The sequence below is a fragment of the Dioscorea cayenensis genome, chromosome 3 (assembly GCF_009730915.1).
Source record: "Dioscorea cayenensis subsp. rotundata cultivar TDr96_F1 chromosome 3, TDr96_F1_v2_PseudoChromosome.rev07_lg8_w22 25.fasta, whole genome shotgun sequence".
NCBI classification, from domain to species: Eukaryota; Viridiplantae; Streptophyta; class Magnoliopsida; order Dioscoreales; family Dioscoreaceae; genus Dioscorea; species Dioscorea cayenensis.
Window position 1 is genome coordinate 10,263,380 of NC_052473.1, and position 72,089 is coordinate 10,335,468.

Sequence of the window (72,089 nt, forward strand, 5' to 3'; positions counted from 1 at the left end):
TAAGCAAAAGCCTTTAATATTTGTAAGGCATCACCCTTGATAATGGTCTCGTAACGTTCTATTTGCCCAAAGAATGCAATGATTAGTGAAATCTCGTGTCTCCATGATTTTAAGAGCGTGCACGGATATAATTTTTGAGCTTTATTTAAAAATAGTTTTCAAAGGGTTATATCTCTATGGAGAAACAATGACCTGAAGAAATGATGCTCGAGAAAATATTTACAATATTTCAGTACTTGAGATGCTATATTACTTTGTCCGAATTCGACGGAAGAAATGATGGCTCGTAGAAAATATTCACAATATAGAGAATAGAATTTCACAAAATTTTCTAAATTGACTGTCTCTCTTGTGGTGAAGAAAAATAATGAATTATTGATGGAAAACCACTGGCCTCACCATCCTGGATCATCACCACCGCCTAAACTTAATTATGGGTAAAGGAGATGGTGTGGCGCAGGATGGCCTGCTATAAAACCATGGTGTAACGAGGATATCGTCAGCAGATTGAGGACAACGTGAGTCCCGATGGGGCCAAAAATTATTTTGGACCACATGATAGAAAAATGGATGTAATCAACAAAAACAAAAAGCTCCACAATATAGGGTTCAAAACAAACGAATACCTATCATCACTGTGGACAAGAAGGTCATTAGTCCGTAATTTGCTAGGCCCCCTAAGTATTTGGTCTATCTTTACCAAAAATCACTCAAAGATAAGAAGGGTACGTATCTTGAGGACAAATTTTTGATCGACACCCTACAATTAACTCCATTGATAATAATCCTACTAACAATACGAATATCACCCAAAAATATTTAGATATATCGATTTTTTTCCGATGGATTTTAGAATTATAATGTACCTTTAAATATGTAGTGTGTTTTATTTATTAAAATTATGTTAAAGTTATATTATCTTTTGTTTTGTTAGAAAATATGCGACCGATGATGAATGCAATTGTTGATTGTGGGATAACATCACTCTCATCATTTGCCCAAGGCCCATGGACTCGCCCAAGCTCAGCTCAGCCCGATCCAAACCTCGATCCAAAGTCAATGTTTGATAGGTAGTCCAAGCCCCGACTCCAAACAAATCTTTGGATTAGATATGAATATCATTTTTAAGTGACACGAGCCAGACCCTTTGACCTGGACCGATGCAACATGCCTACCCATGATCTAACCTAATGGATTTATTACTAAATATTAATAATAAAATTATACAAATGATTGATTGATTGAAATAAGCCTATCATAAAAAGCTAACTAGCTAAGTGGGCTAATTGTCATGGCTAACCCATAAATTTATGTCATGTAAAACCAATAACTCCCTCCATGATTCATCTCTGAAGAGGTTGTATTTTCATTGATCAATCCAAGTACATAGAGATTTCTTTCTTTAATGTAAAATAGAAAAAAAAAAATGCATACAATTGACAAATGAGTAGGTGTTAATCTAGTTTGAATGTACTTATATTAGTGTTCAGCAATATTTTCTTAAGTAAAAATGTAATAATACTAAGCAATTAATAAAGCTATTCATATAAAATTTTTATTTTTAAATCATCACAAAGTTTAATAAAGTAGAGTTTACAAAGAAAATAACAACGGGCAGATTCGAGCCAAATCCAACAGGAAAATCCTGAACCCGATCCAGATGGATCTCCTATCGACCAACCCATGAGCTACGTCATGGGTTTCATATTTTAAATTTTGGGTCAACCTATCCCTGCCCAAACTATTCATGAGGCCCATCGAGCGTGCATGGGGTGGGTCAAAACCTTAATTTTCTCGGGTCGGGCCAATGATGGAGTGACACATTACTATTTTGATATACGATATTTTATCTCATTATCAATGAGAAAGGCACGGTCATTACCACAATATCAAGCGTCACTTCCACTCGAATAAAAGTTCAAGAAGAGCATCGTGGTGTGTCAGCTAAAATGTAGCATCTTTCGCAGATGAAAATTGCTCAATATTCTCCAGTTAGGAGGAACTTTCTTAGCTCGAAAGATATACATCTCAATGAATATCATTTTACACCGAGTATGAGAAGCAAAAGACAAAAGAAACGACATCTTACGTCATGTCACACTAAGCTTATTTCATGCCCAAACGTGTACTTCTGAAAGCTCCATCCTATAGATCTTAGGATTATATTTTACACGTATTAGAGTGGTGGAATCACCTACGGTCTTAACCCGGAAGATTAATGACCAGGAGATATTTAAAATATGACATAAAATACTTCGACATCCAAGTGCACCATGATGACGCCGGACTATTACTATACTCTACGCACCACATGTACAGATCTCTTTTGCCAAGGGAAACAACTCAATGGATGTGCAGAACTATCTCAAAGGACTATCTTATAATACAAAATGATAATATATGTCCATGTGCATTCATTAAAAAGTTCTACTAATGGTTTGTGTTGTGCTAGTAATAAATGTGGATGATTTAAAATCTTGCAGAGTGTACCCCTCATGAAATTGGCGCAATAGCAAAGACGTCATACACCTAAAGAATGAAAATCATTCTTAGTCCAAAAACCTGCGATTTAAGTGCAATTGTGCATTAATATATCTTACTAATAATACAAGATCAGATATAGCTTTTGCAATAAATCTCCTAGCAAGCAGTATAGCTTCCACAATATTGACATGGAAGACACTAGAAAGTAGGTAAGTATGCTGCCATATGAGGAACTACAAATTTGCGTTTCTTTTTATCCATAGGAATCTTCATATCCAACCCGTCAAGTTTTGTCGACAAGTTGGTATCTGCGATAGTCAGCAAAGGACACCCTTAAACCCGGATATACATTCTTTTTACAATATAAGTCGTGAACGTAGTGGTTGCTGATTTAAGGATCAACATATACACCTCTCATGAAAGTTACTATTAGTAGCTAACAACGCGTAATAATTTACGGCAAGGCAATGCCGCTAAGCTATATTTTTCAAAAACAAGAAAATGCCTGTCATCTGAGGGAGAGACTACACCTTTTTCCTCCTTCGTCGTATTTTTATCCCAATGGATCTAGACAAGGTTTTTAATGAGCTAGTAAGCTTTCCTCGGAATATACACTCAAGGATAATTTCGTGCTCCTTTGTGACTAGTGTTTTCATCCCAAAGTGGATTTTCCCTCGAGCAAGCCTGAATGAGACATGATATCGCCAAGACAAGTATCTGCAAGGTGTTATGAATACTGTAGAAATAGTGGATGCATCTAATGTAGCAATCAGCGAGGGATTGTGGTAGGCAACACTCGACGTCAGAAAGCAACTAATGCATACTCGCTGATCGGCAAACCGACAATTCACTATTTTGCTCAGACACTCGTTGACATTATTACTATTTTACCTACATATGATATCTTGAGCTTGTTGGATCCGAAATTAATCCTAACCATACTCTTTCTATCTCTTGAATGACACTATAAATACCTTTTCTCGCCTGTTATAATGAGATATAGCGAGATAGAGAAGGAGAAAGAATAAGATGAGGTGAGGTATAATCAAAGGTATTCTGCAGATATGTTTCTTTCTCTTTATTCTTATACTATTTATCCCAAAGATTTCTCTTATACTTATCACATATTCAAGGAAAATCTTATATATATGTTATATTGAGGAAGAGCCAGTGGTAGCATTTACAATATTTGGGGAAATAATATCGCTATATATAGGTGATCTCGTGATGCAAGTTTCCATCGAGAAACCACTAGTAGTCCACGGTAAATCACCATCAAAAGTGCTTAAGGATTGAGGGTTTGAAACCTTGCTCCTATAGTACCGTTTATCGATCATTCCATGCACCTATATACTAAGGCCATGTTCATTTGGTGTTGTTTGCTAATATTGGTGTGGAAATCCTTTGTAAGAATAATGAGTGTCTCACTTGGCACAAAAGGATTTTCTTTAGGGACTTCCATCACTATAAAGCGCCTTTGTCACCTTTGTGAAATATATATATATATATCACGGGTTCCGCTTCTCGTCTTTGATTTGGGAAAAGGATATAATACCCAACCATTTTTGTAGTTGTATATATATATATAAGTAATTTGTTATAATAAGTTGAAAAATTTATTGGTGCTTTCCATGCTATATAGAAAATTAACTTAAAACACACACAATCATAACTACAGTGAAACAAAATTATAATGTTTCCTTGCTCGATACACTACTAAAAATTACTACTCATAATCTTTTCTAATAAAATATTTCGTAATGATGTTATCAAGCCACAAAGATTAGTTGTAAATAATAATGATTCAAAATATAAATTTTTATTATATACAATATATCAAACAAACTAAGACTATCCTTATATACTAAATACAAGTAGCATGCCATGAGGAAGCAAATAAGTATAAAAGACATTGAAGGACGTTGACATGCATCAAAAAGTTGTCTTCAGGAGAAGAAAGCAACAAAGTAATAATGGAGAGAGCAATCAAGAATTGATCATAAATAATTAAAGCTTGAAAAAAATGAAAATATTACAAGAGAAATAGATGTAATACAATAGATTTCTTATTATTAAAGTTCTTATTGAATGGGAATTCATATATGTACATTCAATGCATAACAAATAAAAAGACAACATTTCATAAAAGTTATAATGCAAGTCTTACAAACTTTGGGCAGCAAATGTCTGAGTGCATGGCGAGAATATGCCATTATGGGACTTGCGACCATATAATTAGTTTGTCATATGAACTATGTTTTTGCAAGTTTGGATATGTACTTAATTAAAGCAATTAGCGTGCCTTGACCGGGGCAAATATATATGTTTTTATATGCCATATAATATAAAAAATGTTGTCGGTCAATAATATTTTATCAATTAGTGGTTTTTAATTTGATACAATACACATGAATGAGAAACCACAATTATAGAGGAACTTTGAATTAAAATTATCATACCACCGCGGCAATAGCGAACTATTAAAGCATTTGACTCCTATACCAAAGGTCGAAGGTTCCTCTCTCCCAATGCATATGATTTAAGCCTAATAATAAAAAGTGTTTTAGAGCAGACTGAGAGAAGAGATCCCAATTTGGTTGCATGGGATTAGGGGTCAATAGCATCGAGGGAAAGCGATTGGCTACTCAGCTTGATCTGTGCTCTCTAGATAGGAGTTCAGCGAGTGAAATATAGTCATAAGTGAGTTGTACTAGCATAGTGGAACTAGTTATTATTCACCATGAGAAAGGGAGCAATATGATTTAAGGACTCTCTCGGTTCAATGATTGCAAAATCTAGTGCAATGTTGTTTTAGAGCCTAATCAAACCCCTAGAGAAAATACATGCTAACACCCTTCTTCTATGCTTGACTTGCGGGTAATTTTATGTTTAATTGGTTTTTAGCTCACTGCTATGATTTGACACCTACAACTTTTGATGAACTAATTGATGAGTTGTAAATTAGTACTAGTATTCTCTAGTTCTTTGTGGATCACAGCCATACTTTTAACACACTATTACTTGATCAACATTTTGTACTTTTGCGTTTCCACAGTAATATTAGTCCTATCACATGTAGATGATTGAAAATATTGGTGAAGCTATCTTAAAACACAATAAAGATTGTTTTAAGTTGATTGAAGACCTAACTTGATATGATTAGGAGGGGCACCAAAGATTGGGCTTGTGTGTGAAGACACAAGAGGATTTCTACTCGCATGATAGACTGGTTATTGTTATTGATTGATCACCATTTATGCCGTGGTTAGGGTGGTATTAGGAGACCATTTGTATATTATTTTGCGTCTTCTAGTGGATTTAATTCTCTAGACTTAACCCCACAAATGTAGGCAAGTTGTGCCCAACTGCATTAGCAAAACCTTATTGCTCTTCTCTTAACTGTTGTACCATATTGTACTTGATTATCAAAAAATTACTGACCCACAACCCCTAACAGAACTAATATAAATGAAACATAAAGGCTGAAGTTAGTTCCTACTTTCATGCTATAGAGCAACTATGAGCAAATGGAGAGGGAGACTTTTGGCAAGCATTGTTATCGTTAGTTATGTTGGATCCCAAAAAGCTCTCCAGAGCAGAAGGAACACAACTTTTTTTCATGATGGTTTTGAGTCAATTATTTGTTGCTTTACATATTGCTACACAACCTTAGTCCTTTCACGCTTGCCATAAGAAAAATTCATCAATGGCTCATTATGAAAACTAGGGGTTCATCTAGAATACTCTTCAGTATTGGAATCAAATATTTATTAAAATAACTAATGAAAGTAGGAAAGCTTTGATTGGCTTCTTGCATCTTCTGGAGAAATTGGATTTAACTAGTGTCTCATAGATCTTAATAGAACTTGTATTGTGAAGAATAGGCATGAATTTGCGCATACATGGAGCCATTCAAGGATTAATGGCTGTTATTCGAAAAATGATGTGGTTTATCATTGATACACCATGGCCATCACTACAATAAAAATGGGCTGCGCCGACTAAAATTAACAGCGAACCCAATTAAGCCACCACCATAAATCCAAAGGGTTTTGAGGGCCACAAGACCCTCACCGCTCTGCCTTTCTTCTCACCAATATCCCTCTCCTCTGCCATGGATCTTCATCTCCTTCCTCTCCTCCTCCACCTCCTCCTCTCCATCCCTCATTTGGCTCCAACAACCTCTCCAGCCCCTACTTCTTCTCCGAGTTGCAATGGCATCCTCCTCACCTACTCTCTCAAAGGCCACGACATCATCCGCCCCCACGTCTCCGACCCCAACTCCCAACCCTACTCCTACCGCGCCACCGCTACCATCCTCAACTCTAACGATCGTGACCTCCTTGTCTTGGCCCTTCCTCATCTCTTTCCTCCACCGCGAGCTCCTCGTCTCTTCCATTTCTGGCATTCTTACTGATGGCTCCACCTTCCCTTATTCAATCCCTCAAGACTTCCCCACCTCCTTCTCCAACTTTCCCAACACAGATCTCAAAACCCTCATTGAAACTGCCATCGATCTCACCCAGATCCAGACCTCCATTTCCATCGTCAGCACTCTCTTTGGCTCTCTACCCTTGGCGATCCTTCTTCCTTCCAATCTCTCCCTCTCTGCCCTTTCTTACAGCAATCCTACTCTTGATTTTACCTTTAATTCCAGCACCTCGATCTCCTCGTGCTATATTATTGCTAGTGCGGTAACATTGCCTGACTTCATCAATGCAAATAGGAATCAATTTTCAAGGTTAAGAGCAAGATCCTCAGCCTCCGTGATCTACGGGTTCTTGTCGACATCTTCGGAAGCACAATCATTTCCATAAGGTATGTATATTTATTCTTTCTCCTTCTTCTTTGTCTAGAGTTCTATTATGATTTGAGGATTTGATATAATTTTTTATTGTAAAGTGTGATTTTTTTGTTTTCGATCTTATGTTGGAATTATAGATTTGATTGGATGTAAACCTGAAACCGTAATTGTCTTCTTTTTATCTAGCCACCACTAAATGTTGGAGAAATTGGTGAACTATTTCCTCTAGAACCCTAATTGTCCCCTTGATACCTTTAAATGTTGGAGAAATTTATGAATTGTTTCCTTGAATGTATGATGAAGGAGAAATATATATAACTTTTTATTTTCTTTATCCATATGTACGTTTTTTTTTCTTGAAAACTACAATTTCTTATTAATCTTCATTTTTGTTTTTGAAAAATAATGCATATTCTGCTAAGCATTGTAGCTAATTTTTCAACGGTTGGGTAAGAAATAATCAATTTGTTTGGAGTTAACAATGTTTCAAATTTCTAAAAAAAAATTCAAAAAAAAATTGATAAACAAAAATAAAAAGAGTCATTTGTAGAGTTTTTGGGCATATAAGTCATTTGTAGAGTTAGTCATTAGTTATAGAAATTTAAAAGTCTTTTAATTTTTTTTTCTACAAATTACTCTCTTGATTGATTTATTCATTTATTTTTAGAAATCTTTTTGTAGCTGATGATCATTAGAAAAAATGGGAAGTATTCAGTGGTGAAAATGCTAATAAAAAAAGACATGTTATTCTCTACCAAGAATTCTTATATTGAGATTATGTTTTATATGGCAATGTATTGTTTCACTAAATTGATAAAATTTATTCAGATGCAGTTATTGGAAACCATCCTTTTGAATGACTTCAAGGGTGCAGAATATGTACTTCTAGTAGAGCTACAATTTGCTTTTGTAGCATTTATGGTAAAATCAACTAATATATCTCCATCGCCAGCAGAATTTTGGTCTGTGTATTATTGACTTAAAAAGTTTTAAAAGCTTGCCGATCGGGCAATCACTTCAAGCATTTCTTCAACGGAAAACATTAGTAAGCCTTTTTCTCTACTGCATGGAAGCTGTAATTATTTTTATTCTATTTTATTTTAAGTTTAGATCTATCAACGTACAATCTTCATTAGGTGTTTATATAAATTATGATGATGGAAGAGAATATTGGCATGTATAAGGCACATTGTTTAATAGATACATACACACAACTAGAAAGTGAAGAGAGTTGAAATTCAGGAATGTATGCTAAAGTTATACATGAAGCCTTTCAGTATCAATGAAGGGCCATAGTTTAAGAAAATATTGTACAACTTTATCATATATACATGCATATGTGTATATATATGTTGTATGTTACCACAAATACTCAAAAAGTTATTTTTTGTATCAAGATTCTTCTATGAGAGAAAAATACAAAAGTGCTATTAGGTCTTGAGATTTCTTTAATGTGACTGGAGTTTCTAGTTTAGTCTATGTTATTATTTTTCTAATATAACATTTTTCTTTCCAGCCTCTTCGAACAAGGATTCAACTATTTTCCAAGGTAATTCTCTTTGTAAATTCATTTTTTTTAATATACTACTATGCCATAACTTTCTTGGTATGAACTTCTTAGGTGTGATGATATATGGTACTGCAATGAATCTCATCAAGGACAAATACTATAATAAATTCATGTGTTGTGATGTTCTTTTGTGTTAAAAATTCCCTTTCCACCTTCATTAAGGATTATTCTAATCTTTTTTCCTCCAAACAACAACATATTTCAATCAAGTCAGGTTTGTACAGTTTGATAAGTGCTTGAATAGACATATTTCTATATATGTTTTACATACATTGAGTATCATTTTTACCATGGTTTATGTCTCATAAAGTGTATTTGGTGTTCCTTTGTGCAAATAGATTGTGAATGCCTTAAAGGAAGAAAAGAAAGCAAAGATAGGTTATGAAGGCACATTTTGAGAATTTTTGTACAACATAAGGATCAAGACACAAGAGGAGCTCATGTACATGATGGTGTGTCAACTTCTAAGAGAATTCAAGCTAAATTATGAGTTGGAAAGGCACAAAGGCAGTCACACTCCCATGTCCCTATTTGTGTGAAGAATGCAAGAGCTTTCCAATGATGATTCGATGATGAGAAGCCTCATAACCTACCATGTGGACGTGTGCTTGACCATGTGGCCTCAAGAGAAGAATGTGCGAGTCGTGTTTATAAAGGGAACTGTAGTAAAGTACTATAGCAAAATACTATTCATGCGGGTGCATGAAGACTCACACGGTCACATGGAGATATATGGCAGACTCAGTTTTTGACTATAAATAACCTTTTTACCCTATTCTTTAGAGACTTTTTACTAGTGTTTGAAGGGTAATGCGGCTAGGGTTTCAAGATGAGGTCTTTGGCGAACTTGGAGGGTGTTCTTCAGTAACTTTGATAGATCTCTTTTTCGTCATAGTATCAAAGGAGCCTTCGGCGACCTAGCTTCGGAGAGGGATCTTTCAAAACGTTGAGCGATCCATCAAGACCATCATTACGAATTCAAGGGGGTTTTATTCCATGGTTTTCATTGCTTTCATTGCATTATTATTTGTTTCTTAACTTGCCCATGGAGGGCTAAACCTTAGTAGTTATTTGGGCATGTGAGCCTTAGGATCATATCTTTGTATTGATTTACTTTACGTTTTCTATTAAATCCAAGTTTAATTGAGTTTCAATCTTGTTTTCTCATTGCTTGCATGTCGTATTAATCCTTGTGATTGATTTGTATTGCATGATATGTTGTCTTGGTGAGAGAGAGGTCTCCATTAGGGTTAAAACTCCAAGATTGAATAGGGTTGAGAGGGTGAGTCATGAGATAGTGGAGTATCCCCTTTTCCCTCTGATGAGTGCATTCTATCTCCGTATTCCCTAGGCTTTATGCGACCATATTTGATGTGAGGCGTGAGATTGAGAGATTTCTCCTCCAGGACCTTGTAGAGGATTAGGGATCTTTCACCTAGAGGTAGAGTTAGATCTATCTTTAAGAATCGGTTGTACTCTTAGGAATCCCTAGAGTTTATTGCGGGCATATGTGGTGTGAGTTGTGAGATTGAGCAATTTCTCTACCGGGATCTCATAGGGGACTAGTATCGATGGCCGGGAGGCAGGGACCAATTGTTCTTGGATTACCTCAACTTGATTAATTCGGTTTAAAGATATATGGTAAATCATGTGCTTTATGTTAGATCCTAGGGGAGCATTGCCCGGGTACCTCATCTTTATTAATTGAGACTTTCCTTATTTTCTACTTTTCCTTTGCTTGCTTGCTTGCGATATTCATATTCTTGCAATTGAGTCCATTTCACCATACTCTTGATTCCAACTAGATAACTGAGAAATAGTTACTACTAATACTTCAGTTCCCTATGGATTTGACTACCCGACTCATTGGATACTTTATTACCTCAACATCCATGCACTTACGGTACACGCATGCAAATTGGTGTGTCAATACTATAGTTGTAAAACTCTCTTCTTCTTGATGTGGAACATCAATGAGGACATGGGTACCACATCAGTCCATGTGGTATTATTTTGCTAACATATAATGATCACAACATGTATCTGTACATGTGCTGATGGATGATATGCTTAATGTGAGACTGTAAGAACAATTCTATTAGAAGCTTCTCATTTTTTCAGTAATTTGCAAATTGCATTGTGAAAGGCTATGAATGTATCACTAATATAATTGACTCTAGGCATTAATATTTATTTTTTTGAAATATCAATATTTTTTTTTTAGTTGGTGATCTGTGCAGTTTATTGAAGTGATCTATTGACAGTAAAGCATGGTTTTCAAAAACAAAAAAGTACCACTGCAGCTGAGGGTATGGGAATCTCAGTATTCTTAGATGATGCATGGTTCTTGAAGGACATATTTTTGTATCGCCTATGCAAGGTTCATATTCCCATATTTCTTAATATAATTCTAGTTTGGAATACAAGTCCTTGAGGTCAAAGTTAGGACTGTAACAGATTTACTTATGGCCTAGTCTCTTTTTCTGAATTGAAGTCATACTAAAAAATTGCTAACCCTACCCAAAGTTGATATGTCATATTAAAATATTCAGTTGCAATTGAACTTGTGTTCAGGCTTATGCAATTTTCAAACTCATTTTCACGAGGCTTGACCTGAGTCTTGAAAGAAGTAGGCCATGGGCATGGTTGTGAAATTTTAGGCCATGTATTCAAGTTTTCTCAAGCTAGCGCAACCTGTTGACAGCCCCACCAACATTTTGAACATTAAAGAACTTTCAGTTTTGAATGGAATTTGTGCATTGCAATAATTTATTCCTAAAGCAGATCATTCATAAGTTTAAGAATTACTTAGAGCATATGTTCATAGTTGAAAATGTACGTCACTAATTTTTTTTTTACTGATAAACTAAGTTCAAATGCCATTAAATGGGCCAATTCTTATTTGATTGACCTGTTACAAGTTCCTGTTGTTAATGATGATCTTTTGACTTGGGTATGAAGGCTGAACCCTTTCTTTGACTCATCCATGTTTCTATTCTGTTAACAAAATCAAATGACAAGAATCCGTTAATTCCAGTGAAACCATAATAACTTTGAAATTCATAAGGTATATGCATGGCATGAGGAAGAGGAGGATAGTTCAATTGTTTGAAGTTTTAGCAAACTAAATAAAAAAGAACTACATCTGCAATTTAGATATGATTCAGAGAAGAGATTATACACCCTAATTCTAAACACTATACTGACTCAGCTTCACTGTCTATGATTAAATGTAATTGCCCGTGCACAAGATTGGGAAACCCAAGTGACAACCCACACGAGCCATTCTTTGATCAAATGAAGGATGAAAATTAGGCACTATCTTGTTACACAGTTAGAAATAATTTTGGTTCTATTGTGAAGAATTTTCTCAAAATAGTTCTCTAGTACAACAAGCTAACTTGCTGTCTCACATGCAGACCAGAAAACTTAAAGGATGACTAGAACACATATTTGGCTGAGATTTTGAGAAGAGCGGTCTTGATGTTATGTGTGAAGATGGGGATGAGGTTATTCATTTTCTATGGCTTTTGTTATCTATTATTTCTTCTTGGCTGAGAAACTAAAATCATGTTATCCACCTATTTGCAGTATGCGCCAGTGGTTTTACCTCCAGATGATGCTATGCATGTTAAAGACCAAGCTAATTAATTAGCACTTAGGAACAAATAATTAGAAAATCTTTTTTTAAATGTGGCATGGCAATTGACAGATATTCCTGATCTTTTGCAGAGATATAGAAGAAAAATTATTGAAATGTGGTGATAGCAATGCCCACTGAGGTATATTTAGTTTTTTTTTCTTTCGTTGTCTATATGTTGTGTCATGTGGCTACTTAATTGGTGTCCTTTTTTCTTCCTCATTTCTGATTATCCTATTTGTCTTTCTCTCATGTAGGTGTGTTATTGAAGAAATAGAAGATGAAGAAGACAAAGAAGAAGAAAATAAACCCTCTTCATCAGCAATCAAACAGATGCATCTATTAAATATTAAGTGACCCAACCAGTAGAAACTACTAAATATTTGTTAGTGTAAGCCCTAGCCCCAATACATTGTATGAACTCTTATTATTTGGATAATTATTATAAGGCATCGTTTTATCTATTATTATTTATGTGCATAGTTAATAAGATAAAATATCCTTGAATATTGATTCTACTCAAGTTATCAATTGCGTGATTTGGATAGTAAAACCTTGAAGCATAAAATAGAACAATATTCTAAATGTTCCTAGTCAATTATTTTTCATGGGAATGAAAATAAATTAAGACTAGTATGTCTTTCGTGAAATGGCCTTGTTTTACAGATCATAAGATATGGGATATCAATCAAAGGACATAGATACATGTTAGGGAACAGTGTACCTAGATCGATCCACTTTTGAGAATACTATGTGGTTGTAAAGTCACAAGTGTTTTTCTCAAGCAATTCTTGTACTCGAATCCTTCGACCTGAAATTACTATGGATCTCGGATGAATCCTTACATGCTTTAACTTACGCCTAATGTCATTCGTAACTGAGTGGCAAGTACAGGTATGTTTGGGCATATCGCGGTTCATGCTGAGAGACATGAGTGAAGTGAAGGGATTGTTTCTCTCTATAAAGAGAATGAATATATATCATCGGTCACTTGATTAATGAGACTAAGTAGTGCGTGGCCACGCCCAAGGGAAATGATAAGAGTTATCATTTACTTGCCCTACTCAGTTTAGTAAGAAATCAAGAAATTACTTAGCATTAAAATAAGGGTGACTCGCTCCATGCCTTATCCTAATAAAGATATTCAGTGGCAAAAGATTGTATGAGGTTGCAATAGGTTCCATTAATTCTCGAAATTGACCTTCATTTAATATTGGGTAATCGTATTATCTTGCTAGAGAATAATTATGATTTATGAGTGTTAAAATTGTTTAAGCTCATTGCCAATGTTAAATGGATCTACAGGATCGTACACTAAGAATTTCGGGATCAAGGTTCAGTATTTGTTACTTATTGGACCATCTATTTAGGGTTGGTGATAAACCTAAATTAGGTGGAGCGAATAGCTTATTCGGGTTGGGTCTTATTAAGTGTTGATCCAATCTAATCAATTTGGTTAATTAAAATGGTTTAATTAATTTAGTAAAGAAGAGATTCCTAATTTGATTAGGAGTGAAGGGTTTTTCGTAAATTAGGGTTTTGGGTTTCCAATATAAATAGATGGTCTAACCTTAATATAAAGAGAGAGAAAAAAAGATAGAGTGATTGAGAGATTGTCTTTTAATAAACCCTAGCTGCCAACCACTCTTCTCCCTTGATCGCCGCCGTCGGATCCCGCAGTCGCCACGCCTACTCTTGAATCTCGGGTGCTTGCTATTCAAACCAAGAAACAAGTGTTGTTTCTTGAAATACTTGCATACCTGCTTGATTCCCAAAGGCGTTCGTGTGTACGTGATAGTAGAGGGGAGTCGCAATTCGCAGTCCTTTTCAATTTCGGGGAAACAAGGGTGCGTTCAGAATCGTCATCAAAAGAAAGGTATAACTTTTAATTATCTATTTATTTAGAATTTAATCCTAGTTCTGGCATGCGCTAGGGTTTTATCATGTTTACTTGCCGTTAAAACTTTTTTTAGGTGCTGCGTTTTGGCATGTATTTTTCGCATGGTAATTCCCTTATTAGAGTGATAAGATCCTAACAATCTTCTCAAAAGGTATATGTATCTGATCCATTCGACTGTAGGCACTGAATACCTCAAGAGTTTCAGCAATAACCCTAAAGCTTTCTAGTAAATTCAGTTCTTTTACAATGTCTAAAAATTCTCAGTAATTTATTCCAAAAATAAATGCATGATTCAAATGTTGTATACAAGTTCCTATAAATGTTTTTACTGCTTTAAATTTATTAAATTGACTTTAATTTTTCTACAACTAAAACTAAATAGCATCTCTGAATGACCATCATATCTGCATAGAAATATGATTGGAAGTTGGAATTTGTATTTTACAGTTCTCTTCACATCCTTAACTGAATGTTATCTATTTGAAATATGTGACACTGTGATAGGGCATTCCACAATAGCTTCTTTGAGGTTATTTTTGTGTTTATAGTCTATTTCACTTTGACTTATTGTAGATATTCATAGTTTCATAATTCCAAAGCATGGATAATAAAATTCTTTTAAATAATGGATATTCTTGGAATTAAGATATAGAGCTTATCAGGAATCTTGACCTCATGTTTTTCATTAAATTTTGGGAAATTGATTGACAAAATCTTGCTATATGCTGTAAATTCAATTTATCATGCTGGGTTTTCAATTTGTCATGTTGGCTTTTCAATTTACATATGCCACAAATTCAGCTTGCCATATGTGTTTCTCTCTATGGGTGAGTTTTTTGGCTTTAAAATGATAATGGTTTGTGTTTTTTAGTATGGACACTGTATTCATTTTGATTTTCATTTAATGCTGCAGATCAGAGCAACATCTCTATGGTCTTATGTCACCTATATGGTTTTGGATATCTTCAAATGCTATTGGAGAAAAATTAATTCGCAATCCTCAACAGTCCATTTTCATGGAAAAACGCGAGCTAATTCCTAGCAATTATGTAAATAATAAACTTTTGATGTCGAGTGGTTTCTTATTATTTTGTTATAAACTTTTGTCTATTTTTATAAAAAAAACTTTTGATAAAAACATTATATGACTCCCATAAATGGTGAAGCTGTTTGTCTAATGCCATCATAATTATAGTGTTGTGATTGAGATAATGTTTGATAGGATAAGTTGAACATGAATAGATAAAAGGAACTGCTGGGTTTTGTAGAATACTGTAACGGCAGAAAATTCCGCAGCTATAGGTGCTGCAATGTGTCATTGTAGATATATAAATCCGCCGCAAACTCTACTGCGACTGAGGTTTTAGCGGCAATTTTTTAATCCGCCGCTATACACTTTTATTGGCTAAAATAGTACTTGTAGGTAGGGGTGAGCAAAAAAATCCGGATCCGATGATCCGATCCGATATCCGGTTTTTTTACCCGAATTTTTTGGGTACCCGGTCCGAATTTTTAAGGTGAAAACCGGATCGGATACGGGTCAGGAGAAATTAAAAACCGGGTATCCGAATCCGATCCGGTTTTTAATATATTCATTTATATATATATAATAATTAGATATAGATATATAATTAGATATAATAAATTTAAATTTTATATGGTTTAAAAAGTAAAAAAGAAAAAAAAAATCCAAATCCTTCATTTAAACCCTTTAGTTTAAATTTTCCAAATCCCTCATTTAAACCCTCTAAGATATCTTTTTTTACTTTTTTTAGACTCATATAAAAATTTAAATTTATTATATATATATATTAATAAATTTAAAATTTTACAAGGACGTAAGTAGAAAAATTAAAAATCCCTTGTTTAAATACTTAAAGAGTTACTTATATCGTTACATTATTATATATATATATACATATTAATAAATTTAAACTCTTATAGGGTTAAAAGTAAAAGGAAAAAAAATTTCAAATCTTTATGTCTAAGATCGGTGAAACTCTTTATAATTTTTTTGAATTTTTTTATGGGGAGAATAATGTAAGGTTTTAATCCTCTTTTATAAAGTTACTGAAAGTTTCTCATATTTGTTTTTTTATGAATGTTGATGTTGTTATATATAAAAAATCCATGGAGTAGATGAAACTTAATTTGGATCCGGATATCCGATATCCGATCCGGTTTTAAACCGTGTACCCGATTTTTTTAGTATCCGGTTTAAACCGGCCTGGATACTGGTCAAGCTTTTGCCGATCCGAAAAACCGGGTACCCGATCCGATTTTAAAAACCGGGTCGGGTACCCGGTTTTGCTCACCCCTACTTGTAGGGGCGGATTGTATAGATTACTTTTCTTGTAGTGCATGTTAATTGCAACATCAACCAGATATATCATATATATGCTTATCAAGGAATAATTTTAATTTAATATTAATTCATATAATTGTTATAGTATGAGCAAATTAAAGGGTTAAAAAAAAAAAAAAAACTTGCACATAGAGTGTACATCAAGGACTAAAGTATATGGTACATCTATCTCACTGATTCAATGCATTGAGTGTATAGCTAATATTTTTTATCTTAATTAATAAATTTGTCCTTGTTGGATGGTTCTAACCACAAGGCACTACACTGCCACTGACTAATTCAAAAAAGAGAAGACTTTGTCTATCAAATCCTTCTTTCAAGTGAAACAACTACAGGCTTATACCATCCGTCCCTTTCCATTTGAAAACAATAACAAACAATCACATTTTTGTCATTTCCCCTTTCTTTTAATTTCTAGCTTAACCAGTAATGACCATTTCTTAATTGCCGCTCCAGCCATACTTTTCTGCTTTCTTCTCTGTAGACAAATTTTTGATGCATTTCACTGTCCTTCCTCCATGGTTTTACTCAACTGCATGTCATGGCATTCTTAACTTGGCATGCTACTTGTATCTCTATATAAAGAACTTTTATAGTTTCAACTCATTGCAACAGAAAAGTCACACACACTTAAGATATACAACTACTAAAAATGGCACACTATAATTTCATTTTCCTAGCAACACTGCTTCTTGCGTTGATCACCAACTTCATGTCATCCTCTGCAGATACTGCAACCTTCTACACTCCACCATATAACCGTAAGCATTGCATAAACTATATGTGTAGATATATATATATATATATATATATATATGAACAAAGGTGTAATTTGCTCGAGCATTTATATACATGTAGTCAATGAAATATAGGTTAGAATAACTAATAATCAGTTAATTAGAAAATATGAATTTGAATATAAAAGATTGATTTTCTCATTTTATCAGCTTAAGTTTTGGATTGAATCAAGTTTAGATAATATATTTGGTTTATTCTAATATGATATTAGAGTTTTGTTTGTTAATTTGATTTGTTTGCAACATGACTAGTTAACTTCTTAGAGTAACTACAAGCTTGTAGTATGGATTGTGTTTTGTGTGTTTCATATTTATTATAAGAAACTATACAATGTTTATTGTAAAAGTCTAGTTTGTTCTAATACATTATTATCTTAAACATGTACCCGTTTAGCTGCTGCATGCGGCTTTGAAGTAAAAGGAGTGATGATTGCCGCGGGGAGTCAGGAAATCTTCGATGATGGACGTGCTTGTGGGCATTTATTCAAAGTAAAATGTCTTGCCGGGACGAACAATGGTGTCCCTCACCCTTGCAGAGGATCAGGGACTGTGGTCGTTAAGCTTGTCGATCTTTGCCCATCTGGTTGCCAAGGAACCATTGATTTGTCTCAAGAAGCTTTTGCCAAGATTGCTGATCCTGATGCCGGGAAGATTGAAGTATCCATTGAAAGGCATGTTTTATGTTTCATTTCTGACATTTCATCAATTTGAGTATTTTTATTGTTTCTTGAATTTAATGTTTGATGTCTTGTTGGATTTTTTTTATGCAGGTTGTAAGAGCTGAATTTGGTTTCAAATGGAGAAGGTTGTTGTTGCAGTTGATGTGTTGCTTTGAGTCAGTATATGTTGTGATTTCATGTTTTACTCGCACTGAATTATGTTGATTACTTGTATGCTTGTCATTGGTTGTCTTTTATTACAAAAGGGAGAATATATATATATATATATGTTTAAATGCTTTTGATTTTCTGCTTGATCTTCAAAATATTATAATTGTTTGTGCATTCAAAAAATTAAAAAAAAAAGTTATTTAATTCAGCAACACAATTAAATAAGTGGAGGATTTAAATAGGAAATTACTAAAAATGTTATAAGCACTAAAGTAGGTGGATATATTTTTTTAAAAAAAATAAAATGAATATTGGCAAAGTTTTAAGAATAATTTACGGTTGAAAGGTATACATATTTCTATTATTTAATGATTTTATTAATACTATATTTGATTGGTCAATTAGAAAGGTATAAAAGTAATTTTTTCTGTGCACGTTATTCAAATAGTATCAATCTTTTGAAAGTCTAAGTTAAAAAAAAAAAACAATGGATCAGCGAACAAGTTCTAATCAATAATTATTCAAGAACTAGTTCTAATTAATAACCGCCCACTGAAATTTAAAAAAAAATATGAAAATATGAAAGAAGTTTTATAAAGATTTTCAAATCTCTTATACTACCACATAAAAAATTAACGAGTAAATATTACTATTGATCATCAAATTATAACCAATTATCAGTTTGGATACCACATTTTAATTTGTATCAAAATGGTCCCCTCATTTTCATTTTGTTTCAAAAAGATGCTACCCAAAGAATTCCAGTGAATTTATTCTGACGTGGACGCCGGTAATCCAACATGGTTGCCGGATTTCCACATCACCTGTCTAGTGGTATGTGACACGTGGATTATAATGCCACATGTGCCATCCTAACACCACATCAGCCACCACGTCAGCCCCCTTCTTCTTCTTCTTCTTTCTTCTTTCAAATCTAAGAATCCTGAGAATCCATATCCTTCTTCTTCTTTTCATCTCTCACGTTCAAGAATCATGAGAATATAGAGCAAGTCCGTTGAAAGATCGAGGAGAAAAAGGTACTAAACTGTGAGTGATCATTCTGTCAAGAGCGAGTGTATGCTGGAAGGAAGGAAATCGCATTCGACTGCCGGGGAAGATAGATAGAGAGGAAGAAAGCCCTATGGCTCCAGACTGGGAGATCAGGATCCCTGAGAAGAAAGCCCCAACATATAGTAAGTAGTGTTTGACTTATGCTCAAAGTTAGGGTTTTATTTGTATATTTGGGAGATCAGGATCTTAGATTTGAAAGAAGAAAGAAGAAGAAGAAGAAGGGGGTTGACGTGGTGGCTGATGTGGTGTTAGGATGGCACATGTGGCATTATAATCCACGTGGCACATGCCACTGGACAGGTGATGTGGAATCCGGCAACCACGTTGGATTGCCGTCGTCCACATCAGAATAAATTCACCGGAATCCTTTGGGTAGCATTTTTTTGAAACAAAATTAAAATGTGGTACTCAAACTGATAATTGGCTATAATTTGGTGATCAACAGTAATATTTACTCAAAAATTAACTATATAATAATAATTAATAAAGTCATCTAAATTCATGACCACAATTTTTTTTTCCTTTTTTGGCTGTATAGCATATCTGTCCTTTAACTAAAAATTTAATGAAAGATGAAAAATTGATTGAAAATGGTTAAAAACATGAAACAAAAACTGGGCACAAAGGCAAGAAACAGAACCAAATAAAACTGTCACAACAATATCAACTACTACCTTCCTCCTGAATATTCTTAAACAGAAACGTCTTGATATATATAAATATATATATATCTACATAATTGGCATCAAAGATGAAATTTTATATAATAATAATACCATATAAGAGTAAAAGACCATTCAAATCAGGCAAACAAAGTAACAGTAGAATCTGCAGCATTGTTTCACATTATACTATAGTCATAATAATAATACACTACAAATCTACACACAATCAGGTTCGGTTGTTCCTCCCAGGAGGTTCTTACAAGGCATCTTGCCTACACTCCTGGCACCTTTTTTTACAAAAATCAGATATAATAATGAAGCAGAAGGTTGAGAACCAAGTTTTAGTTCAAACCATATATGTCATTCCGACTTCGATGATATTCATGTGTGGGACACTAAAACTTGCCCTGCAATTCCTCCTCAGAAAAGCATAGAAATAATTTATGACTAGTTTCTTGAGAAAAACAGACTCCTTCCTCGCCCTCACGTCGGCATGTGCCAGCAAATACGTGAATCCTGACTCCATAGCTTCTCGGAGAGCAGAGAGTTCGTATTCCAAACTTGGATCCTCATCTGAAGGCACGGCACTAGATGGAAGTGTTGAAAGGTGACAATCAGGAACAGAAATGCTAGAACTAGCAACTTCTGACCTTTGATCTGACAGTAACGGAACTTGGAGTTCTGATATTCCATGTTGGACAATTCGGTCTGAGGAACTTGCTGACATGTTGTCCAAACTTAGCTCAACTGAGCTTACTTCAAGTGCAAGCTCTTGGGCTTCCCGTCTCAAATATTTCTCAAGACTATCGACCAAACGCTGCTCAAATATGTGAGGGTCCTCTTTCCTGACATCCTTGTATCCATACCGAGCAATGCAACGGAACATGTGGAAATCCTTTTGGCATACTCTTCGGAATAAGAACCTTTCTTCCTGTGGAACTTTTGGGACAGGAACATACTTGATGCAAACAAATACGATGGTGGAATGAATTGCAGGGAGGTTGATTAGGAATTGCCCAAAGAGCGATGGGATACCTTGAACTAACTCATTGTAGACAAGTCCGATTCCCGGGACTCTAACAGTGCCAAGTGAGGATCCAAGCTCAAGGATGAAGTCCATCGAAATCTTTTCCCGCATCTCACTCTTGTATTTCAATACACTGCCATAGTTCCATGTGTACATAACACATAGAAAACAGGAAGCAAAAACAAGTGGCAGCCATCCACCTTCCATTATTTTTGTTAAGACAGCAGATAAGTAAATGAGTTCAATCGTTCCAAATATCACCGGGAAGCAGAGGGCCAAGAACAGGTTTGTTTGCCATATGAGAAGCATCACCACTGTGACTAATGTGGTACTCACCAGCATCACACCCACTTCCGCAATGCCTGCGGGAAGAACAGCAATAAAACACCATTTATTAAGTTCTTCCAACCCAGAAATAAGGCCTAAAAGTCCAGACGGTAATTCTTCTTATAGCAGTGCAAGCAACACAAGTACAGAACTATGTTTGACCTAATCACTTTTAGATGGCGATAACATGCATGCACTCTTATACTGAGACAATGGAAATTAGTGGCTTAGGACCTTTTGTGTGGTTCCTATCTGACATAAAATTCATGCAACTGTAAATAAAACAAAAAACTTAGTCGTATAAAAGGATGTATGAAGTGCAGGAAATACCAACCATATGCATTAGCTATGTCAGTAGTGCTTCTGAAAGAGGCAACAACAGCAATGCACATGATCATCAGGAACCAGTTGACGACAGGAATGTAGATTTGGCCCATGAATCGTTTAGATGTATGAACTATTTTTAACCGGGGGAAGCAACCAAGAGCCATAGACTGCTTTATGCAGGAAAAGGTTGCTGAGATCATGGCTTGACTTGCAATCATGGCAGCAAGGGTGGCTATCACAAATACTGGCCAGAAGAAGATATCTGTCGAAAACATTCATACATTAAACGGATTAAATTTCCAAGTCCTCAAACTGATTTCCTTTCTTATCCAAGATCTAAAGAATTAGAGTGAGAATTGGGATTTGCAGATTGTCATCAGACAACAAAGTATTAATATCAAAAAGATTACCTGGTACAGAATCGTAGAATATCCTCTCTACTGAACTAGGACTTTTCATAAGATATGCAGCTTGGCCCATGTAAGCTAAAAGAAGACATGGGAATACAACACAAGTGAAGGCAATCTGCACAGAAGTGACAGAACACATAACAACAAAAACTTAACCACAGTAAGATTTTCTATAATTTAACCCACATAAAATTACAAAACAGTTTAGAAGAAAAAAAAAGAATTGAGTGGTAACAGAGGAAAGACCTGAATGGATATTACAGAGAAATGGCCTAGATCAGCAAACATAGCCTCAGCTCCTACAATGAAATTAAAAAAAAAAACACAAAAAGTTCATCGCAAAGTAGACACATTGGTAGTTCAGGCTAGGATCATGTTATAATAACAGAATCAAAGCCTCACTAAAAAAAGCAGCAAAAAAAATTAGAGCATTAGATTGGCTCAACACGAGTTACACTAGAGGAAATCTGTCGAACAGGTTTTCCTCCTGCAATATTTTCTTAATTTGTAGCCCCTTCTAATATGTTCAGCCTTTACTGGAAATAGCCAGCAATAAAGGATAACTGAGAGTAAGTTAGATTTTACAAATACGAATAAAAGATGGTTTAGCTAGCAGCAGGAAGCATACAGGGTAACTATTTAAAAGGACAGCAATTTATTGTAACCAGTTTTTCACAATTTTATATGGAATTATAATTGAACAAAAAATGCAGTCCTACTAAAAGCTCAGCAACTTCCATGGCTATTTTGCCCTTAACATGACATCATTGGACCAATCAGTTTAAAAGTTTAGCAACCTGAATTGAACCAAACAACCTAAGAAAAACTGCATAAAACTCAACTGTATATATTTAATTTGGTTCAGTATTTTATTTTTATTTTATTTTATCTTCGTGATTTTCAGATTGGCTAAATCCAACCTAAAAGCTTAAGCAGATAGGACGAGGCAACCACACTTATATATTTATGTTAGTGATTACTTAATTAACTGAGGAGAGACTATTGTCTCTAAAACTGCAATATGCCCCTTTGATGCATGCTAATCTTCTAGCAAGTCACATGGCAGATGAGCTAGTCATTTTCATCAGAAGCAATATGCCGACTTTGCTAACGACAGATTCCATCCAACCAAACTGGTCTTTGTTCCTATGGCTTGAGCTTTTACAATAAATAGAGTTTATCCATCACGATATTGTGGTCAATGCATCTATGATTAGCTTGTGTACCACTTGACTAGCTAAAAAGCTAGCATGTGCTAAGGGAACAAATCAGAGAATATAGTCTCACATTGATTAGTTAATTATATGTTGGCATTAAATATGATTCTGGGTCTGTCAACCTCTCAGAAAAGTTTTTAGGATGCATTGAGCTCCTCTAGCAGAACTAGTTATATCACATATTTAAAGTTGAAGTATAATAAATTCCAAACTGTCGTACAAACATGTCTTGTCTAGGTCAGCAGTGGAAACAAGAATGTGTCTCATTATTCATGGCTTTAAATCTCAGTTTCTAATTTCATAAGTAAAGCACATTTATTATCGACCGACCATGTGCTTAAATTACAGAGGATGAAGAGCAAAACAATACTCAGAAAATAACCGCATACAAGAAGAATGATAATTTCTTAAAATGAAGAATAACCTGACTTAAAGCTATATAACTTTAACTCAATCATTTAAGAACTTGTCAGAAGCTATAAATATGGAAAGAAGAAAAAAAAAAGATGCTAAAATGTAACACATATGTAAGTTATATTAAATCAGCAACCCTCACTATCAGTTACACTTAAGAAAATGCCTACGCAAATCACACATTTTTAGGATAAAAAAACAAAATACTGGATGACTCTGATGCAAAAAATGATTACATAAACATGATGGATAATTCAAGTAGACAATTCACAAAACCAATCTTGATGAGCACATTTAAAATGCATGGATTAAACTTGATTTGAAACTTCTACATGTATTTTTTTTATTTATTTGTTTATGTTCACAGCATATAACTCAATGTTATCCATATTTCTAACTCATTGCAAATGTAAAATGCCTCAGACACATATGTTTCTTCATTTTTTTTTTTTGGCCACCAAACTACCAAATTTATTCATTTTGGCCCCTTCGTCCAACAATGTAAGTCGCAGAAACTTATCCTAGTCGAAGGTTGGTGAATGCCATTTGCTGTCGTTGCATTTGCAGTACACTTCACGCCATATGCCAAGTGGCAATAAATTTTTTCCCAGTTAGGCCTCTATGTCAGCATCTCGTCTTCATTGCCCAAAATTCCTTCAAAACCCTTAATCACGCATCCTCCACAAAATCTATGCCAACATAATCATCATTGGCGCCATGGATGCCGTCCTCATCTAGGAACTCCTCATCTACCTCCACCAATGCCCTGATCCCACCACATTTGATGTGCTATTGTCTAGAGCCTAACATCTGAATCTTTGCTATCAAAAAGATGACCATGGTCTTTTTATCTAAAATAAAGGACACCAACAAGCCCAAGTTCGGCCACATGCTAACCCTCTCAGTGGCCTTCATCTGTATCATGCAAGTCATCTTCAGCATGCTACACTACTTCTGTCTTCTCCTAACTGATTTTTTTTTCAATATATATGATTATGTGTATATATCACCATGCGGCCTCCGGCATGAATATTGTACCATAGGTGTAATCACAACAAATGCAACATCATCTAGCATTGCTAGATCACTGGCCTACAACCAATAGGGCTATTAAACTAACCAAGCCATTTGTATTATACTGGGTTTTTGACTTGTTCAAGTTTGTTCGACTATAAATGAGAAGAGCTTGAGCCAAGATTTTAGGCCCGATAAACAAATAAATAGAGCTTGAACATATCCTACCTTGTTTGATAAAGCCCAATATATATATATATATAAGATCATATCATAAACAGAGCCATTTATAGTCGAACAAACTTGAACAAGTCAAAAACCCAGTAGAATACAAATGGATTGGTTAGTTTAATAGCCCTACTGGTTGTAGGCCAGTGATCTAGCAACGCTAGATGATGTTGAGCCTTATCAAACAAATAAATAGAACTTGAACATATCCTGCCATGTTTGATAAGGCTCAATATATATATAAGACCATATCATAAATTTTATTACAATATTAAATATATTTATCATCTATTTATTTATTTATTTTTTGAGAAATGGGCGCAAGAGAATGCACTGACAAATATTAGCCATCAAATTACAAAAATAATATTGTTTTTCAAAAATAACAGATCTTTGAATTAATTGTATCTTATCTTCTTCTCTCTAGCCTCTATATCCTCTCTTTTAACTTTTCTCTTCCCTATTCCTCATGCTTCTTTTCTTCATTTTTAGATAGCTTCCATGACAACCTATATTTTTTCTCCCTAATTAATTATTCCCCAAAATCAAATCTTTTATCTTGTTTTTCCTTTGATTAACATAGGAACTTTTAATAGATCACATGAAAAATTTGGAAATATTCTTGTATTTCAGGCATTTAGGTATGTATCAAAAGGATTCAGTTATAGATGAGTAGCCATGTGATGTGCAAGAATGCTTTCACTGCCTTAAGAGAAGATGAGAGCTGACCTATGCCAAGCCTGTCTCCTTTCCTATCCCATGTTGCTTTGTAACTTGCCAGCACCAGCCCTCCATTTGCACTGCCTCCATTCTCAAGCTTCAACATACTCACTGGGCCGATCATTGCCTTGAGCTCAACTTATCTAGCACTTGTGATCTCGACTCATTAAGCTCAAGCATTGTTACTAAGCCTTGACCAAGCTTGAGCGCAAGCTCGAGTCTAGTTCAGTGAAGCAAATCTCAAGCCAAATGAGGCCAAGCTCACTTAAGCTTGGCTCGTTTACACCACCACCAGCCGGTGGATGGAAAGGCTAAGACAAATACATTTTAGGAGTTTTGGGGCCAAACAAACATTTCCTTTAAATTTGTAAGAATGAATGATTATTTAGGTTGTTTGGGCACTAAAAACCACTAGAATTTCACCACAAATCCTAGCAATTGTCAAATGGACTCATCAAGGTCAGCAGATGTTTATTCACGAGGATATCTACAAATGACGCATATAAAAATAGCCACATGAGATTTATATGATTATTTATGCACATCTGACAACCCTATCATATATAATGTCATCTTATTCTACAAATGACAGTGGTAAGTGTTAGCATAGTTTAATGTAAACTTCGCATTACTGTAGCCTATTTGATGTAATGGACCAATCAGCACGCAATAGCATCAAAACCCATCTAAGTTGCATCAAGGCCTAAAGTGACTAAAACTACCATGTGTGCTTATTTCCTTTTCCCATTCATCTGCATACATACATGCCTATGCTTCACATATGGATACCTCCACACAAGCACACATCGATCATCTACATACAAACACAAACAGAAAATACACAAAAACTTATGCATGTGTAAGATAATTTGTTTGTTTGTCTGGTTGGTTGATTTTTGAAAGAAAAACATATGTAACACAGTAGACTAAGTGATTTGGCAGTATTTGCAGGATGGTTGACTGATGATTTCATATTAAAGTATAAAGAACATATAAATTAGCTCTTGAGTATTGAAAAAGAAAAAATTAAATGCAGAAACCTGTAATGCACAACACAACACCACCAAGAGCTGACCATGCTTTTACTCCATTCCTCTTGAAAAACTGAAAGATATAAGCTGGATTAAATGCTCTTAACACAGAGAGATCATACTTCAACATGTTGTATATTCCAATGGAACCCAAACTGAAGAACCAAAGTCCCAGAGCAGGAGCAAACAAAAAACCAACTTTGCCAGTTCCAAATCTTTGTATGGAAAACAGGCAAATCAGAATCAATATTGAGACAAGAACAACTGCATCTGCATAGATAATTTTAACAATCAGAAAATCTCTTTGAAAGTTATAATACTATATCTAGCATTTTGGCTCAATGGAACTCCGTATACATTTATTCAGAAAATGTAAGGAATGAAGCAAGATAAATGACCTGTGTTAAATCCAGGAACAGCACCTTGAAGACCACTGACTGCAGACATTACTGCAAGGAAGTTAAAAAACAGTTTAATAGGAAGAGGACTAGGAGGTATCACCAAATAAAGAAGAGGTGTTCGGATTTGGTAGCAGAGGTAGATGGTGGTGGATGGTGAATTATGAAGAAACCAGCATACCAGACATTGATGGAGTAAGAATACCATCTCCGATTATCATTGATGTTCCAGTCAAAACCAGTAGTAAGAGAAGTGTTTTCCACAAAGAATTTTTTTCCAATTTATCTTTTATGTTAAGTGCCCTTTCCAACTCAGGAGTTGGTATCTTCAGTCTGAAGCTGGAAATATCTTCATCAGCTTGCTGTTGATTTGGAAGTAAACTGACTTTTGCATACCTGCAAATCAAAGAGTACAATGCAAAGGTGCCACCTGCAAGCATACTCACTACGATTTTAATCCTGCTACTAAAACTGGTAAATATCACATTTTTTTAAAAAACAAAAATCATTAAAGCACTTGAGTGAAAGATGGAGTACTTTTAATTGATCAGGACCACTCTTGATTCTACTATAAATGAAAGTAACCTTCATTATTATTTGATGTGAGTTAAAATGAACAATGAAAATCCTAGCTAAATTTTGATTTGGAAAACCAATGTGAATGAGAATTAATAAGATCGTCCATGTTTATTAGTTCCATACCTTCTCCATTATCATTAGCTTTCAGCACTATAAAGACATATTTTGCAAAAGGAATGAGCGCAATTGTGTACATAACCAATGATAAAGCTCCCAAGACATCATCTCCTGATTTTATAGGAACCTTGGCGAATACATCACTGAAGACATATAAAGGGCTTGTGCCCATGTCACCATAGACCACACCAAGAGTTTGAAATGCCATTGCAAACACACCCCAAAGTGGTAAATCCTGAATAGCGCAAAAAATTGAAAAAATAAATAAAAGAATTAGCATTTGGAAGAGAAAGTTGCCTAGAGTACTGATCCGAGGCAAAAAGAGTTGTCTGCGTCACAACTTTTCCACAGTAATTTACATGCCATTATTTTCATAGGCATCAGACAGAGAGATCCAGTTGAACTTCAAGAAAATTTTGAGAGGAGGGTTCACTTATCACACCTTAAAAAGTCAAAAGTAGTTACCACCTCATTTTTCATAAATTACTTCCTTTTCCTCCTTAAAATTTGTATTCAACTTTGCTTTGGCCATCGCCGCCATCCTATGGCATATATATTCGATATAGACTAATATATAATCATGGGTAATTTCACCGGTTATATCTGTGAAGCAACCTTCTAAAACACTCGTGAAACTTGGGTTTTCTTCAAACTTGATTTGAAAAGATTATCATAAAACACTAGATCAAGCGTAACTCCTCATAGATGAAGACCACTTGGAAGAAGTAAAGGAAAAAATCAAGATTGAATTTGGAGATGAATACATAATAAAATGCCGGGGGCAAGAGAGATAGAGGGAATAGTGGTGCAATAGATGGAAATACTAACCCTTGTGATTATTGCTACAAATCATATCATGCACCAATAATAGTGCCATGGGATGGTAAAGAAAAACCAAAGGCCAATTACAAGTATAAGTATTTCAAAAGAGAGTGATTGATTTTTAGAAATGACATTTTACTGAAGGCAATATATATATATATATTTATCCCTGCTTAGAGAAGAAGAATTATGCATGTACATATGTGCCACCAGAATCAAGATATTTGTTTAGATCAATTTGACATTTTAATGGTATGACTTAAATCTAGAAGCAATATTTTTATGTCAAAGTCTGAAAGAACACTTGTCAAAGGCCTGCTCCTAAAACATATCTTTAACCTTGAAAGCATTCTCAATTACTTAGAATGTGATAAATTACTGATATTGTCAAAGAAGCACTATATGAAAATTGTGGGCAAGTTTCAATAGAACTACTTAATATATGTTGCATAAGATACTTGAATTCATACCAAGACATTACAAGGAAAATTTTCAGGGCTAAAATTAGAAGAAATCAGTTAAAATGGTCAAAAGGAAAGTGGTCAAGCCAAAACTGAACCAGATACTAATTAAAAATCATCCATTCAGACCAGCAGTTTGATAAGATCAAAATACACTTTAATTATAAAATAGAAGATCATAAAACAAACTCTGATTTATTAAAAATTTTGTCAACACGATGCTGAACCAATTTCCATTCTGTTGGTTGAATCCAAAGCTATGTTTGTAAAAAATCGGGCTAATTAGCATTACTATTTAAATTTTGCTAGATCAGAAGTTTCTAAACAGCAGTTTGACTAAAAATGTACAGTTCAACACTTCATCTAGTTAGTTAGCTTTCATGAAATGAAATATAAAAGTTTTTACAATCCAGTATAATTGGATTCACTATAGTTAAACCTAGCAGTTCCAATTCAATTAAACCCAATGAATTATAATAGTTGGACCAATCCAATTCTGACAACATTGGTTAAAAGGAATCTCATAAATTGTTTGTTTAGTTTACCCTATATTTAAAGCAATACTGTCTAAAGTTTGAGTAAACAATGGTTTTTCATTTTCATGTGTGAGAGTCTGTCTGATATCAAACCAAACAACAAAAAGCAATTTTCAACTGAAGCAGAAATCATTAATTTTACAGCCACTACCTATCACCTTCTGCAGCAATCACAACATTGACATTTGATAGCTAAAATAGTGTACACGTGTTGTCAAGTGATTATGATTTTAGCAGCTTATAAGGTTTCAATCAAGAAAAGAATATATATATATATAAATATATATCTACATATATATATATACATATATAAGAATCAAATGATGACAGGAGAAACAAGAGATTGACATGTTCAGCACAAAAAGTCTAGGTCATGGCCTAGAAAAAAAATCAGAAAGAATAGCACACAAAGGGTAAATACAATCCAGTTGTTAAAGCACACAGAGGTGGTGAGATAATCAAGAAATCAGAAGAAAAAATCAACCACTCCATGCGACCAAGTTAAATGCATTCACTTCTTTTGTAGTGATTTTATTCAGTTTGATTTACCGCTGAAATATGCCCTAATTTCAAATAGTCACTCCAATTTCCCATGACACACAAAACCTTTCCAATCTCCTCAACTAACAACAACATTAAACAACAAATTCACAACTTTCAAAATAAATAAATAAATAAATAACTAAATAAATAACAATTTCTACCAACAAACAAGATAAAAACCAATAGAAAAATCCAAACATGAGGCAAACTGTAAATCCGTCCTAACCTAGAAAGAAAAGAGCAAGAAGAAGACAAACGAAGATGAACTAAGAGCCGTACCTTGGGGCCATGCTTATGGGAGGCGGCGATGCCCATAGCCTCAACATCCAAGGAATCAACTCTCCTAGGTTTCTTAGACAACCTTCTCCGGAACGAGCCCCCACTGGGTGAGCCCTCATGCATCGTGCTCCACGCTTCTTGGAGTGACAACGGCGGCGACTCGGAGTCCACCTCGCTGCCATCTACCCACCTGGACTCCGACCTCGTCAAACGTGCACTTGCTTCCTCGATCCCATCCTCCTCCATTCCTCCTCCTCCTCCTCCTCCTCCTCCTCCTTCCTCTCAAGAATCAGAAGGAAGTGAATGATTGGGGCGCGGACGGGAACATAGGTAATGACCATATCTTACAAGTAACAACCTGACAGTGCTGGCGGGTTCGGGCTCGGGTTTGCTTAAGATTGGTTCAGGTTCAATACAGTCGCCAAGTAACTCATTGGAGGACTTGGTTTCCAGAACTTGTAAGCTGAATGATGTGGATGCCCACATGTGACAACCATGTCGTCTTCCTCTATCTCTCCTAGTTAATATATATTTCGAAAATAATAAATAAATAAAATAAAATAAAAAATGAGTTTAAATTCTCTGCACTTGAGAATAGTCTTATAATATAAAAACTGATTGAACGGTAAATAAAAATAATAGAAAAAAAAAGCTACAGGTGATTAGAATATGGGCTTCTTTTCGGGGGTAGAGATTGCAGATATGAGGGTTGGGAGTGCAAAAAGATGAAGGAGAAGACGGGAGGAATCTCAATATTATTATTATTATTATTATTATTATTATTATTATTATTATTATTAAATATGTTGAGTAGGAAAGATAGAGGGAGATGATGTGGTATCCATGTCATTTGGCTTAGGAGTTCAACCATGATTTCTGGAAAGAATAGCATTACTCATATGATAAGGGCCAATATTGGTATAGCTTAACATTAAGGCACAAGAGTCAAATTCTTTTTCATACATTGTCAATAATATAAATAGTGACTTATTCTCTTTGTTAATATATAGGTATAATATCCAAATCAGTCCTTCTACTTTTCTCTCTCTTCCTTTTTAGTCCCCCTACTTAAAAATGACCAAACATAATTCTCCTACCTTCAAAAACGACCAAAATTAGTCTAAAAATTAACGGGAGTTAAAAGACCATTTAAATTTGCTGTGTTGCCTTTTTTGAAAATTTAATATTGCTAGCATGGTATTTGTCAAAATTTAATATTATTAAAATATTCAATTGGAATAAAAAATAATAAAATATTCTTTTTCACTTTTTGGGGTTCAGATTAGAAACCCCGATTAGAAACGAAACTCTAGATTTTTTTTTTCCCTATCTTCTTTTTTCTCTCAGTCCGAGAATCCTAGCTCCTTCGCAACCAACGACATCCACATCTTCCACAGCTCCCATCGACACCCACAACCCCTTTTTTTCTCCTCATCATTCTCCTTATCATCACCTTAGCCTCTCTTAGCCCTCTCAGATCATAATTGTCAAGTCCAATAACCCATCACAAATCATTTACAACCACCGAGACCACTGAAGAGGGCTTCCAGAACCATCGTGACCATCTCCCCAGGCTGTCTCTTACACTATCTTTCACAACAAGGGGCAGCATTCCCAGTGGAGGCCACGCACCACCCCCAACCAAGCCCCCGTCTCAATAGGAAAGGCAAGAAATGGTTTCCATGTTGATGAATGAAAAGTAATCATTTCAGTCATTTTCATTGTTTTCTTTGTTGGATTTAAGATTTAAAATTTTCATTCAATTTGTCAATCCACCGATCTTCATGCTTGGAAAGGTGTAAGGCCTTGAGAGTAGCTTGGGAGCTTATCCTTCTGTAAGTGTTTAGAGCAATGCAATGCATACTAACATTTTCTTAAAAACAATTTCTTGTTATTTTTTCATTCAATTTGCTTGAATTTAGTTATTAATTGATGCACATGAGTTCTGATCTATATTTTCATCTATATGTATATATATTTCCTGATTTTTTTTCATTCAATACTTACATTTGGTTATTAATTTATGCACATGAGTTCTAATCTATATATATATATATATATATATATATATATATAACACATGGAGTTCATGCACTCTCACCCTCTGTTTGGTTCACGGAATAGGCATGGGAATAGGAATGGGAGTGGTGGATGGGAATTGGGGATGGGAATAAAAGTATAGGGATAGGAAAGAAGATAGTGTTTGGTTGGAAGGAATAAAAAGTGGGAATAAAAAAAAATAAGAAAGAGAAATCATGTAAAATTACTTTTGTATCCTTTAATGTAAATGAATAATATTACATAGTATAGTACCAAAGTTAATTATATTTAAGAATAATTAATTTTTTAATTTATAAAATAATTTAAACAAAATTATTCATTTTTATTATTATAATTAAATATTTTAAATAAAGTCTAATTTAATTATTATATGTTTTATTATAATTATTAAAATAATTAATCCATTTAACTATTATCCAATTTAATTTTTATGATTAAATATTTAATTAAATATATATTTTAACTACGGTTTCATGAAAATTAAAATAGACAAAATTTCTACTTTCCTAAAAAAAATTTTGAAGTCTATTTTAATTATGATTTAATTATGATTAATAAATGTTTAAAAATATTTTTATTTAATTATACTAATTAAATATAAAATGACATAAATTAATTTAATTATAGGATGTATTTAATTAAAAAATGATTTAATTATAACATGTATGGGGTGTATTATAGAAATAATTTTTTTATTTATTAAGGGTATATTGCTAATTAAAAAGGCAAAAAAGGGAAGGAATGCTCATGAGTTATGGTCTATATATTCATATACATGTATATATAACACATGAAGCTCATGCACTCTCATAGCATTGCATAGATTGTTCTTCATGCTTGTAATCCAACACTATCACATCATGTTAATGTATCATTCTTAAGCTTTTATTTTCTTAAAGACAATTTCCTGTTTTTTTTTTCATTTAATTGCTTGCATTTGGTTATTAATTGATGCACATGAGTTTTGGTCTATATATTCATATATACATGTGTGTGTGTATATATATATATATATATATATGTATATATATATATATATATAACACATGGAGTTCATGTACTCTCATAATATTGCATACATTGCTCCATGCCTGTAATCTGATACTCTCATAGCATTATATACATTGTTCTTCATTGCATAGACATTTCCTAACATTGTTTTTTATTTTGGATAAACAACCAAAATGGACCCTTACCTTTGGGTGTGTTTCTATTTCGGTCCCCCAGCTTTAAAAAGTTACAATGGCGTCCCTTATTTTTACTTTTTATTACAATTCAGTCACCTGAGGCTACCCGTTAACTGCAAGATCACATGCCATATGACGTGTACCATTTTTTCCAAGTGGACAACCTCATAATCCGTGTCGGACAACAACGCGAATGCCCAGTCAGATCATCATCAACCTCACGCTCATTCCAAACCAACATTCCACGATTCAGTGGTGGCTTCATCGTTACGTCGATGAAGAAGAAGGACAACGAGCATAGAGAAAAGTTAAACGATGTACTGACATAAGCAAACATGGACAATGATCGGTGGCGCCATCGGATTCGATGTCGGCAACGACACTTGCATAATCGCCATCATCCGACATGGCGCATTGACGTCCTCCTCAACGATGAGTCTAAGCGCAAGACCCCATATTGCATCTCTTTCACCGATAAGCAGCGTCTCATAGGCTCCTCCGCCTCTTCTCTCATCCATCCTTCCTCCATCTTCTTCGACATCAAGGACCTCCTTCTTTCCCAACCCCGGGGCCAACATCGTGTCTCATTTCTCATTCATGAAATCACTCTAACCCCTGTCCATCTTCTTGCGATGTTGCTCTCGTATCTAAAGCTCATCTCTGAACAATCCCTTGGAGCCCCTGTCTCCAATTGTGTCGTCTCCATGCCCTCCTTCACCAATCAACTCGGCCGTTGAGCTTATCTCCATGCAACTCAGATCACAGGCATGAAACCACTTTGTCTGATCCATTACACGATGGTAACAACATTAGGAGGTCATCTACAAGACTGACTTCCCCAACTGTAAATCCGTCTTCTTCATCGATGTCTCCCATTGCGATACCTAGGTTTTAGTCATAGTCTTTGACAGTGGTGGTTTGCGTGTGCTTTCGCATGCCGCCGATCACCGACTCGATGGGTGTGACTTTGGTGAGATTATTTTCAAGCATTTTAGCAAACAGTTTAAGGATGAGCATCAGATCGATGTTTTTTCGAATGCAAAGGCTAGCATTCAGTTGAAGGCAGAGTGCGAAAAGGTGAAGAAGGTCTTAAGCTCGAATGCGGAGGCGTTGATGAGCATTGAATACTTGATGGACGACAAGGACATGAACGGGTTTATCAAGAGAGAAGAATTCGAAAGGTTGGCATCTACGTTGCTGGAGAAGATGTTGTTCCAGTACAGTAATGCTTTATCAGACGTAGACGTGGTGGTCAATGAAGTGCAATTTGTGGAGCTTGTCAGTTTAGCGTCAAGGATCCCGGTGATCATGAGAATTTTGTGCTCGTTCTTCGGTAAAGCACCAAGCAGAAAGCTCAACACAAGTGAATATGTCGCCCTTGGTTGTGCACTTCATCATTAATGAGTACGTCAATGGCGCCATGTCGGACGGTGGCGATTATGCAAGCGTCTTTTCTTATGTCAATACAATGTTTGACCTTTCTCTTGCTTGTTGTCCTCCTTTTTACTTGACGTAACGGTGAAGCACCATCGGATCATAGAGCAAGGGTTTCGGAGGTGGGAAAAGAAACGAGCATGAGGTTGAAGATGATCTGATTGGGCATCCGCGCTGGTGCCCGATGCGGATTATGAGGTTGTCCACTTGGAAAAAATAGGACACATCATATGCCACATGGGCTTGCCTTTAACGGCATAGCCTTGGATGACTGAATTGTAATACAAAGTAAAATTAAGGGACAACATCGTAACTTTTTAAAGCTGGAGGACCGGAATAGAAACACACCCAAAAGTAAGGGACCATTTTGGTTGTTTACCCATTTATTTTTTTCATTCAATTGCTTGCATTTGGTTAATAATTAATGCACATGAGTTCTAGTCTATATATTCATATACATGTATACATATATAGATATATATATATAACATATGAAACTCATGCACTCTCATAGCATTGCATAGATAGTTCTTCATACTTGTAATCTAACACTATCACATCATTTTAATATATCATTCTTAAGCTTTTATCTTCTTTAAGGATTTGGTGATTTGTGATTACATACTAGTATGAATTTTTCTTTCATTGAAATTATCTTGGTCTAATTGTTATCTTGACAATTTCCTGTTTTTTTTTCATTCAATTGCTTGCATTTGGTTATTAATTGATTATTAATTGATGCACATGAGTTTTAGCCTATATATTCATATACATGTGTGTGTGTGTGTGTGTGTGTGTGTGTGTGTGTGTCTAACACATGGAGTTCATTCACTCTCACAACATTGCATACATTGCTCTTCATGGTTGTAATCTGACACTATCACATCATGTCAATTTCTTTTTTTTTATTCAAGTGATTGATGTGGTTTGAGTTGTGGTCTGACACTAATCTTTATATTCATCGATGTATATTAGCATTTAGTTACAAAGAATTTCATGGTTGTTATAACTGTATTTTTATAATTGTTTCTACTCCTTGAATTAACTTAACTTATTTGTAGATCATATTTGTCCTTGTGTTTATTTCCATTGAATTTGCTTGGTATAGCATGGAAACTGGGAATCAGTACACCATCAAGTATCACTATGGAGGGAGTTGGTTAGAGAAGGAGAAGTAAAATATATCAATGGGGTAGTGGTTGATTACTCTGTTGATCCTGACAAAATTTGTTACTAGGATTTGCTAGGGGATGTAAAAGAATTAGGCTATGATATTGAGAAGGATGTCAGTTTGTTATACATAGACAATGGAGGTGTATTAAGAAATATTTGCGATGATCAGGATTCTGTAAGTTTGGCTGACCAGTTGAAGACATGGTATACAACAAACATTTATATTGAAACCTCAAATGTTTGTCATGGTAAAAAGTTGCTAGAAGTCCTATTTTCTAATTCTAACAATAAGGTTGAAAGGGGTGTGTTGAATGCTATTGATATTGTCAGTGGTAGTGAATCTAACACAGATGATGAAGAGAGGTTAGCAACTACCCCATTTATAAATGACAATTCAGATGCAGATGATGAAAGAGAAGAGCCTAGGGAAAAAGTCAGGAAATATGTTGATGTCAAGAAAACAATGGAAGGGAATAAATGGTGGAGGTGATAATGAAGATGGAGATGGAGGGCAATCCAACAATAATATAGAATGCTCTAGTACAATAATTGTTAGACCAAATCCTGGTGATAGTGAGAAAGTTACTGGCTATGAGAGTGAATATTTTGATTCATCAAATCCAGGAAATTATGAGGATACTAGTGAGGCCTCCGATGCAAATGATACTAAGCGGCACAAGTCCAAAGTTATTTACTATGACCCTAATGTCCCCTGAGGATTTGTACCTAGATCTTAGATTTGAAAATCTGAAATTTTTTAAAACTGAGCTTGTTGGTTTCTCAATTAGGAAGGGTTTTGAGTATCAATACATGAAAAATGATGCAGTGCGGGTTAGAACAAAGTGTTCTGCCAAAGGTTGCAAATGGATCATCTTATGCTCATGGTGTAGTGGTAAAAAGACTTAATGTTGTGAAACATTATGTTTCAGAGCCTCATGCCTTATTGGGGCCTCCAAGAATAAAAGAGTGACAGGAAGTGTAATTGCTAAAATATTTGGAGATGTGATAAGTGGCATGCCTTTCATTAGGCCCAAGCACTTAAAGGTGATGATTAGAAGAGAGCTGGGTGTCTTTGTAACAAGTAAAGTTTGTAGACATGCAAAGGCTTTAGTACAATTATGTCTTAGAACTGAAAGAACAAAACCCTAGGAGTAATGTAAAGGTTGTATCTGAAAGAAAGATGGCAATGAGTTCCCTATCTTCCAAAGGATGTACATCTACCTATCAAGCATTAGGAATAGCTTTCATTGCTGGATGCAAGAAAATCATAGGCCTTGATGGATGTTTTCTTAAAGGCTTTTTGAAAGGACAGTTGTTGGTGGTAGTAGGTAGGGATGGAAACAATTAAATGTTTCATGTAGCTTGGCAGTGGTTGAAAAAGAAATAAGAGATAGTTGGGAATGGCTTATTGAAGAATTAAAATCTGATCTGTGTATTGGTGAAGGCCTTGGATGGTCATTGATTAGTGATATGCAGAAGGTATGTATAGAATACATAATTAGATACCTTTTCTTTTTGCACAATTAAAGCTGTATTTTAATTTTGCTGTGATTTGTCTTGTACGGTCTCATCCAGGATGTGAAGAACCTTTTGCCACTGATAGAACACAGAATGTGTGCAAGCCACGTATATGCAAGATGGGGGAAAAGACACCCAGGTAGAGAAATTCAAATGCAATTCTGGAATACTGCAAGGTCTACTAACCAGGCTGATGTGCTTAAGCATTTAGATAACATGAGAAATCTTAAAGGAGGAGCTAGTGCTGCAAAGGATTTATTAGAGAATTGGCCAATTGAAGGTTGGTGTCAAGCTTTCTTTAATACGGCAGTAAAGTGTGAAGTTATTGATAATATTATGTGTGAGACTTTTTAATGGGGTAATACTAGAGGCTAGGCATAAGTCTATTATTATTAGCATGCTTGAAGGCATTAGGCAATATGCGATGAGTAGAGTGGTCATCAAAAGAGGGTATGCAATGAAGTGGAAAGGGTTTTGTAGGCCTAACATAGTTGCAAGAATTGAACAAGAAAGGAGAAAAAGTGCAAAATGGCAAGTTGAATGGAATGGAGGTGCAAGGCATGAGGTTTATTTTGATAATTTGGTATTGCATGCTAGAGAGGCTCATGTTGTTTTGTTAGCAAACCTAGTTGCACATGTGGGAAATGGAACAAGAGTGGCATTCCTTGCCAACATGCATTGGTCACAGCAACATTTCAAGGGGCAAATCCATTTGAGTACGTGTCTGAGTGGTTCACAAAGGATGTATACCTAAAGGCTTATGAATTTTTAGTGAATCCAATGAGAGGCAAATCACATTGGCCAACAAGTTCATAAGGGCCATTACTTCCACCCATGGTGAGGAGGATGCCCGGAAGACTTGCAAAAGGAGAAAGGAACCACTAGAAGCTAAAAAAAAAAAAAGAAGCCAAGGAAAGCTTTCTAGGGAAGAAAGGGTGATGAAGTGCAGAATTTGCCACACTCAAGGGCACAACAAGCTTCATTGTCCATAGAGAGCTAAAAGTATAAGTTAATAACTGTTGAGATGAGCATTAAGTTTCATTTTTTCCATCACATCTTAAAATTGTCTTCATGCAGGCTGACAGCCCCCAAACTGAATCAACTTCTCATAAACATGATGCTAGTTCAAGTGGAAAGAAAAAACCTAAATTAAAGCACAAGTTGCTGCCAGTCATGGTTTAGTGACTATTTTGAGGGTAAGAAACAATTCTCTTGTATTATGATTTTAATTAATTAAGAAAGTTACAAGAGGAAATGATGACAATTTTCCTTTATGCTATAGGGTGCTCATACTGGTGAACTTATTGTTGGGAGGGAAGGGAGGCATTGTACTCCATTCATTAGTACTAGTGAATTAATTGTAATTCATATTCTTATTGTAAACCAGTATTAGCATAGCATTGACCACATGCAATTAAATAATATATGCTCTTTGGTGGTTTTAACTGTAAGGAACAAATAAATAGGATGCTTGTTGGAAGAATAGTTCAAAGTGAACAACCAGAGCAACAAACATTTGCAACAATGGAATTTCAAGAAATTTCAACACAACAGAGTGTAATAGACACTACAACTCATGTAGACCCCTCATCTTGAAGTGATAATCTGGGAAAATAATAGTTTTGGTCAAATTTTTGTAAGTTGATGTTTGTTTGTTTGTGTGTTTTCATGGATTTTTATTTTTTTTTGGTATGTGAAAAGTCAAGGTATGAATGGCAATGTTTTTAGTGTTTTTTCTTTAAAAGTATATGTAATTAACATGATGTACAATTCTCAAACTTCAAATGGTTAATGAAGTCAAATTCTCCAAATTTCTTTATTTTTTTAAGCTGTCAAAATTTTCTACTATTATGGATCAGTGAATAGCAGAGAAATGTTGAGATTTACTATTAAATTAATTTGTTTACTTCTTCTCCATTTCAATTTTTTGTTGTTTCCTTTTTTTTTAACTTGGTTTCGGATCTGAAACCCAAAAAGTGAAAAAAAAATATTTTGTTATTTTTTATTCAAATTAAATATTTTAATAATATTAAAATTTGACAAATGCCTTGTCAACAATATTAAATTTTCAAAAAAGCCAACACAGCAAATTTAAATGATGGTTTTAACTCCTGTTAACTTTTGGACTAATTTTGGTCGTTTTTGAAGGTAAGACTATTTTTTGCCATTTCTAAGTAGGGGGACTAAAAAAGAAGATAGAAAAAAGTAGAGGGACTGATTTAGATATTATTATTATTATTATTATTATTATTATTATTATTATTATTATTATTATTATTATTATGTTGAGTAGGAAAGATAGAGGGAGATGATGTGGTATCCATGTCATTTGGCTTAAGAGTTCAACAATGATTTTTGGACAGAATAGCATTACTTATATGATAAGGGCCAATGTTGGTATAGCTTTTTTTTTTTTTAACAAAGAGACAAAGCTCCAAAAGAAAGCAAAAATGTTAGAAGTAGAGATTTAAGTTGAGGCAAAGATCCTCAAGCCATCTAGGACGATCTAATCCCTGAGAGAATAGAGATAGACGAGGGTTTGAATGTCCAAAGTGAGCCAAAGCATTAGCAAGTTGATTCTCAGTCCGGGAGATAGTCTTGATAACTAAACAAGTGTTGATAATCCTGGATTTGAGGCTGTCAATTTCACTCTTGTAGTGCCACGGCCACGCAGCTATCAAAGTGGTTGATCAGACGGGCAATACCTGGACAATCAGAAAAAATACGTTTAGGAATCCAGTTAAAAGACTCACACTGGTCAAGAGCAAAGAGAATGGCTTCAATCTTCGCAGAAATAGGAGAGACAGAGTTGCAGCCCATTGCACCAGCAAGCAATACTTGACCAGCATTGGAGATGGCAATAAAACCAAACCCACAGCTCAAAGAAGAATCAGACCAAGAATCATCAGTAAAGAGACTAATACTTTTCAAAGGGCAAGAAGGATTTGAGTACTCCCTGATGTTTTTGCCAGTAGAATTGAAGTAGTTTGTGCAGTAGGACCAAGCCCTTCCAAAGATGGAATGGTATTTGGGTTGCCAACCTTTGAAGATTAAATTGCATCGGTCCTTCCAAATAATCCAGGCAATATTAGCAATAAGCGCTTTGAAAAAAGCATCAGAATTTTTAGAAACAAAACTATTAGTGAGCCAAATACCAGAATCAAACTCAGCTAAAATATTTGGATCCAAGTTAAAAGAAACACACAGAGAAATTCAACAAGGCATAATTTTAGAGCAGTTCTAAATAGTATGATATGCAGATTCAGGAGCCAACCCACAGAAATGGCAAAGAGTAAAGGGACCAATATTAAGACCATACAGATAATCCCCAGTGGGGAGTTTACCATGAGCTAATTTCCAAATAAAAGTCCTAACATGAGGCAACACAAACAATTTCCAGATAAAGCTCCAACCAGGCAAAGGTTGAGGGTCAAGGGTAACCAAGTAGTCATAAACTGTAGAAGCAACAGAAGTTCGCAGCGAACGAGGACCCCAAACCCAAAGATTTTGGCCATTAAAATCAAACCTGATATTTTTGATCCAAGACCAATCAAGGTTAGGACCAAAGATGTTCTGAACCAGGGGGAGATTTAGATTACCATGCAGCATAAAATCAGAAAAGCACAAGCCCTCAAGATCAGAATCCATATTAATAAATGTAGGTTTAAACAAAATGGGGAGATCCATGAAGCAAGGGTCTTTCCAGATGTCTAAACCAGTAGGGTTTGCAACAAGAATCCGAAAATGGGGTTTGAGATACTGAGCAGAGCGAGAGATAGATTTAAAAAACCAAGAAGTCATAATTTGAGAGCCCGAGCACCAGGGGCTCCAATTTGGGTATTTATGATTAAAGATGTCTACCCAGATCCTGTTCTCTGAGTTTAAAATGGAGAAGATGTTTTTGGCCATTAAAGAGTGCCTAACCAATCTAAGGTTTCTGAGACCAAGACCCCCCTCAGACTTTTTAAGTGTAGTAACCGACAAACCAATAGTGTGAAGTTTTTTCTCATTGCTGCCATAACTCCAGAGAAAGGATCTGGCAAGTTTGGAAATATTTTCAAGAATAGAATCAGGGAGATGCATGACAGAAAGGAAATAATTTGGAAGAGAAAAGATGGAGCTATTTAGGAGGATGAATCTACCCGCCGTGGAGAGTGAAGCATGAGTCCAGGAAGAAAAACTGTTATGAACTTTAGCTATGAGAGGGTTGAATTGAGGAATTAAAATTCTGGTGGGGGAGATAGGAATACCCAGGTAGTTAAGAGGAAAGGATCCTTGCTTGATGCCAAGAATGCCAGAAATAGAGTTGGACAGCTTCTTATTACACCAAGAGGGAAAATAGATAGCAGATTTGCGGGTGGCTCTAGTGACCAGTAATAGAGTGATATAGATCAAGACACAAAAGACAGTTTCTAGCAGTTTTGCGAGTGGCTCTAGTGACCAGAAGAAGATCATCAGCGAACATTAAGTGATTAAAATCATGGGAAAGAGAGGGACAAAAGCATGGAATGAGGGAAAGAGAGAGCTTTATTAAGAATAGCCAAGAGATTTTGGATAACTAGGAGAAAAAGAAGGGGGGAGATGGGATCTCCCTGCCTTAATCCTCTACTACTAGTTATCCAAGGGGAACTATGGCCATTAATGAGGAAGGAGAAAGAGGTAGAAGAAATGCAAGCACGAATCCAAGCAATCCACAGATCCAGAAAACGCATTCTCTGGAGGGTAGCAAAGAGCGCATTCCACTCAACAGTATCAAAAGCTTTTTCAACATCTATTTTTAGCAAAGAGCGCATTCCACTCAACAGTATCAAAAGCTTTTTCAACATCTATTTTAATGATCATCTTAGGGGGGCGGGAACTCAAATTCAATAGAATGGGCAATCTCTTGGGCCGCAATAACATTTTTGGAAGAGCCACAACCGGTAAGGAAACCCGTTTGCTTAGGACCGATAAGTTTGTGAATGACTTTTCTAAGACGATTTGCAAGAATTTTTGAAATAATTTTATAATTAACATTACAAAGCGAAATAGGACGGAAATCAGAGACCAAGGAGGGGTTATCTTTCTTGGGAATGAGAGCAACCAAGGTTTGACCCCAAGAATGAGGGATAGAGCACGTATTGAAAAAATGGGAAATAGCATTGAAGAGATGGTCTCTAAGAATGTTCCAATAGAAGATATAGAATCAACGTTAAGGCCGTCCAGACCTGAACTTTTGCCTCGGGGCATAGAGAGGAGAGTTTGATAGACTTCATGTTTGGAGATCGGTCTAATCAAGTCCATCCTCTCTACATCCTCTAAGACAGCAAAATCATCCGGAATGGCATTAAAGAAGACATCCACATCAAAATTAGAAGAGGAGTGCCAAAGATTTTTATAAAACTCCAAAAAACAATCTTCAATATCAGAGTGTTCAGAAATGATAGTACCTGAGGAGTTGTGAATAGCATGCACCTTGTTCTTATGCGGACGAATTTTCACAGAAGAGTGGAAGAATTTTGAGTTCCAATCATCTTCCAATAACCAGAGCATCCTAGCCCACTGGCCCCAATAGATGGAGTTTTGGGGAAGGAGAGCTGAGTGTCGATTGGACAAAGCACGGAACCAGATTTGGAGCCAAGGATCAGCAGAAAATCCAGCAGCAGCTTCAACAGTCTGCATTTTCGCTTCAATGTTCTTAATTTCTTAATCCAGCGGATGTACCCCAGAAGACTTCCACCTGAGAAGAGTTTTTCTAGTAAGAGAAATGGAATGGGAAAAGGAAAGCATTGGGTTAGGAGCAGTAGAAGAAGCCCACGCTTTAAGAACACAATCGTGACAGCCGGCATAATCAAACCAAATATTTTCAAAGCGAAAGGGTTTTTTAGCGAGAAAAGGAGGATTTGAGAAAACCGAGAGATAAATGGGAGAGTGATATGAAACCGTACGAGGGAGATGCTTATTAGAGAAGTTATTAAAAATAGAAATCCAGCTAGAGTTTACCAAATATCTGTCAAATCTAGCCCAACGCCTGGCAAGACCAAACTGGCCATTACACCATGTGAATCTAGAACCAACAAACCCAAGGTCAATAAGATCATTTTTAAGAGTAAAATTTGAGAAAAGAGAAGCTTTAGCAGAATAATTATGAAAAAAACAGCCTTTATGATCATCTTCTGAAAGAATAGCATTAAAGTCCCCAGCAAGGATCCAGGGTAAGTTCAAAGAAGAGATACCAAATAAGTTATTCCAGGTAGAGTTTTGGAGAGAAGTCACCTGAGCATTATAGATCACAGAGAGAATCCAGTGAATGTTGTTTGAGGAAATGACCAGATGAAGAACAAAATGAGTGTTTGCAACTGGGGTAACGGAACCGAGGTCCCGTCGCCAAAGGACAATATTACCTCCCGAAAGGCCTCTGGAGGGGATTGCAGCCCAATCCCAATGTTTAGAAAAAGTGTTACAAAAGCGTTGAGTACGGACAATATCGGTTTTCGTTTCGACCAAACAGAGAAGATTTGGATTAAGCCTGCGAATGGCGTCGTGGATATGATCCTGAGTTTTCAAGTTTGAGAGACCCCTGCAATTCCAAGTAAAAATTTTAAAATCCATAAAAATAAGGCTAAAAAGGAGAGGAGGAGTTAAGAGTTAGGGTTTCTTCTCCCTTTCTTCGAGCGAGAAGAACATCTGGAAGGATCTTTTCTAGCTAAAGCTTCAAGCTTGATATCCTTTTGAAAGTGACTAAGTGTCATATTATCATCAAGTTCCAATAGAGCATCTGAAAGATCGGAATCTGAAGGCAAGGATGATGAGGCAGACTCCATGTTTAGATCTCCAGGCGGCTCAGAAGAAAGAGCGTTAACCACTTTCTACACAGCTAAAAGATGAAGACAACCCTCGTTTGAATTGCTACCAGGAGAAGGGAGGTTAACCGAGGAGATGAGGACAAAAGACTTGACAGGAGAGGGTTAGGGAGACCTAAATCCGTTACAGCTAACGGTCGATCAGCTCGAACACCATGGGAGGGAAGCTCCTTGGGTTCAAGATGAGGATCGAGGCGAGGCTCTCCATTTTGAGTGACAGAAAGGACAGGAGGCGCTACAGAAGAACGTTGGGCAGAAGGACACGCAGGAGACGCTGTAGAAGAGCGTTGGGTAGAGGGACAGTCAGGAGGCGCCCCAAATGGATGTCAGAGAGGTCAGAGGAAGTGGAAAGGTCCCAAGGCAGCAGAGGGATGTTGGGTAGAGTGAGGGAGGCTGCGCTACAGTTACCCAAGTCAACATGGTCTTCTGAAAAGGATTGATGCCCACCTCAGACAAAGCGGCCGCCATGTGTCGCATGCATGCGAGACATGCCTTCATCAGGAGCCGTTGGGGGGCATGCAAGAAGACACGTGTCGTCCAATGGAGAGGGAGAACATTGGGAAGGCCTAGGGTTTCCACACGGGTCATGAACGCCGTTGGGGTCACCAGCACGGTCACCGGAGAAGGCACCACCACGGCCATGACCTCTGTAACGAGAACTCCTATTCCGGGGGATTAACCAAGGACCATAATCTTGATTAGAGTCCTCAATAACAGGAGAAAAGGAAGGTCGGTCGGCATGGCCACCATATGTCTCCTTGCCAGCCCCATCAATATGCATGTCGGGGGAAGCATTCACCGACCCTGGAACCGACAGTTCAGGGGGCAAACGATCCTCCAAGCTCAGAGGGATACTGGAGAAGGAGCAATGAGCATCACCATGACCGATTCTGCCACACTTGTAACAAAAAACCGGCAACTTTTCATAAAGGACAAGCACATAAACAGAATGAACACCATAGTTAACCCAGGTACCAAGTTGCAGGGGGTGGGAGAGATCAACCTCCATACAGACACGAGCAAATTTCGTCCTGGATCGATCAAGAGAATGGTCATCAACTTTGAGAACTCTGCCGAATTGAGAGGCCACCGTCTCCAGGATATCACTAGTCCAGAGTTCCATCGGAAGGTGGAATATTTGTATCCAAACAGCGGCTATTGAAAGCTTTTCAAAGGCCGGCTGGAAGGATTCTTTCCGCGGTGCTATCTGTAGAATACGGCCAGCCATAGTCCAAGGTCCGTCCCATAGGAGACGGCTAACCATGTCCAGCGACTCACATCTGATGTAATAGTACCCATTGGGAAGATCAGCAACAATGAAAGCCCCCAGGCCTCTCTAAGCATCTGCAAGAGCGAGTTTGGTTTGGTCGAGCGAGAGTGACTTACCCAAGAACTTAGCATATAATGAAGTTTGCATAGCCTCTCTGCCATTGGACCAAAGATCATGATCGATAGTAACAAAGGTTTTTGAAGAACTCTTGAGTTTTTCGAAATGTTCTCGCTGGAGGTGCATGGGAGTTTCAACTGCTGAAGCCTTCAGGTTAGAGTTGACAACATTTGCCCACGAGACACCGGGTCGGGGGCCAGGTGGAGAAGCGGAGGACGGAGGTGGCCCCAAGGGGGGCCATGGGCGAAGGTTTTCATGTAGTCTCACCCAATGTTGCCTTAACAATAAGGCACAAGAGTCAAAGTCTTTTCCATGCACGTCAATAATATAAATAGTGACTTGTCTTTTTTGTTAATATATAATTATATATATATATATTCTTTATATATTTTTATTATAGTGAAAGTTCATATTTAATTCTTGAACTGCTTAATAATATTTATTTTTTTAATTTAAACAAATATATTCGAATTAAAAAAATCAAATATTCTAAAAATACCAAACATGTAAGATGGAAAGACAAAAATTAAGGACTAAATTAATATGTTTTTTTAATTTAAATATTAATAAATAATATTAAATATAAGTATTGTAAGATACTATAACTTATAAAAAAATTATTTTAAATTAATGAGATATATCAAATAAGTTGATAGATGGAGCTAGAGGGGGCACGGGCCTTTTTTGGCCCGGCCCGGTTCGGAACCGGCCCGTTTAAGCCCGCTGGGTCAGTTGCTGGCAAACAAAATAAAGACCATCCGCTTGAGCTATAGAAACCTACTTGTAGGATGTGGAATATATATGTATATATGAAGATGTAATAAGCAATGGATGATTGGATAAATTACAAGTTCCCATGAGGATTAGAATTGTGTTTAAATTAGACAATAAATAATAGAGTTAAGAAGTCAAGAAGTTAGTTATTTTTTCACTAATAACATGATGAGTTAGACCAAAATTTAATAAAATGAGACCATAGAAAAATCATGATAATTTTTAAATAATTAATTTTATTAAATAAAAAATTATATAATATAAATAAAATATTCATCATCAAAACATTTAAAGATTTGAAATTTATCTCTAATCCATTGTTTAATTTCATACATAAAAAAACCTTAATGCTATTGGATTATGTTGATAACATAATAAATAAAAATATTATTATTTTTTTAAAAATGTATAAATTTTGCTTGTCAACTTTGATTTAAAGTGGAAGAATTATATGAATTTTGATTTCTTTTATATTAAAAAATATCTAAATAATTTAATTTAATTAGGTTTATTAGGAAATAAATTAAATGCAGGTTTTTAATTTATATTTAGTTAGTATACATTATTTTAATTTGTCTCAACATTTATTAAGATATTTTTAAAATTTATTTAACAAAAATCATTTAATTATTACCTATTTTTTAAATTTTTTAAAATAAAAAAAATATTTCCACTGTGCTGCATGTGACCACTGAGTCACTGACCATCAAACACTCCATTGCCATTAATATGCGTTTTTAAAAAAACTATTAATCTCAACATTTATTAAGATATTTTTAAAATTTATTTCACAAAAATAATTTAATTATTACCTATTTTTAAATTTGTTTTTAAAAATAAAAAAATATTTCCATTGTTAATTTTGTAGGTGGTTTAAGTTCTTTTTTAAGTAATTTCCCAATGTTTTAATTTTTTTTTTTTAGTTTTCTATATTTTTTATATTTATAAGTTATTATTTTTAAAATTTTATGATTTAATTTTGAAAAACCGGCGGGGCGGCCCGTGAACCGGCGGGTTTTGGCCCGGCCCGCCGGTTTTCTTCTTTGTCCGGGCCGGGTCCGGGTCACCAAAAGGTGACCCGTAACCCGCCGGGCCAGACGGGCCAACCCGGACAGCCGGTCCGGCACTGCTGGCCGAGCCGGTTCCGGGTAGGTCAAAGTCTGACCCGGACCCGCCGAGTTGGGCCCGCCGGGCCTAGTTACCCGACCCGTGCCCCCCCTCTAGATGGAGCCTTGACCCATTATAAATGGGCCGGGCCGACTCATGTTTGACTGACTGTAACTTAGCCGCCGGGCCCACAATTGTACAATCATCATTACTCATGGGTATTACGCCTGTAAGGCAACCAAACACGTTATGCATTTTTTAAAAAAATATGTATTAAATAAATATATTTAATAATTAATTGTAAAAAATTTATTAATATTAATAAACATGTATAATCATTTGCAAAAAATAAGATGAAAAGTTAAAATCTTAAATTTTAATTAGATTTATTAATTCATATAAAATTTTGATTTTTAAATTCATACTTTTATTCCCAAATATACCTAAATTTTTTTATTTTGAATGTCACATGAACGGTTTAAACCATTTTTTATTTTTTTTTAAGTTTTAAAAAATACATCTATCAATTATTGTTTTATTTTCAGATTGTGAAAGGCAGGCATGAACTTTGTCCAAGGGGGAATCTCTGCATATATTGATTCCATTATTTGACCATGTGCTTTCTTTTTGTTTCTTTTTGAAATTTTTTGTTACTGTTTTACAATGGTATATAATTATTTTCACCGGTTATTTTTTTAAATCAGAAAAAAAGGTAATAAGACCAATGAGTCCCTTATCAAGTTGTATTTGAATGCCCAAGCCCTTGGGCCCTAGAGGTGGGCACGGGCCGTCCGGCAACCCGGCCCGACCCGTGCCCGTACTGTAGACGGGCCGGTTACGGGTTGGGCTTCTTCCAACCCGTGGCCCGGCGGGTTGGCCCGCCGGGGTGGACCGGCGGGCCAACCGATGGGCCCGGCCCTAATTAAAACCGGGTTGCAACCCGGTTCCCAACTCGCACGGGTCAACCCGTGGGTTGAGCTGAAATTGAAAGCTTCAGCGGTACGTGATTTTTGAAATTCAAAAATCACGAGACGATAGATCCCGATATTTTTTTTAATTTCAAATTTCAAATTTTCAGAAATTCAAATTTTTAAATTCTTATAAATTCCTATATATACCCCCACCCCACTATTATTTACTTTATACCAATTATTACTCTTTCCCAACTCTCTACTCTCATGCTCTCTTATACTTTCATTCTCTCTTAATCTCACTCTCTCAAGGCATATTATTTGGATTCTTGGAGTTTAATTATTTCAAGTCAATATTATCAATGCTTAATATTACAAGTTGGAATCTTGGAGACTTGGAGTGGTTCAACTTTGGATTTTCTCTTAATTTTTAAGATTTCGGAAGTTCCCAATTAACAAGGTTGGTGATGATTTATTTATTTTTATGTTTAGTTATAGTTTCATAAACTTGTCTTAATTTAATCATGCAAGTATTAGTTGTATTCTTGATATGTTTATTTTAATTATTAGTTTAGACTTGTGGACATATAAGAAATGCATGAAATTATTATTTGTAGTTTCCATAGAGTTGTTTTTTTAAATAATTGTATGAATTTATTTTTGTAGACTTGAACAAAATTATTAGTTATATTCTTCATATTTATTTTTATTATTAGAATCGATATGTGGTTTTTTTAAAAAAAGTACATGAAATTAATATTTCTAATTTTTTTGTAGACTTGGTTTTCTTTTAATATTTGCATGAAATTATTTTTTTGTAGAGTTGAATGAATCATTTATGATATTTATTTTTATTATTAGTTTAGAGTTGTGGTTGAAAAAAATGCATGAATGTATTTTTTTATGAACTATATGTAAAATTATTTTTCAACTTGTGGGAGTTTTAAAAAGTACATGAAATTAATAATTCTAATTTTTGTAGACATGGTTTTCTTTTAATATTTACATGAAATTATTTTTTTGTGAATGAATTTTTGGATTTATGATATTTATTTTTTTATTATTAGTTTATAGTTGTGGTTTTTGAAAAAAATGCATGAATGTATTTTTATGGACTTGTATGAAAATTATTTTTTTAACTTGTGGGAGTTTTTAAAGAAGTATATGAAATTAATAATTCTAATTTTTGTAAACTTGGTTTTCTTTAATATTTGCATGAAATTATTTTTGTAGAGTTGAATGAAATTTTTTTTTTCATTTATGATATTTATTTTTATTATTAGTTTAGAGTTGTGGTTTTTGAAAAATGCATGAATGTATTTTTTTATGGACTGTATGTAAATTATTTTTTTAACTTGTGGGAGTTTTAAAAAGTACATGAAATTAATAATTACGATTTTTGTAGACTTGGTTTTCTTTAATATTTGCATGAAATTATTTTTTTGTGAATGATGCATTTATGATATTTATTTTTATTATTATCTTAGAGTTGTGGTTTTTGAAAAAAATGCATGAATGTATTTTTATGGACTATGTAAAATTATTTTTAAACATGGGAGTTTTAAAAAGTACATGAAATTAATATTTCTACTTTTTGTAGACTTGGTTTTCTTTAATATTTGCATGAAATTATTTTTGTAAAGTTGAATGATTTTTTTTTTCATCTTTAATATTTGCATGAAATTATTTTTGCAGACTTGAATGAAATTATTTGTAGTATTCTTATATATTTAATTTCATTATTAGTTTTAGACTTGTGTATGTATTTTTTTAATATTTGCATGAAATTTTTATGTGTAGTTTTTGTATACTTGTTTTTTTTGGTAAATATTTGCATGAAATTATTTTTGTAGACTTGAATGAAATTATTTGTAACATTGTCATATACTTAATTTCATTATTAGTTTTATACTTGTGTATGCATTTTTTTAATATTTGCATGAAATTTTTATGTGTAGTTTTTGTATACTTGTTTTTTATTTTTAAATATTTGCATGAAATTATTTGTAGTATTCTTAGATATTTAATTTCATTATTAGTTTTAGACTTGTGTTTGCCTTTTTTTTAATATTTGCATGAAATTATTATGTGTGGTTTTTGTGGACTTTTTTTTAAAAAAAAATATTTGCATGAAATTATTTTTGTAGTCTTGAATGAAATTATTTGTAAAATTGTCATATACTTAATTTCATTATTAGTTTTATACTTGTGTATGCATTTTTTTAATATTTGCATGAAATTATTTTTGTAGACTTGAATGAAATTATTTGTAATATTGTTAGATATTTAATTCCATTATTAGTTTTAGACTTATTATTTTATTTTTTTTTGTAAATACTTGTTAGATATTATTTGTTGTAAACTTGAATGAAATTAGTTGTTGTATTCTTAGATATTAAAACATGGCTTCACGGGGGTGGATCCTCTCAAGGAAAAAAAGCGTTGTTGGATCGGCTTCCACTCCCACACCACCTACTCAAGAAAGCAATCCATTTCAAGATTTTGAGAGCCCGATAGAACAATCGGCACCGGTTGATGTACCCTCACAAACCGGGACAAAGCAACCAACTCACGAAATTACCCTCAAATCTAACATTTTTAAAACTCATTTTACAAAATTGTATAATAATGATGGCATTGTAACACATGGTAAATGTAACTATTGTGGTTCCGAATTTAAACATTGTAAGGGTGGAGGGTATGGCACATTCAACAGACACTTGGAGAAGAAGCACCCGGGACAAGCTTGGACATGCCCGATATCGATCACAAATTTGATTTCATCGTGGATGAAGGTACAGGGTTCTCGATCGTCTCTATTTACATTTTTCGCAAGCAAAAATACGGGGATAAAAGTGCGAGACAATTTCCGTCGAGCGCTTGCCGTTCGACTTCACTGAACGAGTGTCAAGTTCAAGAATGCATCAATGACACACTACAACGGCATGCGAGAAGGTTTCACGAAGGACAGATTCAAAGAACAATATTCAAACAATACAAGTTTGGTAGAGAACAACTTTGTGAGTATTTTTCGTACTTTTCAACTCTTCGGTTTTTATGTTCCGATGTTTGGACCGATGTTTTTCATGAAAATTCTTTTATGGGTATTACGGCACATTGGATTGATGACAAGTGGAATATCCAAAAGTGCGTTCTCGCTTTTAGGGTGTTCAACGAGTCCCATAGTGCCGATAATATTTATAGACTTATGCGTGGAGTTATCGAAGAATTTGGTTTAATGTTTAAAATTTTTTCGATTTCTTTTGATAATGCCTCCGCTAATACGGCCTCAATTACACCTCTAGAAGATATTTTTGAGGGCCTTCATGTGGTGGCAAATATTTTCATATAAGATGTGTTTGTCATGTTTTTAAACTTATGTGCAAAGTGGTTTGGAAGAGCTTAAAGAATTTTGTACTCCCCGTTAGGGAAGGTCAGTAACTATATGGGAAAAAGCATGACCCTCATGAAACAATGGGCTCACTATTGTAAAAGCACATAACATGAGGGTCAAAAAAATTCCCTAAAGATGTCAAAACAAGATGGAACTCAACTTATCGGCTTCTTAGTGCAACATTTCCCTATAGGACATTGTTGACTAAGTTTGTTAATGATTCCTTAGTTGGTTTTTCTTTATATGAGTATAACTGGGTAATTATCGCTCGTATTATTGATTTGCTTGTGGTTTTTAACACATGTACTAATTTGTTTTCGCAAGTTTATTTTCCTACTTCCCATTTATTTCTATATGGTGTTGTTGACGTGGCTGAACAATTTTGGAAGTTTAGATTAGATCCACAATTGTTTAGTGCGTTAATCACTATGAAAATAAAATGGTTATCTTATTATAAAAATATACCCCCTATTGCTTTAGTTGCATTTGTTCTTGATCCAAGGCAGAAGCTAGAAGGTTTGCAGGAATCTTTGGACGCATATTACAAATTCTTAGGATTCGATGGAGGACAAGATTCCCAATCTGGTTCCCATGAGCTTGCCCATGAGCGACGTGGATACTCAAGAATCAGAGCCCTGGACTCAGATAGCATTGTGGATGCCAATGAAATTGTTGTTGATACTAGGAGTCAACTTGTTGAATTATATGATAGCTATTGTATTAGATATAGTCATATAGTTCCACAGGTTGCACAGGAGGCAGTAGGACAATCTAGTAGTGGTGGAGGAGAATCATTCCGGCAGAGGCAAGCAAAGAAGAAACCAAGGGGATCACAATATACAGAGCTCGACTTGTACTTAAACACAACCTTCCGGTTCTCAGAAGAAATCAACACAGACATGACTTTCAACGTCCTCAACTGGTGGCAAGGTAATGAAAATCCGTACCCCATTCTTTCACTAATGGTAAAAGATATTTTTTTGCGTGTCCCATGTCTACGATGAGCTTGCGAAGCGGACTTTTTAGCGCAGTGGAAACATGTTGGATTCGACAGCGTTCAGCAATTGATCCCCACAAAATATTGAAATTCAAGTTCTGACGGATGACTTGAAAGCGTGCTCAAGTTCGAGCAACAAGAAGCGGAAGAAGGAAGTCCGGATGCTAGTGATTTCTTCTACACGGATAACATGATGAGCACACACGGCTCGACGATCGTTGAGTCCCGACCAAGACCTAGATGGTACCGATTAAGTAAGTGGGTGCCCGATTATAATGTGTAATGAACTACGTGGGCTTTGATTCCTCTTACACCCGGGAAGGATACGTGAGAGCAAACTCGATTCGGCATGTAAACAAATTAAGTCCAGGCCCATTTATTTTTCAAATTTAGTGTAATTTCAATTTTTTTAGTGAAATTTAGTTTAATCGATGGGACATCTCTTATTACTTGAAAAACTTGTATGTCTTCATTTTTGGGGGTCTTAATTAATTCATTTTTCTATGAAATTTTCTGAATTTTTTTCTTGAATTTTTCACAAATTTTCTCATTTTTTTTGAATTTTTTCTGAATTTTCTGTATTTTGTTTTAATTTTTTTAATTTTTTTTTAGGGTGGGCCACGACCCGGCCCGCCGGGCCCAAGCTGCGGGCTGACCCCGGGCCCAACCCTGTGGGTTGGCCCGGCCCGCCGGGCCAACTTGGAGCCGGGCCGGTTCCGGGCCCGGCTTCATGTGACCCGGACCCGCCATGTCCGACGGGCCAACCCGGCCCGCCGGGTTCTAGACCCAGCCGGGCCGAGTCCGGGTCAGTGGGCCGGTGAACCGGACCCGGCGGGTCAGGCCCGGTTACCCGGCCCGTGCCCACCTCTACCCATTTAACCCCAAATTTTTAAAAAAAATTAATTTATTTTTTGTAAATTACATTTTTACCCTCTTCCCCATCTCATTCACACCATCTCATTGCCGCCTCCTCCAACTCCCGTCCATCCTCTACAAGAATTACATGTCAATCTATCTACAATTTTTTCATCATAAAATACAACAGCAAATCCAAAAAAACACTCACTTATTACTCAAAAAAATAAAAAAATAATAGAAATAATAAAAAAAAAACACTCACTTCTCCCATGCTTTATGCTAATTTGATCTTATTGGTAATGCCTCATAGAGTGATTTGAAGCTTGAAGCGACTCCATTGGATATTGCCAAGCCCATGCAAACTGCAAAATTTCAAGCAAAATCCACTGAATTCAAGAACAACAAATTCGTATATATATAAATATATATAAAGAAATCTTTGGATATCAACGTAAAGTGCAGTGACATATGAAGGGAAGCCATAGATGCAATGTATTGTCTCCCAAGGGCAGCCTCTCTTTGTTCTCCAGGCACCACACCCAATCTCACCATTGGGTTTGATAATGAACCTGCAAAATTTTAAAGAAATCACGGAAAAATTAAGTTTTTTTTTTAAAAAAGAAATCTTGAATAAAAAACAAATTAGGGATTGAAGAGAAGAAAACCATACAATATAGGTGTGGCCCTTGTGAAACTTCTAGACTCTTTTTCCCATAAAATACTCCATCTGTTCCTATTTATCTGTTACAAATCCATGTTTCTTTTTATCTGTCATTTTTTGATATAAAAAAATATTTATTATTTTTTTCTAAAATTACTCTTAACACTCTATTCAATTCTCTTTTTCAAATTATGTGAAGATATAAATTAGGTGTAATTTTGGAAATGTAACAACTTTTTTTATAAAATTTTGTGAAATAACTAAGTTTATTGGTATGTGAGATTCTATTAACCACAACAGATAAAAAGGAATGGGGGAGTATATGGAAGAGAAACATGTTTAAAATGTCATGTTTATTGCAATGAAAGTCACATGTTTAATTTTTTTAAATAATCATTGAAGTTTGGTAAAGTTACATTTTGCTCACTCAAGTTTGATTTGTTTCTAAATAATCATTGAAGTTATTAATTATTTCAAATACCAGTCACTGAACGATCACCGGCTTCATTAGCTGACGTGGACACCGTGAAAAGTCCAGTCAGCGCACCGGAGCCATGTCAGCTGTGCCACATCAGTGTATGTGGCCACATCATCTTCATCTTCATCTATCCTCTGAGCAAGACTCTGAGCGAGAGCGGTTCGTTTCACAGAGTGTTCGTCGGGGAGACCTTCTTTCTTTTGGTGACCTTGGCTTGTACCTCTGAAGACATCCCAACCATGCCATGTGAGCTTACTGGAAAATGAAAGATGTTTGCGGTCATAGGCTGGTTGGAATTTTTCTTTTTTTTGTTTTGATCTTTTTGACCAGTCCTTTGCTGCAGATGTTGTCATCGAGGAGATCACTAAGGCATGAGGAGAAGCAGCCATCAGAATTGGGGGATCCGTGGTAACAAATACGCTGATTTTGTGATGAAATGAAAAGCAGGGAATGAGTAGAAGTAGCCATTGAAATTGGGGGATCAGTTAATTAGATGATGATTAGTAGTAAAAATACAAGGAATTGTAATTTTTGTAATCAAGGTTGTTTGAGAAGTTGTTATGATTGAGTAGTGTGTCCTGGCATGTGTAGTGTTTGTGGGAATGCCTCAATGGCAAGTTTGTTGTAACAATTGATTGTAATGATACCTTATATAATCTGGGATACAATGAATGAAAGGCAGAGAATATTTTGCTACTATATTGTCTTTTTCTTATCCTCTTTCTCTCTTCAAATTAAGTTGAAGATTAATTACAAGTGTAAGATTAATTTCCCTCTTAATCCTTTTCAACCAAGTTTTCTGCAAATTAAGTACAAGTACAAGTGCAGTGTAGATTAATTTCCCTAAATCTCTTCAAATTAAGTTCACGATTAATTACAAGTACAAGTGCAGTGATCCTATATTTTTTTCAACCATGTTTTCTGCAGTAAAAAGGTTGTTCAAACATGAGTTTGTAAACATCAATTGAGAAAAATTATGCTCCTGCTAAATTCAATTGAGACAAAATTCTGCTTGGCATTCATATTCAAATATCAACTAAAGTGGAACCAAAAACCAAAAACATAATTCAATGATCAAATACTGATAACTTATATTGATTTGAATTGGAACACAAACATCATCTCTGTACAAAATTTATAGCAAATTACTTAACTTCACTGACTTTCAAAAAATTCCATTCTGCACTGACTTTCAGTTCAAGATAGGAGTACATAAAGTCAAAATGCATTTAAGTACTAGCTATTAGAAAAGTTGTGTACAAAATTCATTGATTTTATCCTGCAGACACAAAAAAAATACAAACTTTCATTGTGTACAAAATTCACTGATTATAATTGTAACACTTTCATCATCTGTGTACAAATCAGATTAGTTACTTCATTGAAGTTGAAGTATTCTATTCTACAGATTCTTAGTTCATGATATAAACACCTAGGAATTAATTAAAGTGTTGACATTACAAAACTTTCCCATGAAAAAAATATAAAACCTTTCAAGGAAGCCAAACTCTATTTTTTTTTTGAAGGCCCTCCATTATTACCCTTGTGAGTCAGATGGGCTCTTGACCTAGCTCTAGTTTCAGCCCCTTTACCTCCTTTAGTGACTAATTTTTTTCTCTTTGTGACTGTTGTCACCCTCAACCATTGTCCTCCCATGAAGCTCAGGTGTGGAAATCACCTACAACAAAATGTGATGTCAATTTAAGTGAAACTGTAAAATGTGAGGGGGAAAATTTGTAACAATTATTATTAAGATGCCTCACCTGTGACAAAGGATCTTGTGATCCATGTGGGTGACTTGATTGCATTAATTCAACTGTTTCAACTGGAGTTTGGCTCATCTCTGCAGTTGCATTTTCATTATCACTCTGCTAGAGAGTAATTTAATACCATAAGACAAGTTTAAAGAAAAAATAAATTAAACTAATCAACTTTACATGTCTGTCCTGCCCAATACCAACCTCAGCTTGACTCCCAGTTGTATTACCCCTATTAGCCTGCAAATTGAGATGATGATGTAAAACATGTATAATAATTTAAATTTTTGGAATCATTTAGATGCCAAGCATACCTGTTTAGTATGAAATCTTCTATTGTGGCCTTTGTCACCATATAAGCCACATCTAACATGACCTCCTCTTTTGCTCACCTTCCCATTTGTGAAGCCTCTCACTTCTTCACCAAATTCTTTCCTTCTCAACATTGTCCTCCTATCCTTTTCTTGTTGACTGCCAATGGTGGTACATTGGTCCTTGGTCACTCTTGGGCCAGTGATCCCTGCCATGGGTTGGGTTTAAGGTGTGCCCATATGTTGATAAGTATGTGCTCACACTATAGCATTGATTGATATAGGTTTCAGGTCTCTCATTGTTATAATATATGACTGCCACTGCATGACTGCATGGCAGTCCTATTAATTGCCAAACCCTACAAGAACATCTCCCTTATTCTTTATCAACAACAAACTGCCCATCAGGGCCTACTACCTGATATTTAGGCCCCCCTGACCAAGTTGGTGTGTAGAATGTACTCATTTGTTTGTATATCTCTAATTTTTTAAGGATCCTTGGACAATGTTGGGTTGTGCAATACTTCATTGAATCTCTTCTTTTTTTTGTATTCTAATCATCAATTGAGTCCTAATTATTTCATTCATAGACACTATACCCTTTGTCCTGACCTCCAGTATATGACTGTTGAAACCCTCACACAGGTTATTGAGTAAAATATCACATTTGAAATGTGTTTGAAAATATACCCTAGACCAATGTTGGGGAGCTATGTTCTTCATATACTCGTATGCCCCTATAGACATTCCTTTGAGGATGTTCATTGCTCTATCAAATGCAGCATGGTAGGTTGCTTTGGCACAAAGAAACATATGGTTTTTAAGTCCCTTTCCCATGAATTTTTTTCCTAAAATTGGTGTGAATATGTCTCACACAGAACCTATGTTCACTATTAGGAAATATTTCATCAATTGCATTGATTAAACCCTATAGATTAATAATTGGTGGGCACACAACCCATCACCACATAAAGGTTATACAAAATCAGAACATACAATATACTGAGAGATACTAAAATACCATGATACTAAAATAGTTTACATACATGATCATGTTAAAATACCATGATACTAAAATACAATGATATTAAAATACCATTGCTGAACAACAAATGAGAGACTAGAAAACTTAATCAGGTGTGGAAATCTGCAGACCTTGAAATCATATAGGACATACAGTATATGATTTTGAAATCAAGCAGGATATACAAAATCAGACAAAAAATCAATTAGGCCATATATAACCTAATTAACCAGGACATACAAAATTATAATGTGAATTCAACATCAGAAGGTTAACCAATTGAATTGAAGTACTTATATATTAAAACCAAACCAAATTAAAGACTGAAACATGGTATACAAAAGAAAAAAAATCATAACATGCATACAAATTCAACAATTATATTCAACATCAGATTGTGAAAAACAGCATAAAAAAAATCAGATTGTGAAATCAAGCAGGACATACAAAAGAAAATCATAACATGCATACTATATATATATATATATATATATATATAACATATAAATTCAGCAGGATGTACAAAATCAGAAGAAACAGCCAATTCAACCAATTCACATGCAAAATAAAAAAAACAAAAATAGCAAGGGAAAAAACAACATAACATACAAATTCACATACAAAAGCAGATTGTGAAATCAAGCAGGACATACAAAATCAGAACCAGTTGTTTTCAATATTCAGATCTTCACCTAACAATTGCAAGAACCAGGACCAGTTGTATTTGCTTTCTTTGTTGACAACAGCCCAAGCTATTGGGTAACTGCAATTGTTTGCATCAACACCTACAACTGACAGAAGTTGACCTTCATAAACTCCTTTAAGAAAACACCCATCAACACATATAACTCTCCTACACCCAGCCAAGAAACCTGCCCTGAGTGGTGCAAGGCACACGTACATAGCTTCAAAAATTCCATCATCACATCTAAACTTGACAGTTGATCCTGGGTGGGTCTTGAGCAATTCTAACCTGTAGTCATACAAATTGGCCATCTGTGTTGCTTCATCTGCATCTATTTCCCTTTGTTGACAAAAATAACACACATATAACAAAGAGAAAAGCATTAGTTTCACTAGTAAAAATCAATAACCCAAATTTAAATTTAAATTTTAAGAACTTACCTCAAAGCAATTGATTTTGCCCTGTAGGCAGTTAGTCTGCTAATCTCAACATTTTGATTTAACTTAACAGCTTGCATTATTCCACTGAGCTTCCAAGAAGGGTCTGCCCTGAATTGTTCCATGTATTTTCTTGCTATCCACATTGCATTCACATGTCTATTCTTGTGTTCCTTTGCACATTCATGTTTAAGATGGCCTGATTTGATTTGCACCGTACTGACACCCCTAGTCATAAGGGAATCCCACAAATAAAAAGGACACCCTCTCGTGCATATAGCTTTGCATCTTGTGCTATCATTTGACTTAAAGTTCATCACATATCTGTTCTTTATGCCATAATTCCTCACAGCTGCTTTGAATTGATCAAAATCCCTAAACTTCATGCCTATCTGAAGCTGAGGGTCACCCATATCAATATCTTCATTAAACTCTGAGAATTTTGGTCTTGAAGGCTTAATTTCTTCTAAATCTGTTGAAGAGCAAGAATGTAACTCATCGGAATGTACATGATCAGACAAGATTTCCACATCAAAGTCAACCGGGGGGGCTTCTCCTTCCACTGTTACCAAGACATGTGAAGAATCATACTCATTTTTGCCACCATCATCTGACTCCCCACCAAAGCTGTATTATGAGTCAGATATCTCAACTTCTTCTTCCAAGTTTTTCCCCTTACTGCTATCCCTAATGAGAATGTCCTCCAAATCCTCTTCCTCAGAAGCATCTGACTCAAAATAAGATTCTTTTAAGGTTTTCCCCTTACTGCCACCTGCAACATCTTAATGCACAACAAGTAATCTGGTAGTCTTGATACACACTTCAATCTCTCTTCTAGAGTCAACAGAATTAGCCATTGCCAAGGCATCTAGCTCAGTTACTATCTCTTTTAGACTGTTTGCACTATGGGCATCCATATACCATATACTACACCCTTCCGCTTCCATATTAAATTCTCTTGCCATGCTGAGTAATTCAAGTCTAAAAATTTGATCTGCACATACATAATCAACATATCCTGCCAATGCTTGTACTCCACTTACCATATACTGCATACGTATAGTGAATAGTTCTGCATTGGGTACTGAAATTTAATTCAACAAAGCCAGACTTAAATCATTTAGAAAATCCCAAAAGCTAAGCTACTAAAAAACACTGACTCTATTAGGAATCCCAAAAATCATTTAGAGACCGAACGGTTTGAGGACAAGTGTTAGGGTTCAAAAGCCTCATTAACTCCTAGCTCAGGTTGCTCTAAAGTCACCAATGATAGTTTGCTAAACCATAGAATCAGTGCTATGATACTAAGCCAATGAATACTATAATTAATCATACTAAGGGAATTATTAACATACATAAGCTAATAGGCTTGTACAAATTACTTGGACAATTAACACCAACAAGTTTCACCACACTTCATAATATAGAAATGAATAACACCAACAAGATTCAACACAATTCATAACTATTCAATAAAAACACACCCATTGCAAAATTAAAATGCTTGGCTTTAACATGATAAAAAGAAAAAAAATATAGGCAATGAGTAAGCCTAAACAAAATTAAGCCTAGACATACTAAGGCAGCTAATATACTTGTACAAATTACCTAAATAATTAGCGCCAACAAGCTTCACCACACTTCCTATTATGAAAGGGTTCCTTTAATTTTTATTGAGCTCTCAGTATAGGTAAACATTATGAAAGGGTCACAATTTAAAATCATTCAATAAAAAATACAATTCAGTATTGGTGAGTGATTCAAAACAATAAAGATGTGAAAAGAAGAATAAAAAAACTACAAAAATCATCTCTACTACTAAAAGTTGTTCATATGCAAGAAGAAGAAAAATTGGTCAATAAAGAAATAAATCAAATCCTGCATCTTCACAACTTCCAATTCTAGGTTATTGGTAGTTCAACAACAACCTGAAGAAAAAAACTAAACAATAAGGAAGGAAACATGATCAAATTGCACAAGTGAATCGAGTGAGGACCCATAAAATGCTTTACTTTCAAATATATATGTACACACAAGGCAAACAAAGCAAACAAGCAGAACAAGTCCTCATTCATAACAAAGGGTTTCAAGGCATACAAAGTAAGCATAAGCATAAGAATAGATTTTACTCTATACAAAAGAACAAAGAAGAACACAAAAAATAAAATAATAATAATAAAGAAACCAAACTTTTTCAAACAAACAGCAAACATCAAAAGAAAACAGAGAATACCATCACAATCATGACAATCATCAAGCTCCAGTCTAAAAGTCAAACCGAGAGGAAGAAACCCCTAGCTCAGCATGTGAAGACAAAAACCATTCATCACAATCCTTTCTTTTCAACTCAACAATAAAAAACCCTAACATTTAAAAGCTAAATCTATACCTTAGCAACAGATCCAAAGTTTAGGGTTTCACCAAAATTGGTTTCACTTACAATACTCTGGACTTTTGTCACTATCGCGTCGAATCTCCCAACTCACCGACATCCTTAAAGCATCAGAGCTCCTCTTTGTCTTCAACCTTGGATTTGCTTTCCTTCCAGACAGTCGCCGCTTGCCGCTTCCTCGTTGTCCTGCTGGGCGATAAAAACAAAGTAAAAGAAGCCTAGATAATGGATTTTATTTTAATGATGATGAAGGTGATGTGGCACGGATGGGTTGAGGTGGCTCTAGTGCGCTGACTGGACTTTTCACGGTGCCCACGTCAGCTAATGAAGCCGATAATCGTTCGGGTGACTGGTATTTGAAATAATTAATAACTTCAATGATTATTTAGAAACAAATCAAACTTGAGTGAGCAAAATGTAATTTTACCAAACTTCAGTGATTATTCAAAAAATTAAACCGAAAGTCACATGGCTCAATTTATTACTTTATTTTTTATAATCATTGTATGAGGGTTTTCTATTCTATCCTAACCTTATTAGAGTTGGTTGTTCATAAATAATAAATCATAAATTAATTTTTAATTTATTAATGTATTCAAATAATAATAAGTTTATAACTTCCATTAGGTGCCCTCTAATGTTAATTACAAGCTTATACAATTTGGGGAAGGGGCTTTTTTTTATATAAAAAAACAGAAGAATCTGTTTAAAAAAAATATGCACTTAGGTATAACCATGAGAAAAGAGGATTTTTTTTTTAAAAAAAAAGAGGATGCTATAGCAAATGTAATTATAAAAGAGGGTAAACCGAGCATATTAAGACTCTATCATAAGAACCTCCAATTAAAAATAATTATGAATAAAAAGTTAAGCATAAAATTTACCTTATTAATGTCATAAAGTAACTCATACATAGACTTCACTAAAGTTTTTGAGATTAGCAACCTTATTTTTATCTAAATTTTTCTTTTTTCATGGCTTGAGTTTATTTGACTTTGTAAAGAGTGGCTAGTAAAAAAAAGGTTGTGATATTCTATTTCTTTAGACACTCGTGTTGGCAAGCACGCTTTAATATATCTCGTTTAACGTGTTGGCATTAATCTTCGTTGGGGTTTTGGATTTGCATTTTAAATTATTGCTTGGATCTCAAGGTGTAATCTCTACATGTTGGCCCCATAGTGAGTAACTAGTCAACCTTATTTTTCCTCCTTTTTACTTTGCTAAGCTCTGCCTTGACAACACCTGAAGCAACATACCTCTCTCCTCTCTTCTTCCCGTGACCTAATCCCAAGATTCAGCACTCCACCGCCATGCTTCCCCTCTCCTTGGCCACTCTAGCAGCCACTCCGTGGCATGGGGATGTCAGAGGCCCAAGCGTCAAGAGGCCAAGCCTCTCTGTTTCGGATCCCTGGTCAAAAGGCAATAGTGAGGTCCTCTTGAAGAGAGTAACTGGTTACTACAATGGACCTTACAAAAGGTCATTTGGCTTCGAGAAAGGCCATCATCCCTTTCGAGTGTCAAAGAGGCAATGGTAATTAAGGTCCTCTTGAGATTGGGAGTTATCCACCGTATTGAATCTTACGGTAGGACTTCTCCTACAAATTTATAAAAATCAAAGATTTAATAACCGGACCGGTCGGTGAATCGGTTGATCAACCGGTTCCGCCGGTTCAACAATTTCTTTTTATTTTTTAATTATTTTTTTTATTTTTTATATAAATAAAATTTTAAAAAAAAATTTCATAAAATTACTAAAAAAATCCATAAGAAATATGAAAAATAGAAATTTAATAATTATAACTATAAAATTAAAATTTAGTTAAAATCAAAATAATATTAAATTCCAATCTATGCAAATTACACCAAGGTTGTTATATATATAGTAGAAAGTTTTTTTTTTTAAAAAAAAAAACTAGAAAGTCTTTCTATCTGTTACAATTAAACAAAATGAAAAATTAATGACTTTTATATATAAACCATAGTTTTAAAAATTTAAAAATAATGGCACAAATAAAAAGATAAAAATGAAACAAAAAAAAATTGTTATTTGCAGGAAAAGCAGAATGAAAAGAAAATAAAAAACACTCATTTCAAATAATAGATTTTAAAATTTAGTATATAAATTAAAGATATAGATCCGATTTAGGGAAATAAAGACAAAAACAAGAAAGGCAAAATATCACTTAAGATCTACTTCCTATTTTGAAAATTCAAAAATCATGATGGTGATAAAACAATTAAAAATTCAAGTTAAAATCAATTTCAGATCCACATAATCCTTAAAAAAAAACCAGCAACAAGGATCTCAACGGTGAACTTAGTATAACAAAAGACGGAAAACATCGCCGAGATCCCGGAAACAACGAAGGAGAGAACCACGGCTGGATTGGCCTCGGTCTTTGCTTCTTGGCCGGTGAGCACGACGATCCCGGTGCCAATCATGGCTCTGATTCCAAACCAGATGAGATCCCACCATGAGAGGTTCCTCTTCATCTCACGTCCGCTTCTTGTCCGCACCACCGTGAGAAATCAAATATTTGTTTTTTTAAACCCGGTCGGTCCAGTCAAACCGGTTTGCCGGTTTCTGGTCTAAAATCAGTTCTGACCGGTTCGATCAGGACTCAGTTCAAGTCATATGAATAAACCAGACTAACGGCTGGTTCCCGGTTGAATCGGTTGAATCGGCTGGTCTGGTTTTTAAAACTTTGACAAAAACCACTCATCTTATGAAAAAAAATAAAATAAAATAAAATAAAATCCCTATTTTTTTTTATTCTAACCCTTTTAATGCTAAATCTGCACAATAGACCCTAACTTCTTCATTTTTTACAAGCTTTATAACTTTTGTAAATAAACCTCCAAACATTTCATATATTATATTTTTTTTCATAAATTTTGCAAATAAACTTTTCTTTATATATATATTTCTATATTTTTAACTATTTTTACAAATGAATGCCAGGCATCTCTTTTTTACATTTTTCCATAAATTTTGTAAATGAACCATCATTTCTTACTATTTTTACATTTTTCCCAACAAATTATTCAGATAAATCCACCGAACCATTCACTATTTCACAAATTTCACACATTTTTATAAATTTTTTTTTAAACATTTTTCTTTATCATCCTTTTCCATTATTATCAAGCATTTCTCAAGCAAATAGCGGAACCATATAATCGAGAGAAATTGGACATAACAAAAATAAAAATTAGACGTCAAACATCAAGATTTCAAGCATTGCATGATGGGACACTGCAGTGGATGAAGAAGAACTGAATTGGGTTTGGTGGCTCTAGTTTGCTATGGGACTTCTACGAGGATAGGACAAGTAGCGCCTATATCCAGAAGCTCAACTTGAGGAAATCAAACATCACGAACCACACAGACCTGAAGATGAGAGCTTTGACATTTTGGGATATCCGGACATATAGTTGGAAAATTTGTGCAAATGAGAGATTGGATGTTTGGTAATCAAAACCTTATCCACATAACCTCCTATATATATATTTTTTATTTTTAATCTCTATATTATATATATATATATATTTTTTGATAAAAATGATAAACCACTACTTTATTAAAAAAAAGGAATAAAACATACCGAACAAACTAGAAATAAAAACATAACAGAAAAAACACATAGCAGTCTCTCACCAGAAGTGAGTCAAACCCATGATCTCTTACATACACATAATTTTGAGTAAGGAAATTTTTATTATTATTCTTCAACCATGCATCAGAAATGAGTCAAACCCATAATCTCTTATATAGGAGTCAAGTGTCCTAACCGCTCGACTATTGTTGCTCATATTTATACTAAAATAAGACAATTATTGAGCAAAAAAATTTTAAATAAACATTAATAAGTCACAATAGATGAAATAAAAATAAAGTAAATGCTAATGATTAATATGAAAAAAAGGGGCTAATATAAATTAAAGTTAATCCTAGGGATCAATGTGAATGAATATATATATATATGTTTCTTGACCCTAAATTTAATCTCTTAATTTCCTTAAAAAACCGCAGATTTTTTCCTTCTAAATCTTCTAAGCTTTCTCTTACCCTTGCCTTAATTCTCAAGATTCCTGAATTCTTTTCAATTTAAAGGAAATAGATTGAATTCTAAAGGGTTATTGCCATTCAACAACGGTTAACGTAAGCAAGATAGAATGACAAGGGTAAAGCGAAGAGTGGACATACTTATGTTTAGTGTTGGGCAAAAGCTTATACTTGAATGTAATTGTATGCTTGATGGTTTGAGTGATTGTTTTGTAAGTGTTTTGTTTATGCTTATATGGGATTGTATGTTTGATTATGTTGATTAATATATATATCTGATTAAGTGTTGGATTGAGTGATTATTTTAATTGCTTTACTTATAAATGTATGTAGATGTATGCTTTGAGGTCTTTTCAGCTTCATTAACTGGTCATGTGGATGTAGTTCACTCCCATCCCATAGTATGTTGAATGTTGCCATCTCTATTGATTTGTTGTTAAGAGGAACCACCAGTGGAGTAGCAGAACCTAGCTCCGCACACAGTTCAAGAACTTTAATATTAGGATTTTTTTATAGCAATAGAATGTCATCCGAACATTATGGTTGTTGCGCAGTTTAAATGACAGATACGAAATCTTGCTGTGACCTGCCGAAATAGATAACTTGCATTTGATCCGTGTAACTTTTTCACCGGTTCTCACATCTAAGTTCTCTTCAATGATTCTCTTTAAAAATTCTAAAGTGATATCATTTTCCACATATAAACAAGATTGATTGTGGGAGAAATATAACACTATCCTTGCTTGTAATAGTCGAACCAATGTAGTAAACTAGAACAAATGATCTTCCCGCCATTTTTTATGAAAAAAAGTATTGTAGAAAGAGTAATATAAAGAGAATAAATAGGGTAAGAATCAAAATATAATAGCGAGGTTAATATAGGGGAGGATTTCAAGTATTTTGATGAGAAAGTTTTTTTTTTGTCGGTTGAAATTTTAATAATTATAATTTTAACACTTATCATTTTTGGTTTATTAAACTTTTGATCTCATAGTTTCTAAGAGTTATAGGTTTGACTGTCATATTATCTGACAATAGTGGATTTAACTGTCATAATTTCTAACGGATGCAGGTTTGACCGTTATAAATCTAAAAATTACAGATTTCATTATCATAATTATTGACAGTTGTAGATTTGATAGTTGTAGATTTGACTGTTGTGATTTTATATTATTACAAATTTGACCATCATAAATTCTGATGATTATAGGTTTGATCGTCGTAATTCTAATAATTGCATATTTGATTATCATAGTTACTGACAGTTGCATATTTGACCAATGTAATTTTTAACCGTTACAAATTTGACCATCATAATTTTTTATAGTTATAGGTTTTGACTTTTAAAATTCTAATGATTGCATGTTTGGCAGTCACAATTATGACAGTTGCAAATTTATCTGTCATAGCCAAGGTTGTCAGAACCGGCCCGGGCATTGACCCGGCCAAGCCCAGGGGTCAGGTGTTGATGGGTCCGACCGGGTTGAACCGGGGTTGAACCGGGGTCAATAATAAAATATTAAAAAAATATATTATAATAATTAATAATGATAAAAATAATATAACCTATATTTTAATAATTAAAAAATACAATTAATTAAATATGATAATTAAAACTTTATTTATATATATCTTTTCTTTGATTTTTAAAATATCTAAAATGCAATTAAATTTAATATTTAGTATTTTAATTTTATATACTGATTTTTCAAAATATAAAATATTTAAAAACCCCTAATAATTTGAATCACATTGTCTCACGACTCTCACCCCTAGATACCTTCGGTACTCACAAAATAAATAAATAAATAAATAATCACATGCGCACATTCACAATTTCACATACTCTCTCTCTCTCTCTCTCTCCGAGGCCGGCTTAATCCTCACTTTCTCTCATACGGGCGTTCTTTCTCTCTCTCTCCAGCCAGGTCCTCACTGTCTCTTACCGGCGTTCTCTTTTTATGTTTTTTCTCCTCTCGCAGCCGCTCCCTCACCTCCTCTCGCCACCAGCTTCTCCCTCATCTCCTCCTGCCACTCTCTCACTTCTTTTGCATCACCGAAAATTTTTTTTTAAAATATTTTTCTTAACCCGGTAGATCCGGTCGGGTTGACCGGTTTCCAGGCTATCCGACTGGGTCACCCGGTTTTTACCCCGGGTTATTTCAACACCGAGTCAAAGGGGTAGCCGGACCGGCCTCATGGCCGGTTCCCGGTTTTTGCGGTCTAACCGGCCGAGCCGGTCCGGGTTTGACAACATTGGTCATAACGTCTGACAATTGTATATATGATCGTTGTGATTTTTTACCATTGCATACTTGAATCTCTTAGTTTTCAGCGATTGCAGGTTTGCCCTTCAAAATTTTGATGGTTCAGATTTGACTATCATAATATCTGACAATTGCATATTTCTTTAATATACTTTCTGTTAATTATAGATTTGACGTTATAATTTTTTATTCATTGTAGATTTAACTATTGTAATTAGTTACTAATAAAATTTTAGGGGTACTTTTTAATCATAGTAGGTTTAATAAGTGATGATAAATAAAGTTATGAGAAAGAGTTTAAATTAGAAAACTTTTAAGGACTAAAGTGTAAAAATTTCATATGAAAAATACAAAAAGGGGTTATAAAATTTTTTAAAAAAAAGGTTAAGCATTTTACTGTTTTTCAAATTAACAAATGAAACCAGTATTTGTTTTTTAGTTGTCATGCATTTATGCCCATTTTGGTAAATTAAAGCGTGCGTATTTTGGTAATTTTTTTTAAAATAAAATGTTTATTAAAAATCACAAAAGTTGGTATTTATTATTTAATACCAAAAGGTAAATGATCTTAATGCTATAATCAAGTCCATTTGTGGACCCCCCATGAGGATGTATTTGCTTTCTTTTCCACCTTACATTTTCTTTCACCTAAAGTCATACTTCCCTTCTCCAATGGCCTCACCATTAGCTCATGCTATCGCTTTGGGTTTGGAGCTTCAAAAAGGAATTTGACAGCCCATAAATTCCTCTACCTTGGACTATCATCTTTGGGCAATATAGGTAAAGATTTGAAGTTCTTCACTTGCACAACTTTAGAACCAAGAGAAGCTTCATGGGGGGGTGTTGTGGACTATGCTTCTTCTAAGCAAGTAAGTCTTTTGTTAGAATCCTTCTTGCCTCCTTCAAATCTAGATTGCTAGATTGTGGCATGTTTTTTTTAGCTTGAAAGTTTGGTTCAAATATGTTGATTCTTCTTCTTTGTTTATAGTTGTGAAATGCTATGCTTACTTGATAGCATGTGTTTTATTTTTCAAATTATTTAATTGCTTAGTTTTGAGAATGCCCACAAGGTGTTTGTTAAAATGTCAATGCCTTTGAAACTTGTTTTATATATGCCTATTGTATGGCTAAGTGATCTTATGGTTGGATATGTGGTTTGCTATAGGATCTTCTCTCTAGGCTCATGCTTATTGTTAGTGATTTACTTAATGCTTATAGTTTGGGTTTCAATTTAGTGTGTTGCTTAAACGACTCTAGGAAACCTTGTCTTGATGCTTAGTTGAAAAATAGTATTGGAGTTATATTTGAATAGTTGCATGAGTTGATCATTGTTGGATTGGTTCCTCTTTGATTTATATAGCTAGAACTAGTTCATTATTTTGGGTTTCTTTTATCATTTGAAATGATTAGATGACTAGTGCTAGATGGAGTAGAAAGTGGTTTCTTTTATTTTGGCATAGGTTTGGTTCATGCTTTGGTATGTGTTAATTTATTATTTTGAGCAATTAGATTAGGATTATGCTTTTAGTGTTCAAGAAGAATTAGTTTTGTCTTTGAGTGTGAGTTAGAGTTTGGAGATCTCTCAATAAGTAATCCACATATAAATTATTAATTAGTTTTATTGTAAAAATTCAATTATTCATATATTATTTATCCATTGTTTTTATTTTGAAACAATTGGTTTAGTTTTTTTACAAATGTGGAATCATTCCATTTCTTTGATTATATGCTAAGTTATAGCATGCTTACTCAAATAACAATTGTGGAAGAGCTTGGTATTATATATTCTATTATATTATTCTATTTTGGTTTAATAATTTAGCAATATTTTAGTCGGCAAAAATTTGACATCTGTTTTTTTGAAAATACTGATTTTTTAAAACTTCGAGCCAAATTTATTTATTTTAAATGTTTTTAATCTCCAAATAAGTTATGCACTAACCCAGTTAATGGGGTTAACATTGACCATGTCGACATGAATTCTACAAATTTAAAATATGATTTTGGGCTAGGTTGTCGGTGAAACAATAACAACTTCTGACTCAGGGCACCAAAGTAAAATAAATGGATTTTGATATTTTTGACTCAAGCCACCGAGATAAAACAAATGGATTCCAATATTCTGACTCAGGTGTTGTCAAGGTAAAACAATTAGCCATTGTAAGTTTGGGAGACGTATAATCTTGGATGACTGTTACATTCGGAATACATATCCTCTATTAAACTTTTTTGGTCTGGAGATTTATATTTGATAATTATCGTACCCTGATTTTTTATTCATAAGAAATCTATATGTTTTGAAAAATTATTATGAAGTTGTATTTCTCTAAAGAATTATAGACGTGAAACCTATCTTTTAGCAACTGTTATTGTTATTTGATATTCAACACATGTTGTGATTGATGTTATACTCTTTTTATATATATATGTACAAGTTTACACTTAATATCAGAATTTGAATTTTGAACTCTATATAATCCCCAAATTTTGTAATGGATTGCTTATTTTTTTGAGTTGCTAATTCTATCTTGTTGTAGTCCTTCAATCTTGTATTTTGAACTATTTTTTTTTTATCTATTCGTGGCTTTGTTAGATTATATTTTGCTTTAAGTCAGGTTTGTAGGCCTTGCATGCTTATGAGGTTTCCACCCTGTGGTTGTTTGTCCCTTGCTGAGCCGGATTCACGGTGTAACACCATTTAGGATCAAACATTTGTAATATAATTTTAATTCATAGCATAATACTCTTGGAGAAAATTTTTGGATTTAATTTGATTGTTTTCATTCACTTTTCCAATTCTAAATAGGGTGGGATTTATTATTATTTATTAACCGGTGGGAAAAAAGTTTGTAGAACAATTAGGGCATTTTTATTATTAATGTGTTCGATAATATTGTTTAGTTTGGTAGGATTAGTTGATGATATTTAATGTTGATGACAACTCTAATTTGCTGAAATATTTAAAAACATAAAATATTGATAAAATTATCATATTTTTTTTCATATTTGTTTGTTAAACTAAACTAAAACATCAGATATTTATTAATCTAATTTGTTTTCATAATGTGATTAATTTAATTTTGGGAAGGTTATGTAGGACTCTGTTTGGAATTTTCAAATTGGATGAGGTCAGGGCAAAACAAAACTTAGGCCTCCATAATAAATATATTTGGGCATTTCAATTTATTCTCAAATCTTTACTTATTGTAACATATTAGACTTTTGTTTTGACGAAAGCAACTAGTGTTATATATATCAGGGTATGTGTATGGGATGAGAATTAATCATTCAGCCTGTGCACCATCAGCCGGGAACGAGGAGTTTGTGCTATGAGTTCACACCTATAACCGGTAACCCATTACTACCAATGCTTCAAACGGGTCTTGAACTCGAGATTTTTGAATGTTTTACCTTCATTTTTTACATGGGGTCAATTACTGCTAAACTATGAGTCTTTTGGATAAGATCATCATATTATATATAAATATACTATGTATCTAATTTTGTTCAGCTACATTTTCTTCTTTCGTTTTTAACAAAGGTTACAAGCATCACCGGAGTGAACCAAGACATAGCCTAGTGGTTTCCTACCTTGCTTATGTTTGAGAGATCTCGAGTTTAAAATCTCTCAAGCACAATGCAAAAAAATAAAAATGTGCTTGTCGCCAATTTATCAAAAAGAAAAAAAAGATTGCCAAGGGTGGTTTTTTTTCAATTATTTTCTAGATTATTCTTTAAAAAAAACAAGAAAATAATAATAATAATAATAATAATAATAATAGCAGCTGTGAT

The 72,089-nt window shown here is 34.6% G+C and overlaps 2 protein-coding genes and 2 long non-coding RNA genes across 6 annotated transcripts; 3 read left to right on the forward strand and 1 right to left on the reverse strand.

Annotated features, from left to right (window-relative positions):
• Positions 1-6,459: 6,459 nt before the first annotated feature.
• On the forward strand, positions 6,460-9,241 carry LOC120283528. Of its 3 annotated transcripts, none has more exons than XR_005543288.1 (4): positions 6,460-7,302; positions 8,117-8,333; positions 8,805-8,837; positions 9,197-9,241. It is a non-coding gene; the product is annotated as an uncharacterized LOC120283528 (long non-coding RNA). The 3 variants fall into 3 exon arrangements; XR_005543289.1 differs by lacking the exon at positions 9,197-9,241 and adding an exon at positions 8,910-9,146; XR_005543287.1 differs by lacking the exon at positions 9,197-9,241 and having other exon boundaries at positions 8,805-9,146.
• Positions 9,242-10,378: 1,137 nt separating this feature from the next.
• On the forward strand, positions 10,379-12,636 carry LOC120249358. Its single transcript, XR_005532833.1, has 3 exons — positions 10,379-11,238; positions 12,278-12,367; positions 12,450-12,636. It is a non-coding gene; the product is annotated as an uncharacterized LOC120249358 (long non-coding RNA).
• Positions 12,637-17,388: 4,752 nt separating this feature from the next.
• LOC120257660 (EG45-like domain containing protein) lies at positions 17,389-18,483 on the forward strand. Its single transcript, XM_039265095.1, has 3 exons — positions 17,389-17,524; positions 17,955-18,231; positions 18,331-18,483. Exons 1-3 carry the CDS (start codon positions 17,416-17,418, stop codon positions 18,335-18,337), a joined length of 393 nt encoding a protein of 130 aa, XP_039121029.1. The 5' UTR covers positions 17,389-17,415; the 3' UTR covers positions 18,338-18,483.
• A 1,794-nt stretch (positions 18,484-20,277) lies between these two features.
• Positions 20,278-30,849, reverse strand: LOC120282856 (potassium transporter 23-like). The gene is made up of 9 exons (XM_039289693.1): positions 30,577-30,849; positions 27,942-28,170; positions 27,421-27,669; positions 27,240-27,290; positions 26,851-27,111; positions 22,464-22,516; positions 22,218-22,332; positions 21,815-22,069; positions 20,278-21,515 (listed from the first exon to the last, which is right to left on the reverse strand). Exons 1-9 carry the CDS (start codon positions 30,820-30,822, stop codon positions 20,473-20,475), a joined length of 2,502 nt encoding a protein of 833 aa, XP_039145627.1. The 5' UTR covers positions 30,823-30,849; the 3' UTR covers positions 20,278-20,472.
• Positions 30,850-72,089: the final 41,240 nt, after the last annotated feature.

Excerpts from the sequence above, each read along its gene's own strand:
- LOC120282856 (XM_039289693.1), bottom strand. The coding sequence starts at position 30,822 with ATGGAGGAGGATGGGATCGAGGAAGCAAGTGCACGTTTGACGAGGTCG. Across the intron at positions 27,112-27,239 it reads TGTTCCTGGATTTAACACAG|ATGCAGTTGTTCTTGTCTCA; the intron begins GTCATTTATCTT and ends TTATCTATGCAG. Across the intron at positions 22,517-26,850 it reads TGTTGTGTTGTGCATTACAG|GAGCTGAGGCTATGTTTGCT; the intron begins GTTTCTGCATTT and ends ATTTCATTGTAG.
- LOC120257660 (XM_039265095.1), top strand. The coding sequence starts at position 17,416 with ATGGCACACTATAATTTCATTTTCCTAGCAACACTGCTTCTTGCGTTG. Across the intron at positions 17,525-17,954 it reads CTACACTCCACCATATAACC|CTGCTGCATGCGGCTTTGAA; the intron begins GTAAGCATTGCA and ends GTACCCGTTTAG.